Here is a 70,278-nt window from a genome sequence, read left to right on the forward strand (position 1 = left end):
ACAAAGGGACTATCTGAAGCTTGGCTGCGGGAGATCATTGGGGTGTGAATGAAGATGACAGTCCCTCGAGATGGGGTCAGAGAGCTCCACAGGGACTCTCCAGGGTTTAAACGTCCTCACCGTAGTCCCGGCAGGGGTGCCATGCTGATCCTACAGATAGGAGGACGGCTGAGTCTCTGCAACTGGCAGCAAAGAGAGACACGGAAAGGTGCCACTGTGAGACAGGCCATGGTTTGTCCAGAGGGCCCCCTGGCCTCCGGTCTTGTCCTCTCCCGTGTCCCCAGCATGCATTGTTGAGGGAAAGGCCTTTAGAGACTGTGGATATTTTACAGGTGGGAGAGGAAAGGCCCAGAGAGAAGACGGGACTCGAATGAGGTCACCTGGAGAGCTGGGCGCTGAACTGTGGCTTGGGCGCAGGGCTTGGGATGCCCAGGCCAGGGCTCTTTCTGGTCGTCTTCCCTGGCTTTCATCACAATCATGGAGAAGTCCCAGGGAAGCAGCTGGTGGGCTCTCCGATGAGTCGGGCCATCCCTGGCTCCCCAGGGAGACTATTTGCTGTCCCTCCTACTTGAGGGGGGTCTTGTCTCCTCCCCCTGCCTCTTGCCAGGGACCCAATCTTGGTGAGAAACCTAGGGGAGGCAGAGGTGGCCCGAGGCAAGCTATGATGATAGTTCTGAAGTCTGGCCAGGACAGCATAGAACATAGGGGATTTGGAAAATAGAGTGAAAACAGTGATGTGATTAAAAAAACAAAAAACAAAAAACTCCTCTAAGACTCAGAAATCTGTTGGCTTTATTGGAAAGCTTCTCACAATAGAGTTGTGGGATATCCCAGGAATCTCACCACAATGCTCTTCACCATAACATGGGATAGCCTGGAAACTTAACCATAATACTAAGAACAACCTCACTTTAACACCAAGAGAATGGGCTAGCCCGGAAACCCAGTGGCAATACCTTCACTATGGAATGAGATATCCCAATAACTGACTGCAATAGTGAACTATTTTAGGAACACCATTGTAGTAGTCTTCCCTTTTGGGTAGGATATCCCAGGATTCCCACAACACTGATCACCGTGGAGTAGAAAATTTCAGCAAAGTTATCGAAGGGTTAATTATTACAGAGTGAGTGACTCTCTTGACAAAACTATTCACTGTGAGTGGGTTAGTTCAGGAGCTCCACCTTAATGCCGGTGACTATGGAGTGGGCTATCCCAAGAACTCGGCTCTAACACTGATCACTATGGAATGGGCTACTTTGGAAAAATCTACAATAAGAATCGCAATGGAATAGGAGACCCTAGAACTCCAGGGTAACACTAATCACTGTGGAGTGGGCTATCTCAGGAACCCCACTGTAATGCTGGTCACTGTGGCACTGCTATCTAAAAACCCAGCTTTAGTGCTCATTCTGGGTGAAATATGGATTCTGTGTCAGGTGGGCTCTCCATGGCCCCAGGACTTTTACACCGGTTTTCAGAACCCTTGAGAAAGGACTGCTCAACGCTGAAGAAGGCAGTGAGGTTGGAGGGCAATGGGGATGCATATAAGAAGAAAAACTTACTTTCAATCAGCCAGTTAATGAAAGAGGCCGGGAAGTGTTTGTCCTGGGGAAAACCAGAAAGCCTCTATTAATTGAGCACCGTCTGCATGCCGGGCCCTGAGCCTCTCATTTGGTCCTCACAACAAACTTGCAATATAGGGATTATAGACAGGATTATAAAAAGGAGACTCAGAGATGTGAACAGCTTTGCCCATGTCTTACAGAGAGCTGGTGGAGAGCTATTCCTAGAATCCGGACCCCCACCTCTGACCCTGGACAGCTGGGTGCCGGAAGGCATGGGGGCTCTTGGTTCCAAGGACCGTGAAGATCCTACTTTGTGGAACAAAACACACTCCTCATAATCAGAACTTCCCATGAATTGAGGTGCTGGTAGGATGATGTTCATGCTTAGGAGAAGCTCAGACGGGAAGGGTGCAGGAGAGGCCAGCATGGACCCCTCCTCCAGCGCGGACCCCTCCTCCAGCACGGACCCCTCCACCAGAGTGGACCCCTCCTCCAGCGTGGACCCCTCCTCTAGCATAGACCCCACATATTGTGATGTCAAGTAACTAACTTGATTTTTTTTTTTTAATATTTAAGTCAAGGGGAAAGGGAAATAAATCACTAAGTTTTGAGTTCCTACTCTGTGCTGGACAAATAACCAGACATCTTCTCATCTAATCATTATGCTATATTTCATGCATGTCAAGATACCATTGATTATGACATACGCTATTTAATGTGCCACCGAGAGTTTATTTAAATCGCCAACTAGATAATGACATACCACTGAATATAAGACATATCCCCAATTTCAGAAATGTTAGCCTCCAATACACATGCCTCTCCTAACAGGGCAGCTGTGACACATTTGCCTGGCCGAGGGGACCCCAGGGAGTGATGGGGTGAGGCCACCCTTGAGCTAGTCTCAGATGTGAAGATACGGCTAATCTCAGAAGATTCCTCAGGGGAGAAGCCGCTGCTCGTACCTGAAAGTCCAGGCAGTAATGAGGCTCAGATGATGGGGGCGCTTGGGTGAGAGCAGAGTAAAGGTTCCTAAATAACCCGAGGGAGTGGACATCTGAAGGAGAGAGAGGGACAGAGGTGACAGAGGACAAAAGGAGACCCAAGAGATGAAGTTGACTGAAATACAGACGATAAAACTCCTTCCTTTGTCCCTGTCTTACACAGACTTATCCACGAGGGGGAGATAATTCCCAAATTCCAGGAAAAAATATCGTAGCCCCAGGGCCCTACAGTCTTCCCACCAAGAGAACATTCTTAACTTGGCATGTAGTAATCTGTCCATCCATCTATCTGTCCATCCGTCCATCCATCCATCCTCCTGCATCTTTCCTGCTTCTCTTATATCCACCTCATTTTTCTATCTTCCCTCTATTCTTCCAGCTAATCATCACTACGCCTAAATCCCTTTCCTCCATTCTCCCTTCCTTCCATTCTTTTTTCATCATATTCTGTCCAAACCTCCTTGTATTTACCGGTCCTCTCATTCATTCTTGCATCCACCCACCCCTCCATGCGTGTTTTCATTTTTCTATTTTACCATTCATTCATACTTCTGTCCTTTGTTCCATTCACCCACATTTCCCCCTTCCATCTCCAGTTCATACTCCAGCAAAGTGTATATGGAGTGCCTACTCTGTGCTCGACTAGGCGACAAACACAAGAAAGACTACAACAGAGTCCCTCCCCTCCAGGAGCTTCTGTTCTGGTGGAAGAAACCAACAATTCCTACACAATATGATAAGCATGGTGGATGGGTGTGCAAATGCCGTGGCAGCCCTCAGGAGGGAGTCATTCTTCCTGGAGAGATCTGGAAAGGCTTTGGGGAAGACAAACCATTGGAGTCACACCCTGAAGGGGACTGGGATTGTTCCGGGCAGAAGGAGGGCATAAGAAGTCATTCAGAGCAAAGCTATGATGTGTCAAAAGGGCCTGGAGTAATATGGGATGTCTGAGATCAGCTGGCTGGAGCAGCAGGAGGGGGACAGAGGAGAATAAGGCTGGAGCCATTGCAGGAAAGACCTTGCCTGCCAGCTCTGGGGCTTTGAATTCGATCCTCCCAGTAACGGGAAGCTACAGAAGATTCTGATCAGAGGTGTGATTCAGAAAAATCTGTCTGGAAGCCATGAAGGGGAGAAAACAGGAGTGGGTGCGGTGGCCCCTGCAATGTCTCATCAGGCCTGCCCCACATCTTACTTTTCAGAATGCTCAGCTGTTGATTGATGATGTAGAACCAGAAACGGACCACTGGGCACAGCTGACATGCAGACGGAAACTGTGACAGGAGACTTGGGCCGCCCTGCTGGCCAGGCCTGGCCCAGTCCAGCCCGGTCCGGCCCAGTCTAGTCCAGCCCGGTCCAGTCCAGTCCAGCCCGGTCCAGCCCGGTCCAGTCCGGCCCAGTCCAGCCCAGTCCGGTCCAGCCCAGCCCAGTCCAGCCCAGTCCGGTCCAGCCCAGTCCAGCCCAGTCTAGTCCAGCCCGGTCCAGTCCAGTCCAGCCCAGTCCAGCCCAGTCCAGTCCAGTCCGGCCCAGTCCAGCCCAGTCCAGTCCAGCCCAGTCCAGCCCAGTCCAGCCTGGTCCAACCCGGTCCAGCCCGGTCCAGTCCAGCCCAGTCCAGCCCAGTCTAGTCCAGCCCGGTCCAGTCCAGTCCAGCCCAGTCCAGCCCAGTCCAGTCCAGTCCGGCCCAGTCCAGTCCAGCCCAGTCCAGCCCGGTCCAGCCTGGTCCAGCCTGGCCCAGCCCAGTCCAGTCTAGTCCGGTCCAGCCTGGCCCAGCCTCTGACCGGCCACATACAGAGCAGTGATTTTATCAGAGTCTTTTGTAAACACAACACAAATCTCCCTCTACCACAGGTGAAAACTACTTGGCACACATCAGTCCCTCAGTAAGTGTCCCTTTCTCTCCCCTTTCCCCCAGCATCAGGGACCCGGACAAAGGACAGGGCAGCAAAGTTCCAGGGGCTGGAGGGTCTGGGGTTACAAGCGCCTGCCTGGGCTGCCTGTCCCCGCCGTGGCTGTTCATCTGTCCCTCCAGCTGCCCTGCAGGTCTCCAGGCCCACCTTGTCAAACTTACCATGGTGGGTAAGGAATTCCGCAGGGCCTGTGTCAGCATGACTTTTGTCGCTGAAGAGAGCAGGCTGGGAAGGGGAACAGGGACAATTAAAATAACAACAGTTACAGCTAATAGTTACAAACTGTGTTTTCCACTCCAGAGACGAGTCGAAGCGCTTTGGCATCTGCTGACTCAAATGACCATAATCGTTCAAAACACAGACTGTTTGCCTCCCAGAGCACTACCTCCTGGCTGTGTGACCTTGTCCAACGTACATAACATCTCTGTGCCTCTCGTGTGTAATATGTAAAACAGAGCTGTGGTGAGGATTCGATAAGTGAAAGAAAGAGATGGGCTGGAGGACAACCCATCATCAGGAGGGCCTCTAGTGTCTCCTAAACGGGTGGAAGCTTTTACCTCCCCTGTGACTTGGTTTAAGGTGCGTAGAAGGCAATTGCTCTTAGAAACCATGTTCTCGAATAATGGTTGCCAAGAGGTAGGTGGCAGGCCAAAAGAGGCCCGCAGGTGTGCTTTCTTTTGCAAGGACAGTCTTTTAAAATTTTACAGTGAGTTTTCAGAATTTAAAAATAAAGTAACTTTACATAAAAATCCAAATGTCCAGTTTCTGTTTAAGGTACAGAAATCAGACAAGACTGGGCCCACCTTCCCAAACGACCAGTCAGCCGGAGCCAAAGAGGGACTGCTCTCTTTAGATAAGGTATATAATGGTTGGTTTGCCACAGCCCTCCATTCTCGACTGCATCCGTAAAATTGAAATTGAGCTTGTATGTTGTATTTCTCTTAACTGGAGCCCAATTGCTAATTTCTGCTAATTTCCTACCCTTAATGGGCATTTAAGTTTATGATCTTTGTTCTAAGGCATTGAATTCAGAGTCTGGGAGCTAGAAAGGATCACAGACAGCAGGCAGTTGGGTTCTCAGGCTAGTCTGCCTGTCTTTTTAAACCCTGAGTTATAGTGCCCATCGATGGTTTACAATGTCCTTCTCAACTATGAAATGATCCTAGAGATCATCCATTAGGTGGTGATTGGGTTTCCAGCCCAGCCTCTGGATGCCTTTTTGGGGACTGGTTTGTCTGAAATAGAGTGCTACAGAATCTGATGAACCTTAGCTTATTGCTCGTAAACTGAGTAAGCATGCATTTTTAGACCTCATCTAGTGAACAAAGCTTAGGTTTTTAGGGGAGACCACAAAAGTGCTTTTGAGAGATCAGTTTGTTTTTTTACCCTTCAATCCATCCCTCCATCTATACACCCATCCATCCTGTATCCATCCTGTATCCATCCATCCATCCATCCATCCATCCATCCTCCCAGCCACCTATCCTCCCAGCCATCCATCCTCACACTCATCCATTCATCTGCCCATCCAACCATCTATTCATTCTTCTCTTTCTCTCCAGTGTATCTCCGGGAACAGCACTGTAGTGACTGGCTCAACATCTGTTGAGTGAATAAATGAACAAATGAATGATAAATATAAGGCGGCTTCTGCTCCCGCAGAGCTCATGTAGGCATGCACTCAGGCACAACATAATGTGAGAAGTGTTAGGACAGAGATTCTGCCCAGGATCCATCTGCCCAGGATCCTGCCCAGATAAGGGACCACGCAACACTCAGGGCCACTTTCAGGGAAGACATGGGCTTCTAGCAAGAAGCTAACCTCTCCTGTTTAGAAATCTAGTTCCCTGGTGGAGAAACCTGGGCAGAGGTTGAAGTGAGAAGAGAGATGCTCTGGTGGTGTGGCTTGCTGTACCTTGGCTGTGGTCCCCCGTGAGCCTGGTCGTTGCCACTATCATAGCATTGTCCCCCACCGCACCCTGCCCAGCGCTGGGCCCTCCCTGCACAGCACCTACCATGTTCGCATGTGGATCCCGGTGAAGACGGGCTGGCAGTTCTGCAGAGCAAGTGAGACTTGGCCGGATCTGGTCTGGGGCAGTGCTAAGGGAGCCTGGATGGTCACATCCAGTGTGGAGCCACTGAGGAAGCTGAGCAGCCTGGACACCCGGCAGGAGGACAGTGTGAGCTGAGTTGCTGGGGAAAGTCCACATGGGGGCCGAAGCAAGGGTGGCCTGGGAAGCCATAGCCAAGACACTCCCTGGGCCCCAGGCCAGTCCCAGGGGCAAGTCACTGGGCTTATTTTCTCTACCTCTGCAGGGCAGGAAACCTTCCCTTTCCAGAGAAAATGTTTGGGGCTGTTCTAAAGACTTCCCTCAAACTTGGAAATCACTGGCATTTGTGGGCTTGAAAGGTGACCTACACATATTTATGTTTTTAAATGATGCCTGTTCTCGGGCACCTGGGTGGCTCAGTCTGTTAGGTGTCTGTGTTTGGCTCAGGTCATGATCTTGGGGTCCTGGGATTGAGTCCCACGTTGGGCTCCCTGATCAGCTGGGAGTTTGCTTCTCCCTCTCCCTCTGCCCCTCCCCCCTGATAGTGCTCTCTCTCTCTCAAGTAAATTTTTAAAAATTAAAAATAAATAAATAAATGATGCCTGTAAAAAGTGTATACTTTTAACTTAATTTGTTTTTGAATATATATTAGAAAGTAAGTTAAAGTAACTGGTTTTGTTTAATTTATTTTTTAATAGGCAATACATTTTCATGGTTCAAGATTCAAAAGATAGAGAGAATGCACAGTGAAAAGCCCACCTCCTACCAATGATCCCCAGCCACCCAGCAACCCGTTGGGATCACACAAATCATCAATGCTTTCTGTGTCTCCTTCCAGAGATATGATAAGCACATCCCCATCCACTCACATGTATAATTTATGTCTCCGAGCTTTTGTTTCCTGTTCTGTAAAATGGGCACAATGGGGGTATCTTCCTTCTAAGGTTATGGCAAATAACATATTATATATATATTTCATAAAATAATTCATATATATAATTCATATATTATATAAATATAATTCATAAAAGCCTCAGCATGGTGCCTGGAATATATTAAGCACTCAATAATATTAGTTACGTTTTATCACCACAGTCATCTCTTTGAGGACAATTTGGCAACACTTAACCAAAAACTATAAATCACACTTCTGAGAATTTCTAAGTAAATAATCAGAGATCTGAACAAAAATTTATTTATTTATTTATTTATTTATTTATTTATTTATTTATTTATTTTTAAAGATTTTATTTATTTACTTATTTGAGAGGCAGAGAGTGAGCAAGCAAGAGAGAGAGCATGAGTAGGGGGAGGGGAAGAGGGAGAGGGAGAAGCAGACTCCTTGCTAAGCAGGGAGCCCAATGTGGGGCTTGATCCCAGGACCCCAGGATCATGACCTAAGCCGAAGGCAGACGCTTAACCGAGTGAGCCACCCAGGTGCTCCATGAACAAAGATTTATAAGGCAAGACAGTAATCACAGTAATCATAAGACAAGACAGAAATCACAAGTAATCACAGAATAATTTATCAGAATGAAAATTGGGGGGGGAGTGCCTGGGTGGCTCAGTCAGTTAAGCATCTGACTTGATTTCGGCTCAGGTCGTGATCTTGGGGTCATGAGATGGAGCCCCATGTCAGGCTCTGTGCTCAGCTGGGAGTCTGCTTGAGATTCTATCTCTCCCTCTCCCCCTCCCCATACTCTCTCTTTCTCTCTCTCTCTCAAATAAATAAATCTTTTTTAAAAAAGAATGAAAATTGGGAACACCTTAAGTGTCTAACGATAGAGGAATGGTGAAAACGTATCATGGCACACCAATGTGACGGAATATTTACTGCCATTCAAAAAGGTGCTGAAAAAAGTGTGGAAAGGAGGAAACTGAAATGTTAATGGCCATTGTCTTTGGGCTGTGAATTTAGGTTTATACTTCAATATTTTGTCCAAGTTTATTACAACAAAGCATGCAAAAATGGCAGAAAAAGAATAGATTTACTCTCACACCTATCTTCCTCTTAACAACCATCGCTAAGAAGCTTATATGTTTAGAAAGATGTCAAGAGCTCCTGGTGGGTAATGAAAGTAGCCAAAGGGCATTTTGCCAGTTGTTTAAAAAATTGCCCCTGTCTCCAGGTATTCCCTTCTATGCCCCCTTCTCTAGCCACGAATGGTTACTTAACCTTGGGAAAGTGATAGTCAGTCTGGTCTGAAACTGCAGTTGGAGGTCGGAGAAAGGATGGACTTTCCATGACACCTGGACGATGTCAAAGTCAGTGATTTTGAGCCTGCAGAATGGGAAGCATGAGGGAAATTGAACCAGCAGAAATTCCCAGTCTTCTCAACTCAACACCCAAACTGCAACGTGGCCTTTCTTCCATCCTCGGCCCACCCTTTCTTAAGCTGGGTTTCCATTCTGAATCCCATCCCTACTAGACAAGGAAAGCCTTAGTCAATAACTGAGATGTTTTTCAGTTCATTATTATGCTAAAGGAAAATTAAGACATCAGATTCAAAGCACCCCAGTTCAAAGGAACTGTGGTGTTAACTTATTGCAAAGATGCTCTTTTAATCACTGGGGTATTAAATAATAGCTCAGATATCAGCTGGGAAGGGCTTCCTCTGTACCCTTTTCCAGTCCTATTTGTAATTCAGTAGGGGCTTGGACAAGCCTACATAAATCCAAGAGATGAAGCCATATGGGGGAGTGTTGGGTGGTGGGTTGGCAGTTTGGACGAGGAAGCAGTGTCTGATGCTGTCTTCTCAATGTCACCTTTCCAAGTAGGTGAGTGAAACTCTGATGCTTAGAGTGCAGGGTGGTATCTTTCAAATACCTGCAACCTTCACTAATCAGTGCTTTGGAAAACTATTTTATTGCTAAAGGACTCAAACTCACCAGCTATTGAGTTTCGCAAAAGGATTGTACTCTTCAGAACATCGTTGATGCCAACAAGACTCCCGTGCCCACAGAAGCCCCCAAGAGAACCCTTGCAGAGCAGGCCTTCCAGAGCCAAGGACCCAGCTTCCTCCAGGAGGTGATCTTTGCCAGTAGGTAAGGTCCTGCTGCCCAGGAGGATCCTAAGTAGCATTTCCCTCTCCTGGACCAGATTCTGGCTGTTGAGAATGATGGCTCCCTGCAGCCCTTCCTGAGCCAGGAGATCTTTGTTGAGGACATTTGTTTGGCTGAGAGCATCTCCAGATTCCATTTCAATATCTTTTCCTTGACTGTGATGAACCAGGGGAGGCAGCACACTGCCATTGGCTGGACTCCTGTGTTGGGGAGCCCTGCCATTCACTGGAGTTCCCATGTGGCCAAGATTTCTAGATTGCGTTTCTATAGTAGGACCAGAGGGGCCAGGGGTGCCATATACAAACTGGTTGCGACCTAAAGATGACCCAGCCTCAGACTTGCCATAACCATTATGGGTCCTAGCTCCAAAATAGTCATAGCCAAAAGATACTCCAGCCCCAAATTGATTATAACCTCCAGATGGTCCAGCTCTAGACTGACCATGACCATTAGGTGACTTAACTCCAAACTGACCATAGCCAAAGGATACTCCAGCCCCAAGTTGACCAAAATCTAGAGATGATGCAGCCCCAGGATGAGTATAATGATTAGATATCCTTTCTCAAAGCTGAACATTTCCTCCTGATGACCTAGGCCCTGATTGAATATAACTATCAGATGCAAGCTGACCATTCACTGACCAAGCCCCAGACTGACCGACACCAGATGACCCGACTCTAAGTTGATCCAGTCCATTCATTGATCTAGTCTCAGACTGACTAAAATGACTAAACGACCCATACCCAGGTTGACCATATCCTCCATGTGATCTTGCCCCAAACTGACTGTCACCAACAGATGTTTCATGCCCAATATGACCATTTATTGACCTTGCCCCAGATTGACTATTCCCTTTAGATGACCCTACCCCAATTTGACTGTCCCTGTTAAATGACCTATCCCCAGTCTGACCACTCATTAACCCCACCCCAGACTGACCAAAAACACCAGTTTTCCCTGACCCAGGCTGATCATCCATTAACTCTGTTATAGATTGATGATAACCACCAGATAACCCAGGCCCAGATTGACCATTTAGTGATCCTGCCACAGACAGACCATAACCACTAGATGACCTAACCCCAGTTGGACTGCTCATTGACCCTGCTCCAGACTGACCCAAACCACCAGATGACCCAGGTCCAGACTGACCATACTGTCCAAATGACCCTGTCCCAAACTGACCATGGCTACCAGATGACCCAACCTCAGTTTGACTATATCCTCCAGATGATCCAGTCCTTAGCTGACCATAGCCATCAGATGATCTATCCCCAATTTGACCACTAGCTGACTGATCCCCAGTTTGACTACTCATTAACCCCATGCCAGACTGACCAAAATCACCAGTTTTCCCTGACCAAGGCTGACCATTCACTGGCCTTTCCCTGGATTGATCAAAACCACCAGATGACTCAGGCCCAGACTGACCATTTAGTGCCCCTGCCCCAGATAGACCATAACCACTAGATGACCTATCCCCAGTTGGACTACTCATTGACCCAGCTCCAGATTGACCCAAACCACCAGATGATCCAGGTCCAGACTGACCATGTAGTGCCCCTGCCCCAGATAGACCATAACCATTAGACGACCTATCCCCAGTCAGACCACTCATTGACCCTGTTCCAGATCGATCCCAAACCCCAGATGACCCAGACTCAGGCTGACCATATATTGACTCTGCTCCAGACTGATGAAACCTTCCACATGACCCACTCCCTAGCTGACTAGAGCCATCAGAGAGCCTATCCTCAGTTTGACTATAATCACTAGGTGATCTACCACCAGACTAACCACTCATTAACCCCATCCCAGACTGACCCAAACCACCGGTTTTCCCTGACCCAAGCTGACCATTTATTGGCTCTTCCCTAGATTGGCCAAAACCACCAGATGACCCAGGCCCAGACTGACCATAACTACCAGATGCAGCTGCCCTAGACATGACAGCACTTCCTAGAAAGTCATCTGCAGGAAGACCACTACCCGAGACAGTACTTCTCACACCTGTAATGTCAGGTTGGGCTGATGAGGTATGGTCAGAGTAGCCAGGGCTCTTCATACCCTCTTGACCAAACTGTCTGGGAGGAGTCACTCCTTTGTGGTCTAAAGATCCTTGGCCAATCACATCGCTTTTGTCAGCAAAGCCTTGACCTTTCATCTCGCTTTGACCAGGGTAACTCACAGTGATCTGATTGGCCACATGGGTTCTCATGGGTGGAGTAAGACTCGGCCCAGCTATTCTTACTGGGGGTGTGATTATCAGGTTGGTTTTCAGGGGCAGGGCTGGGAGCACACTGGGTTTCTCAGGCTGGACACTGTATTCAGTGGCATCTTCAGTGTCAGGGTCCTTCAGAGAAATGTACTGGTCATTCTTAGGGGAGTTCTGTTCATAGAAGTGGGCATTTCCTCTGCTACTTGAAGAACTGCTGGTGGTCTGAGCCTGCTGGTTGCTGCCACTGAGAAGGCCTGTGCCAAGCACACCACCATTGCCAAGAACCTGGCCAGTCTTAAGAAGGCCTGTGCCCAACAGACCGCCGCTGCCCAGGAGACCTCCACTTCTACTGCCTGCAGGGACGAAGACACATAGGTGAGTCCGAGGCCACCCCTCCCACTAGAGCCACAGGAATGAGGAGCTCAGCTCCGTGACCATGCCCAGGAACCAGGATAAGGATTACCCTCAGAGATTTGGAGCTGAGACTCAATCTCTTCATTTTCTTGAGCATTTGATCCAGGAGGCAATGACAAGTCAGACAGAAGGTAATCACATTGGGGCCATTTATGGCGGAGAGAGAAAATGATGATATAGTTATGCTCTGAGAAATAAGCACTGTAGCTTCATGGGGGGTGGGGGGGGTAACCACTTAGTTGTTGACAGCTTCCCAGATCTTCGTGTTAGTGCTCCGGGAGGCCCAGAGAATTCTGAACTTTGAAATCACTTGCATAACACCTCTCCCCTTTTTATAAATCAATTTTTTTTAACTTAACTACTTTGTAGGGAAAGTTTCTGTCCCTTGCAACCAAACAACCTCTAAGACAGAAATTGGTATCAGGAGTGGGGTTCCAGATTAGAAACCCTCAGAGAAAAATATGGACCAAACTTTGGACTTGAGGCATATGAGTGGTTTCTAAAATCTTTTATCAAAAGATTGGAAGCTGTAAGTCTGTGATATGTGGTTCCAAAGCAGCTGGCTAAGTACTTACCTGCAATCTCATGGGACTTAGGTCATCAGAGACTAAGGCTGGAAAGATTTGCCTGGAAACTAAGTGTAAGAGGGGAAGACTACAGTCAAAGGGCAGAGAGGTGACATGTGGTTTGTATTAAGCCTATGATCTAGACATCAAGCGGGATCTGAAAAGTATTAGGAACCTCTGGGAAAGGCAAAGTGTCTCCTATATCACTTGCATATCTAAGCACTTCTAATGAGTCAGCCTTGGTGACAGGTGTCAGCTTGTCCAGAAGAAAGGAGTTTGTTTCTGGAATCTTCTTGGAAGGAGCTTCCAGGAAGGATGTGACAACTCACCTGTTTGGGAGCTGGAACCTCCAAACTGAGCATGGCTTATGCTAAGCAGGTGCCAGGGGAGGAGGAGAGCCCACAAAAATGTCCCCATGTTCACTCCAAGTGCCTGTGGAGACAAGAGTCAGTCAACAGGGAAACATTGATCTGGGATCCAGGAGCCCTGGTGTCTTATCCGATCTTCACCATCACTTTCTATGTGGCTTAATCAAGCCCCTCCATTTCTCTGAGGCTCAGTTTCTTAATCTGTAAAACTGGCCTATTTTTACTTGCCCCATCTCTTGAGAGGAAAACACGACGATGGACATAGAAGCGTTTACGTGCAGCAAGAGCCTCTGCACATGTAGTCTAGTAACGGCTAGCACTTACTAAGCGTGTTATGTGCCCGACATTGTGCCAAGCACTTTATCTGCACTACCCCATTCCATCGTCACAAGAACCTTATGAAACAAGGGCTTCTGTCATGCCTGCTTTATGGGCAGAGAAATGAGGAAGCTGGGGAGTGGCAGTTAGAACTCAGAGCCAGGCATCTGCCCTGGAGTGCACACTATGCTATGATGCTTCCATTGGTAGACATGGTTGAAGCAGGAGTAAGCTCAGAAGCCTGCTCTGTGCCAGTCCCCATGCCAGGGGCTTTCCACTTGTCATTTCACTTCGTCCAACCTTCTTAACAACACTGAGAGGCACGCACTATTAACGCCAAGTTACAGACGAAGAAATGGAAGTGAGATGATTTTGCCCAAGGTCACTCAGTGGTAATGACATAGCTAGAATTATGAGAGATGGTTATTGTTTGAATTCACTCTAATATTTGGGCTAGTGGATGAGGATGCTATGGTAGATTGCATTTTCCAAAGATGACCACAACTATGTATTTATCCTGTCCCACATGTTCTTCATACAGTGTTATCGATATTTCCCTCATGGCCAGGGGGTAGAGTCTGTATTCCTTCTCCTCGAGTTGGGGGGAAGCTGGTGACTGCTCCAAAGTATGCAGCATGACCGAAGTGATGCTATGTGACTTCTGAGGCTAGGTCATTAAAAGAACACAGCTTCAAGACTGGACTTTGGTCTCTATGTTGGGAGGCAGCCCAGGCCACACACTGTCCACAGGTAGGCACTCCAGCTGACAGCCCCAGATAAGGACCCAGCTAAGAGCCAGCATCGTCCACCAGATATGTGAATGAACAAGTCTTCAGGTGACTACAAGCCCAGCCAATAACCAATTCCAACCGTGTGAGACTCCAGGCTGGAACTGTCCAGCTGAACCGCTCCTGAATTCCTGATCGAGGCCACCAAGCATTGGGGGCAGTTTGCTATGCAGCAATATATAACCAAATCAGATGCAAAGGAAATGGTAATAAGAGCGAAGCCCAATGACATCCCTTATCACAGCCATTACAGCAACGTGCTGCGCCTTGGGTGTCACCTCCTGAAGGAAGGCTTTGATCTGATATCCCCAGGTCTCAGCACAGGGCCTACGTGTATGTGGTAGTCATTAATAGTGGGAATATTCTTCTCTACCAGTTTCCTTCAGCTCCTTCACAGGGGAGGCAATGAGATTCTGGCAGGGTGGGTGGCGAGCTGGGCCAACCTCCTCAGTTTCACAGAAAAGCAGCAAGGACTCCCCTTTGGCAAGGATGGAAGTGGATCAGAGTGGGGGCTTGTAGGTGGTTATGGGGTCAGGAAGATCTGCCTCCCGATTCCAGCTCCACCATCCAATTGTTGGGTGACTTTGGCTGAGTGACTTTGCCTCTTTGAGCTTCAGTCTCCCCAGCTGTTAAATGGGGTGAAGAGCAGACCTTTCATTGCAAGGGAGGTTGGAAGACGGAATGAGATAATGTGTACAAAGCCCCTGGCACGGCACTGGGCCCATGAGAAACCCTTAGCGGATGGCAATGACCATGAAAAGGTAATTTCTTAATAATCCGGTGGAGCTAGTGGCCTCTTGAGAATCACCTGGAGTTTATTTTTCATGCTGTAGAGACTGGGAAGGAATGTCCCCTCCCCCTAACCCTAGGCCTGGGCTTTTTCTGTGCACGCTGGAGGTGGGGAAGAGACAGTGTGAGCAGAGTGGGGAGGAAAGAAGGCAGAGAAGGGTCCTTAACAGCCTTTTTTGTAGATCAGGATTGACAGTAGTTGCCTTCCAGAAGTCTAGACCAGGAGGTAAAGAATTCAAATACCTTCAGGAGCCAGGTGAGCAGCTCAAATGTGGGGAGGGGGCTGCCGCACTGGAGGGCAACTGCCTTTTAAAATGGGCAGCTCTTACAAGACACCAGCCAACTGATGCCTCATGGGAAATGTGGACCCCTTCCAGCTACAACCTAGAATTTTCAAGAAAAACAGGGATTTTTTTTTTTTAATTCTTGTGTAAGTGCCTGTAAAAGGTAAGGTCCTTTTTGTCAAGGTCCTTGCTTTGTTCACTGCTGTATTCCCTGCTGCCACTGTAGGACCTGGCTCATCATAGACACACCGAACAATTTGTCAAGAGGGTGAAGCTCTCGATGTTAAGATACTGGCAGCTAAGTCAGATTGTAAAAATTATTCAAATATACTTTCTGGAAAGAACACACACACACACACACACCCTGTGGATCCGTCCCTGAGACTGCCAGTTTGAGAACTCAAGCCCAAAAGCACAGCTAACGGAGCTGGACGGAGGGAAAACAGACGCAAGGAGGTTGCGTTTGGAGGTCACCGGGGTAGGGCAGACCTCACCTGCCCCGGGTACGAGGCGGCAGATACGGAATGTTGGGTCGGGGCTGTCACCTGATGGATGCTCACGAAGGCCTCAACATGAGTGAGAAATGCTGGAAAGAATGGCCTGCGGCGGTCCTCCGGGCCTCAGGATGACCAGGAGGCTGAGACGTGCAGTCACCAGCAGGACCTCCCAGGGCCACTCTGCAGCCTGGGTGAGGGGCAGCGGGCTCAGCCAACACACGGACAGGGAGGACTGGTTTGGGGCCTGAGTGCACCCCGGGAGGGGAGGGCAGGAGAAAGGAGGAGCCAGGCTTCCTGAACTAGATCTCGTTTGATTGAGAAGAACGGGAATGGGAGAGAGAGCTGACAGATACAGCAAGACGGGTGAGTGGATCTCACAGGCATTACGCTGAACAGAAGAAGCCAGTGTGATTCTGCTTACATGGAGCTCAAAAATAGCCGAGACAAGACTCACACGTGGTGATAGCGATCAGATGAGGAGTCCCCTCTGGGTGGGGGGGGCAGGTCTCACCACGATGGGGCATAAGGGAGCCTTTTGGGTGACAGAAATGCTGTGTCTCTGGATGGGGGTGGTGATTACACGGGTCTACAAGTCAAGTCATCAAGCTGAATGCTTTACTGCACATGACTGAAACCTCAACTTAAAACATGTGGAAGAAAGAAAGACAGAAGGACAGCGGGCAGGCTGGAGGGGAACTCCTCCCCCTCCAGGGCTGAGAAGCTTGTCCTGGCTATTACGCCGCCGTTGTGGGTTTCTAACGCTCTCTGCGTGTGTGCAGGACCCTGTGTGCCCATCTGCAAAGTTCTGCAAAGCCCCCACATTTCAGGGGCTCCGAGGCAGATTTTTTCTCCCATGACTGTCTCCAAAATCGGGACGCATTTTACAGTCAATGTGCTTACTTCACAGCGTGTCTGCTTTCTTAGTTGTACATGCAAAGGAGTGGTGTCCCACAGTCAGTGGGGCCCTGGGAGTCCCCTCAGCGCTCTGCAGATGACAGAGGCGGGAGTCATGTCCCATCAATTGGACAGAGAAATGGACCAACTACAGTTATGATTGTTGTTCGCAGACACCCAGCTAACAGTCCTCAGCCCGCCACTGCCTCGGAGCCCCTGCAGGAGCTCAGTCCCGGGACAGCGGCCCCACCCCCTTCTCACCTGGGGCCCGTGGGGGGACAGCCAGAACAGTCCCCGACGCGGAGCACCTGTTCTCTTTGGGGCTAACAGTGGGCTCCCAGAACAATGACCATGATAGCAACTGCAATGGGCCAGTGGCTTCAGATGCCAGGCCCTGAGCTCAGCACTCATCTCACATCTTTTCTGTGTCCCCGACCTCCTGGCTGGGGAGTGTTCTGAATCCTTAATATTTACCACAAATGAGCAAAGTCAACATGGCACGTCCCTAAGCCGACACGTTTTTGGTCTTTGGACGAGTGGGCTTTGGATCTCCCGTAGGCTGTTTGACAGACATCACATACCAAAGGTGCAGGGTCCCCATTTTGCCGATCTGGAAACTGAGGCCTCAGGGTCACCTGGCAGCTCAGGGTCAGAGCTAGGGCCAGAACCCAGGGCTCCAGCTCCTTCTCACCACCACCCGACTGCTCTCCAGGCCTCTGAGAGCAGGGAAATTGGGGACCCTTACCTGGGTTATGGCTCCCGTCACCTAGGACCTTCGGGTCTCGGCTGCCTGCCCCTGGAGTGAGAGCCAGGGGTGGAGAGGAGCTTAAGCAGCAGGTGGGTGGAGGGAGCAGGCCGATGCCCTGGGGGACCTGAGCAGGGCTCCTGGAAGACTGGCCACTTCTGGCTGATACCAGAACGGGGTGGGGGGGCAGCGGGTAGAGAGCAGGGCAAAGGCTCTCAGCCCAGGAGGCCTGAGGACGAGGAGGCCGTGAGGCCATCTGGTCCGACAACTTGGGGCGGGGGGTGGGGGGAGCTGTCACTTCCTGAAACCACCAGGAATCCTGGCGTGGGTCTCTGAGTGTGTCTGTGTCTGTGTGTGTTGCGTCGTGCGTGTGGCTGCGTGTGTGGGTGTGTGTCTGGAGGGGCTCCCTGCGTGCGTGCAGGACCCTGTGTGCCCATCTGCAAAGTTCTGGGAGGCGGCCAGAGCTTTCACCTGACTCCCTGAGGCATCCTAAGAGCTCCAGAAGTTACCTCTTCTTTTAAGGCAACTCCCTGTGCCGTCTCTTAGTCTTCTTGGAGAATCACTGACGTGGGGAAGACTGTCAGCCCTCCTGTGGGTGTCAATCTCAAAACTCACAAGGAAACGCTCGCATTTCCGAGAGGAGCCTTGAATTCTTGAGGAATGCTTACTTTTCCTTATGAAATCTATTTCTGAGGTACTTTGATTCTAAAATAATTCTTTTTTAAAAAAGATTTTATTTATTTATTGCAGAGAGAGAGCACACGTGGGGAGAAGCAGAGGGAGGGGGACGAGTAGACTACGGGCTCAGCACGGACCCTGAGATCATGACCTGCGCCGAAACCAAGAGTCAGGCCCTTAACCGACTAAGTCAACCAGACGCCTCTATTTATTCTAGAAGAATTCTAATGACAGCAAAGTGTTTCCTCAGAAATACGAGCGTCCTATCTGAGTGGAATGTCTTTGAGGGAGCTGCACGAATCCTGTGGGAATTCCAAGGAATTGTCAACATTCCCAAGGAATCTCGGTATTTCTGAGAGAATTCCCTGGTTCTGATCGAAGGAAGTATAACAATTTCTCTGGAAATGCCCGTACTCATGCCAGAATACCCCCTCCTCTGAAGGGTCACCAAAGGAGCATGGGAGCTCCCAGGCTGGACCTGGAGTCCTGGTGTCCCAGCTCTGCCGTTGGCCCGTTGTGGAAGCTTGAATATGTCACTTCCCATTACTGGGTCTCAGAGTCCCCCTGAGCATGGGCCTTAGCGCTTCCCTGCCGGTCAGGAAGGGGGACTTGCACACTGTAAAAGATGGTGCCTGTTTGGGCCATGAGGATGGGTGGGTCTTGCTGTCGCCATTCCCTCGCCCTCGTCCTGGCATGTTTCTCCTGGGCCCCTCCTGGGGTGAAAGGAATGTCAGAGAGAGGAGGCCTTGGCCCAGAGAGGCAAAGGGGCTCAGCAAGGTCACACAGCAAGTCAGTGCTGCACAAGAAGAGACCGAGGTCCCCTGATCCCCACAGGCCTCTCTTAATCCCACTTCCTCATCCTCCCAGGCACCCAGGCTGTACCCAGGGCCCTTGGGGGGTCACTGGTGTGGGAATCTGGAGTCAGTCACCAGGTAGCCAGGCCAAAGGACGCCTGGGCTAGGCGGGCTGCCTGGCAAGAGCTGGCTGGCCTCCCACCCTGCCTGCAGCCCCTTTGCCCATTTCACACCTCACTCAGCAGGAGGAAGATAATGGCGGGACGATGCCAGGCCTGAGGGACAGGACAGCGTGGCCAGGCTCAGTCAGGGCTGAGGGCTCTCAGAGCCAAAGAGCCAGGGTGGCCCTTGGGTAAGTCCCTTCTCTTGAGGCCTCAGTTTGTACCATCTGTAAAATAGGCATATAAGGGTCCGGAGACCCCATCTGGGAGGGTTGGCGGAGGCTTATCTGCTGAGGATGGGGCAAACCAGACTGGCCAGCTTCACCCCCAGCGTGCGGCCAGCTCTTCCCCAGAGTCTGGAAGTGGAACCTGGTGGGCTGTCCCTTTCTCTGTCTGTTCACAACCTCGGGGATTTATGTGGGGTGTCACCCTAGAACCTTGCAAGACACACTATGATTTTTAGTCGGTCCTTGTGTTTGTACTAATAGAATTTTTTAAAAAAAACCATGTGCCTCTCACATCTTCTTTATTGAAGCAGAACACACATACATTAATCACACAAATCGTAAGCATAGAGCTGGAGGAATGAGTATAAAGAGAAGCTTCCCGTGTGTTGTGGGCTGACTTGTGTCCACCTCCCAAATTGATAGGTTGAAATCCCAATTCCCAGTACCTCAGAATGTGACTGCATTTGGAGAGAGAGCTTTTAAAGAGATAATTAAGTTAAAATGGGGTCTTGAGGGTCAGCCCTAATCCAATCTGACTGGTGTCCTTATAAGGAGATAGGTGCTAAGGGGGAAAAAGTCAAGGCAAGGGAGTGTGAAGGGTTGAGAGGAAGACGGACACATTTTTGATACAGAGATCAGAAAAAGCCTCACTGAGAAAAGTGACTTAGAGCAAAGACTGCAAGAGGTGAGAAAGGAGGCTGTAATTGTACCTAGGGGATGAGTGATCTGGGTAGAGGGGACAGCATGTGCAAAGGCCCTGGGTGGGAAAGTGCTAGTGTGTTTGAGGAATAGTTAGGAGGTCAGCAAAGCTGTTGCAAAGCTAACAAGTGGGAAAAGAACAGGGGTTGGGGTTTCAGACACAGAGGGAATTACACTTCTTTGCATCAAAAATATGTATCTTGATTAAAAGTTTTTCAAGTTTTTTTTTACCGTAGGCACTAAGTATTTAAAATAATCTTTTACATTGCTATCATTCCAACTATTCAGGTACAGTCTATTTAGCTAATAATAATTATACACAAAGTAATATTGATTTGGAAATGGATGTTTTAAGGCAATGAACAGAGCTTTTTCTCAATTTGTTCTTTTATCTGTGAATTAATTTAGTTACTGCTAAGAAGGAGGCAGGTTTCAACAACCCAGCAGAGACCTCATTTTCAATTTTGGAGATCCAAGCGCTACAAAAAATATTGCTGTTTATTTGTTTGACAAATGGGTGGACACGGGCAGTTTTTATTAAGGCAGCGTTGCTCAATTCTTGGAACTGCTTCCAACATTTATGCCAAAAATCACGATATGGTGTGTGATCAAAGATTGTTTCTCAATAACTCTAAGTAGATTAAGACTGGTAGCAGTAATAACACTCTTTTGTTGAGAGCAAACTGAAAACCACCTGGCCGGCTTCCCAGACATCGGGGGATCATCACAGCCCCTTTGTCCAGAGCCCTGGCCGCGAAGCTCCTAGTCGATGCCCTTGAGTAGGGACTGGGGACAAAGAGGCAGATATCTTTCATAAAGAAGGAGAAGGAATGTTTGTAAAGGGAAGGTGGGAAGCTTTGTGAGAGAAGCCACTCTTGAGACAGAAGGTTCTTGAGACAGAAAACACAAACACTGGGAATCAGGAAATGAGGAAACGGAGTCCCCGTAAAGAGTCCTACAGATGAACCCATGGAAAGTTCTCTTGTGTCCCTGCTCCATCCCACCGGACTTGGTGTTGAAGTGCATCAGTGGGCACTGGGCTTAACTCCTGAACATTCCATTCATTACCAGTGTGTTCTCATACTAGTTAACTAACTCAACTAAGCCTCACTTTACTCATACTGTAAATGGAGGCAAGAATAAGGAAATAATGGTTTGGCCATATGGCAGCCCACACATGGCAAGTGCTCAGAGAACCTTCACTGCTTTTGCGAAAATAGTACCATTTATCACTATTGTTACCGCTATCTTAGGGTGAGAGGTGCTGGAGGGGCAGGGCTTCCGAAGCCCACCCTCCCGCAGGCCAAGCGTCCCCCCCACCCCAAAGCTGGTTTTCTACCAGGCTGCCTGGGAGCTCTCATTTGGTCAAAGAGCTCAGTTTGAACACTCTGGTCGGATGTGGGCTGCTGATTCCCAGCCTCACACCCCCCCTCCTCTGGGCACTTTGCATGACCCCATGTTTGGCTGGGTTTAAAGGTCACCCCATAATCCCTGTGGCTTAGGTTAGAAGCACATACTCTGAAATCAGGAAAAACTGTGGTTGAATCTTCGCTCTGCTCTTCACGCACGGGTAACCTCAAGCTACGTCTCTGAGTCTCCGTGTCCTCATCTGTCAGGTGGGGTCACGGCTTGTCCCCACTGTGAAGGGCTATTGTGATGGCTGCGTGAATCGCCTGCCAAGGGCTCATCGTGACGCCAGGCTCCAAGTAAGCCTGAGCCACAGCTGCTGTCAGGATGAGGGCGAGGAGCCTTGCAGGTGATGCAAAGAGACCTGGGCTGTCACTGAGCCCTGCCTTTTCCTCAGCAGGTGGCCTTGGTAAGCCACACCGCTCCCATGCCTTAGTCCCCCATCTATGAAATGGGAATCCCGATCCCCGCTTTGCCTCACAGCCCCCGGATGAGGGGCAAATGAAATCACAATGACAGCATGCTTTGTAACTGTAGTTGGGGAGGGTCTGCCCAAGTCTGGGAAGGGGCCCTGGGGCCGAAACCTGGCTCTCTGGCAGTGCCGTGGGGAGAGGATAGGACCCCAGCATTTAGAGGCTGTGTAGGGGCCGAGGTCCCAGCACTCGCAGCCCTGGCCAAGATTTCCAAGCTCGAACCTGGTCCCCCCAAACAGTACAGAAATTCAAAGGACAGTAGGGAGGGGAGGCTGTCTTACTCATCCTGCATTCCGGAACATAGTAGTTGCTCAGTGAATGATTGTTAGATGAAGAATCAAATGTGTGGCCCACGCTAGGGTAGATCTGAGCAAGGACAGGAGCAGGGACACTTTTCTGGTGCAGAAACCAGGAAACGAGGTCCTGAACCAGGACAGGAACAATGAGCAGTTTGAATGATCTGGGCAATTTGGAAAGGGGGACTGTGGCAAGTCTGGGAGGAGGGACGAGGGCAGGTAGAGGGAGGACAGAGAGAGCTCTGAGGGTGCAGCCTGCCAGACTGGGTGGGGGAGATGCAGAATTCCCCAGGGGGTCAGGTGAATGGTGCCGGCCCACAGGGGAGATGGGGCACGGGCTGAGAACAAAGGCTCCTTAGAGCTGAGCCCTACAGCCCCTAGGGCAACTGCCTGACTTGTTTTTATCAAGCTCAGGTCATGCCAGTTTCTGCATTTGCCCTTTTCCGAGTCACCTCTTGCCTGGAAAGTAACTGGGGCAAGGAGGTGACAGCGGAGCGGACACTCTGTCACAGTCACCTCTATGCAGGGGAGAGGGGCAGACTCATGGGGTTTAGGGGATCGCTCGAAATGCCCTCAAGTAAGTCAGGCGCAGCTGGGTTCAGGGCTGGGCATCAAATACCTGGGTCCTGAAATCCACTCTGTCACCCACTTGCTATGTGCCCCTTGCTCTCTCCCAGCCTCAGTTTCCCCGATTGCACAATTAAGAGAGTTGACTCAAACAGTATTTCTCCAGGTCTTTCCCCCAGTCTGCCCATGGAGCTTATCAAACTCTGATTCTAGTTCCCCAACTTGAAGTTACTGAGTCAGCAGCCCCAAGGAGTGGGGGCCCTGGTGACCGCATTTTTACATGCTGCCCTAGGGATTCCGTGTTTGTCAGGGTTTGAGACAGTGATTTTCACAGTGATGGAGTGGAAGGAACTTGATGTGAACTCGGTAGACTTGGTCCTGACCCTGTTATACTCTGGCATGTGGCTCTGGGCTAGTTTCTTTGCCTCCCTGGGCCTCAGTTTCCCCATCTCCAAAATAAAAAAGGCTATCCTTAATGATCTGCAAGAGGGTGGGGGTTTGCATTTCTTGAGCACCTGCCAGGTGCCCAGAACCCCCACACTGGGGCTTTTAGGGATGGATCATTGAATTGCAGACACCGACTCTACTCCAGAATTGTGTGCAAAGTGAAAAGTGGAATCATTGAGAATCAGTGAGAACCGAGTTAAATCCCCTCCTACCCATCTGTAGGGTCCTCAGTAGTGTCTGATGTATTTCGTTCATGAACTGAACCATCCTTGGTTAGCTCGTAGGTGAGGGAGGCAAGTGCCAGGTGCCCCCGGCGCAGCCATGGAGGGAAGAAACACCCAGACCCTGAGGAAGGGTCCTTTGTGGAGACTTGCTCCAACTGCAGGGAAATTGGAATCTTTTATTAAAGTGTAAAGTGTGCAGCATGGAGTCTGGCATGGAGTCTAAGAGGCCTCAGTCCTCCGGGTGACCTCCTTCCCAATGCGGGGATGGACCGTAGGACGGACTGTGGATGGGATTCTTTGCCAAAAGAGTCTCTGGCTGGTTCCTTTCTCGGGGGAGGGGGGCAGGTGGGAAGAGGGTTGGGAAGCTGGGCGGGAACCTGTCGTAGGGGGCAGGCCCCCTTCAGGGACTCAGGGCTAAAGACTGTGTTAGCAGAGCCTTTCCAGAAGGGCGAGCTCTGGCTTCTCCCGGGGCTGCAGCAGCGTCTCTGCCTGTGTCCTTCAGGCACTCAGCACCAGAAGGTCCTTGGAGGTCAGAACAGAGAACACAGTTAGTGGAGGAGCTGGCTTCTGCTTACAGCCTCAGCAGTCACCTGCCTGGGGACTGGGCAAGGCACATTTCTGGGAAGGAGCAAGGTTTATTGGGATTAAAGGAACCCGTCGAGCACCCTGGCCATGTCATTAGCTTGCCCTGTACAGGTGACCTTTGGAAAGACACTTCCCTCCCTGACCCTCATCTCCTTCTTCCCCCAAACAAGAGAAGCAAGCTTGAGCCTCTGTCCACATTCTTCCAAAATCCAATTTTCCTAACTCAAAATATCTACAAAAAAGTAAATAATAGATTTAACCCATAGAACAAAGTAAGTACCCATAAATCTGTACTGATAAAAATAATGGGGTAAATAAATTAATGGGGGAGAAGGGATAGCTCTTCCTTGTAGCAAAATTTCAACAAATAAATGGAAGGAACGATCGAAAAGGAGAGTCTCCATGAGGCAAACGCCACAGTAATAACTCTTGCAGACAAGAACCAATAAAGAATGCCAAAATGAGGGGGAGAAAGTGTGATGAGAAAGAGGATATTTCCGTGGTCGTCTCCAAGTATCTCCTCGTGAGATATTTATTAGTTACAACGGGAAAAATGGTAACTTAACCAATAGTGGGGTAACTGGCCGGGACCACCTTAACCATGTGATCAGAGTCAATATCCCCAGGAAGAAGACACTGACATCGCGTGTCCCCGATACGGTGCCCTGAGAAGGGCACAGCACCACGCCAGGGGCGTTCTCGCCGAAAATACGTAACGCCAATCTCATCGTGAGAAAACATTGGTCAAATCCAAATTGTAGGACATCCCACACAACGGGCCAGTCTCATCAGAAACATCAAGGTCATAAAACGCAAGGAGAATTTAGGAACTGTCACATGTTGGAGGACACTGTCACAGATTTGGACTGACAACCAAGTGCAAAGTGGGATCCTGGATCCTGAACCAGACAAAGCGCGGCAGTGGGGAAACCGTTGAGGAAGGTCTGTAGATGAGTTAATAGTTTTCTGTCAATGTGAACTTCCTGGTTTTGATCATTATACTCTGGTTATACAAGATGCCAACATTAGGGGAAACTGAGGGAAGAGTATTCTCGTACTCTCTGTACTATTTTTGTAGCTCTTCTGGAAGTCTAAAATTGTTTTAAAATGAAAAGTTAAAATAAATGGCTAGAACCGTATAATAAGAAGAAGGAGGAGAAGAGGAGGAGGAGGAGGGGCGGGAGAGGAGAAGAAGAAAAAGAAGGAGAAGGCCCCTGGGTGGCTTGGTTGGTTGAGCTCCTGATGCTTGGTTTCAGCTCGGGTCATGATCTCAGGGTCACGAGATGAGCCCTGCGTCAGGCTCCGTGCTCAGCGGGGAGTCTGCTTGAGATTCTCTCCCTCTGCCCCTCCCCCACATCCACGTGCTCTCTCTAAAATGAATCTTTAAAAAGAAGGAGGAGGAGGATAAGAAAGTAGCTACCATTTACAGAGGTTGTGCAAGACCAAGACTGGGCTGGGTCTTTATTGTTTTTTAAGCTTATATATTTAAGTAATCTCTGCAGCCAGTGCGGGGCTCAGACTCACGACCCCAAGATCAGAAGTCACATGCTCTACCCACTGAGCCGGCCAGGCGCCCCAAAGCTGGGCCTCTCTTTAAATTAGTGGTTCTGCACCTTTCAGACCCAACACCCCAATTTACATTTTATCACTGGTATTTGTGCTCTTTCCTTTATTATTTTGAAATGAAATTCAGATCTATATAATCTACTGATATCCCTTGCTCGAATACAAAGAAGAACTAAAAAGTAAGTTATTTATAATGCAATAATATGTATTTTGATGCGAAATACTCAAGCATGATTATTCAGGAAAGAAAAAAATCATCCCCACTAACTTAAAAAAGGCCCTTAGGTTGGGGAGGAGGCTTGCAATACAGCCCCGGTCGAGAACCACTGGTAGGAACTGCGTCCATTATTCCAGTACAAAACCTACTTCTCACTAGCTGGGTGACCTTGGGCAAGTGGCCTACCCTTTCTGATCCTCAGGTCCTTCATCTGTGATGTGCGGGCAAGCAGCACCAGGGTCGTGCTGAGGCCCAAATGCACATAAAACAGTACATGGTCGGGGGAGGGGATGATGGTGGTGGTGGTAAATTTGTGCCGATCCCATCCCTAGCTCCTGACCCCCTTGAATAACGGTATTAGTGTGAATGGCAGCATCAAGGGAATAACAGCATTAAAATACTGTATCTCATTTAATTTCTCATCACAAAGTCCACGAGTGGGTATTATTGGTCCCCATTTTCAGACGAGGAGACTGAGGCTCAGAGCAGTGCTGAGGTCCTACAGGAGCTCGAGAGATGGGACCAGGGCACGCACCCCAGAGGACTATCCCAGAGCCTGCATCTGACCCCTGCCCACTCTGCCCCTCCAAGGTCACTGCCCACCTCCCCTCACTGCTCCCCTGAGGTGGTGGGGGGCCACCCCGGGCTGAGACTCAAGCCTGGCAGCTGTGTGAGGAGCTGGGCTCTCTGCATTTTGCTGGAGGCGGTGCGGATGGGGCCGCCTTTAGGAAAGGCAATTGTCATTCTGGGGCAAAGGCCCGTTCTTTCTATTTCCGGGAGTGTGTTCTAGGGAACATACTGAATCCTGAATCCAGAAAGTTTTATGAGCCAGGATGTTCGCTGCAGCACTCTTTATTAAAATGAAGACACTGGTAATGATGGACGCTTCTAGAATGCTTACTATGTGCCTGGGGCTGTATAAGGCTCTTGACACATAGAGTACCACTTTATTCCAAAAGCAGCCCTATGAGAAGGTGCTATGATTTGCCCCTTTTACAGAGACAAAAACTGAGCCTCAGAGACATGAAGTGGTTTGCCCAAGGTCACCCAGCTGGATATTGGCAGAATCGGGATTGGAACCCAGGCCTCCTTCTTCAACGCTAGTGCCCTACTGAGCAAAGTCATGTTGAAAAATAAAACTCCAGAAAGATTGGAACAAAAACCAGCAAAACATTTTAAGTGGTCATTTCTAGGTTGCAAGTGTATCTAAGAGGATAAATGTGTTTGTTTAATCTTTTCTGTATTTTCCAAATTTCAGGTAACAAGCATATGTGGCTTTTATCGTGGCAAAAAGACCACCTGCATTTGAATTTCAAGGCACCTGCCATGATTATAATTAGCAATTATTTCAGGGATGTCTATCCAAAGGGCCATCTTCCCCCTGGCTGGGAGAGCTTTGCGGGGGCCAGGATTGTCCGTTTTGTTCACTGCTGTATTCCCACCCCCGTGCACAGCATCTGGCACTCAACAGGTGCTCAATAAAAGTTTTTCCAGTGAACTACATCGCACCGCTCTGAGCCTCAGTATTCCCATCTGCAAGATGGGGGCAATGACCTCTGCCCTGGGGGCGAAATGAGTTGGTGGGTGGGGAGAGCTTCCTTGAAGGGTTCTTCAGCTTTGTTTCCTGTTCCCTCAGCCCCATCCTTTGAAGGAAAAGACCTCCATTGCCCCACCCTTCCCCTCCCTTCTCTTCCTCCTCCCAACTCCTGGGCATGGAGTAGAGGGCAGAATAGAGTTCTTCTCCCCTTACCTCCAACACGTCGATGTCTGCATTGCTGAAGTCGATGTTGAGGATTTTGGGGAGAGGGACGCCAGAACCCAGCACGGCTGTGAGAAGAAACAACACCAAATGGTCAGACCGAGTCAGCGCGGCTAAGAGGTGTCAGCCTTACAGGAAGCCGCCAGGATTTTCAAGGAGAACAGCCATTTCTTTTCCATCTCTAGGCCTTTGTCCTAGCAGGTGCTCCTGCCCGGGACACACGCCCTCACCCTCACCTGCCTGCCGGGCTCTGAGCCTCCCCCGAGACTTTGGATGTCACCTCTTCTGTGAAGCTTCCCCCAGCCCAGGCCAAGCAACCTTGGGCTCCTGCTGCTCCCTTGAACCGCCCCCACCATGACAGAAATCACAGAATGTGAATTCTCTGTTTCCCCATCTGTCGCCTCTACCCAGACTACGAGTTTTTTTTTTTTTTTAGATTTTTTATTTACTCATTTGACAGAGAGAGAGAGAGAGACAGCGAGCAAGAGAGGGAACACAGCAGGGGGAGTGGGAGAGGAAGAAGCAGGCTCCCAGCGGAGGAGCCTGATGTGGGGCTCCATCCCATAACACCAGGATCACGCCCTGAGCCGAAGGCAGACGCCCAACGACTGAGCCACCCAGGGGCCCCCAGGCTATGAGTTTTTTGCAGGCAAGGACTGTGTCCTTTGAAGGGAGGGAGGAAGGAATGGATGGGTGAAAGGGTAGGTGGTGGAACTGGATTAAGAGACATTAAACAGATTTTCCTCCTCCAGCAGGACTTTTCAGAGAGCTAAGCACATGACGAATCTACCCCCGGGCAGGACATTCCGAATTTCCCAAACTCGCTTGGCCATGGAACCCTCTTCTTAAGACTATCCTGTAAGACTAATTTTTCATGGAACCCACTTTGAGAATCATGGTCCTAATCCAGTCTCTCACTTTTGACAACGGTAAATTGCATGACAGTGAGCTGGAGGGACTTGCTGTCACCTCTTGGTGGCCAAGACCGGGCGAGAGTCTCCACCTCTCGCCTCAAAGGTCAGCCCAGCCCAGCCCAGCCTCGCTCCTGAAGTGGTCGCCTCCCGCCAGGGAGCGCGCATGGCCTTGGGGACCAGGGCCTTCCTGTGATTTCCACTCGGCCTCCTCTGGTGACAGGTTCCAGGATAAAGGTCTGTTGGACATGGAGCACTCCCCCGAATGAACCCTGCTGGTAGAGCTGATAGCAGCCCCTCTCCATCCTCTCCTCCACGAAGGGGAAGCGGCGGAGGCCTTGGGACGAGGTTTCCAGTTACAAGGGGTTCAGCTCTCCCAGCCTCCAGTGGCCCCACAGTTCAAATAACTTCCTGATAACATCCCCAAGGCAGCGCAGAGAGGAGGAATCGCGCTCCGTCCCTTCTCCCTTCGTTCTATGAAGCGGGAAAATCCTCTCACTGGTAACGAGGCTGCCTAGGGGCGGATTCTGGTTGGGAGGCCGGGAGATCCTAAGAGCACCTTCAGCTTTATGGGTACTGACAGAGCTTTTGCAACAAGGTATTCACATAATCCCTATGTAAGTAAAATTAAATACATGATTAAAAATCAATCAGGACTGTAACAACACGAATAAACCTAACAATACTAAATTTGCACCTAAAAATGATTTCCTATGATGTGTATTTTACCACAGCTGAAAGTAAACACACAAAACAATCAGAAAATATCTTGGACTTTTTTTTTTTTTTTTTTGAATGGAGAAAAAAGAGTTTAGAAGGAACTAGAACCAGGTGTTGAGATTAATGGCCTCTGGGAGGTGAGAAGTTACTTTTTAAACTGTTCTGGACTTTTTAAAACTTACACATATGTAATTTTCACCTATAATCAGAATTTTACGTAGATAATCAGAAAAACAAAACAATCAGCCAAAGAAGGAAGAAGGAAGAAGGAGGAGGAGGAGAGGAAGAAGGAGGAGAAGAACACAGCAGAACAGCAAATAAGGAAGTTGACCTTTGGGGCAACATTTGCATTCAGAGGGTTAGATAAATAAGCTTAGAATGAAGTTCTCAGAAATCCTGTTGCGGCAGAATGGCTGAGTGTCAAGTATGATGCCCGCCAAACCGGCAGCTACCAGGCCCCACGCCACGCAGCCCTGCGGAGGCCGGGCGTAGCTCTCACCGTTCATGGCGGGCAGGAACGCCAGGTCGAAGATCTTCCCAACCAGCACCTCCAGGAGGCCAACCTGCAGGGAAGAAAGGGAGCTCAACCCCCGCAGGGGTTCACTTGGATCCCCAAGGGCTCCTCGAGGCCCCGCCCTTGGGAAGTTGCAGAGCTGATCTGGGAGAATCTGGGAGCTTCCACGACTCCAGAACCACCAAGCTGGACAGCCGCAGGGCACATCTGTCCGCCTGCTGTCTGTGCAGTTAGGGAGACTGAGGCCCAGAGCTAGGCCAGCGCTGGTCCAAGGCTCACGGTAAGGCAGGGACTGGGGGAGACCTAGGGCCCGTAGTCTATGGTGGCTTGCTCTGAAACCACCGTGATGTCACGCAAGGCCCTGGGGCTGTGTCACCAACATGCCAGGTTCCCATCCCAGCTCAGTCTCTGTGGGCCTCTGGGAAATCTCCCTCACCTCTTGGACGCTCAGCTTCCTCAGCTGTAAAATGGGTCAGCAAGCCCCACTTGCGAAGAGGCAGTGAAGGTTACAGGCCGATCAGGTGAAATGCCCGGCCTTGGAACTTCTCACGTGTGCGTGTGCCCTAAACTTCTCTAAGCCTTGGTTTCCACTCTGAAAATAGGCGTGAATAACCTTTCCCTCGTACAGTGGTTGTAAAAGGCAAATGTAAGCCCCTCTCTGTAAAGTACATGGTTTGGTGCAGAACCACGTGGTAGGACCGTGGCAAGGGCGTGGGACTTTTATCGCAGCGCCGTGACCTTGGACACGTCGCCCAACTTCTCTGCATTTGGCATTTCCTTATGTGGAAAATGGGCTAATACGTGTATCCAGATCATAAGTTTGTTGTGAGGATTGAGAGAAAATTGTTTAAAAAAAAAAAAAAGCTTAATTTGGTGCCTAGTGCCTGGTCTCTGTTGTCCCTGACTATTCGCTAATTTCACACTGTGCGAGATGCTGCTTCTGCTTGGAGTCCGAAGATTCCAGCTCCCGTCCCAGCCATGCCCCAACCAGCTGTGAGGCATGTCACAGCCTAGCCCCAGGCCCCGGTTTCTCCATCTACGAAATAAAGCTGGTAACACCAACTCCATGGCTTGTAGGGGCTGCGGTTGCAAAAACTCAGGAAGAGGCAACACGGTGGGTATTTGAGTGTCTGTGCACATGCGGACATCTCACCCCATCTCGTCCTGAAAGTCGGGCCTCTGCTCAGTCGTCAATTTGTAAAAGAAAAGGGAGGCATTTCTGGAGACTTTGGTGGTGTGGGGGACCCAAGAATAAACAAAGAAATGAGGAAACAGGACCAAACCCTAGAATCTGAGCATCTCAGATTAGAAAGGCAGAGTTCCAGAGCGTTTTGGTAAAATGGTGCCTGGAAATCAATCCAAACCTGTTTGCTGAGGCTCAGAGTGGGTTGGTGTTGCCCACACGGAGTCAGCGGCACAGCCACTGGCCTGATCCAGACAGGCAGGGGTCCCGCAGGACATGGCTGTCCTACCGCCTCCCCACCGTGGGGCGGGCGGATCTGGGCCACGTTGCCCCCACGGGAGTGGTCGGTTCAAACGGGACGGCCTCACCGGCAGGGCTGGAGTGGGGGGTCTGTGCCCCGGCCCTCCCTGGCTCTCTGGGCCTCCGTTTGCCCACCTGTAAGCGAGGCCTGACAGAGGTGATGCCAACGCTTCGGCATTCCCCAGCTGCCTGGGCCCCAGCCTGCCACACGGGGCGCCACTCCCAGGAGACCCTGCCCGAGGGCCTGAGCTCAGTACTTACGTCAAAGTTGCCTACGTTTGAGGTTCTGAGGTTGAGGTGAGTCCTGCCGAGAAAGAGAACCACCTGTTAGACGTAGTGATTGCCGGAGGGTCATAAGGGGCTGTATTTCCATAAACTCTCAGAAGCCCCCCCACCGACATCCTCACAAGACCTCACTTGACCTGGGGGCAGTTAGTAAGAACAGCATTGAGCTCCACGTAGTGAACCCCAACTTTGTACTAGACCTGGTCCTCGGGCTTTTATACCATACCGGCCCCCCTTATCCGAGGTTTCGTTGTCCACGGGCTCAGTGACCTGCGCTCAGCTGCGGTCTGGAAGAGACGATCCCCCTTCTGACCTATTACGGGAAGGTCAGGAGTAGCCTGCCATTTCGTCACTGTACCCGCGTCATTCTCCTGACCTCATCCCATCGTGTGGGCATTTCGTCACCTCACATCACCACAGGAAGAAGGGTGAGTATAGAGGTGTCTGGGTGGCTCCGTCAGTTAAGCATCTGACTCTTGACTTTGGCTCAGGTCATGATCTCAGGGTGGTGAGATCAAGCCCCACGTCGGGCTCTGCGCTGAGCGTGGAACCTGCTTGTCCTTCCTCCTGCTCCTCCCCCAGCTTGTGCTCGCTCAAATAAATAAACAAATAAAATCTTTAAAAAAAAGGGTGAGTATAGTACAATATTTTGAAAGGGACGAGAGTCACATAACTTTTGTTACAGTATATTGTTGTACTTGTTGTATTTTGTTATGAGTTATTGTCGTTCATCCCTTACCGTGCCGGACTTCTACATTAAATGTTACCCCAGGTATGTGTGTGGATAAGCACAGTGTAGCCGGGGTGTCGTGCTAGCTGCACTCCCAGGCAGCACTGGGGGTCTCGGAACTCGCCTCCCACAGATAAGGAGGGACTGCTATACATAAGGCTTAAATCATCGCTGTGACACCTACCGGCTGTGTGTCCTTGGCCAAGTACTTAGCCTCTCTCTGCCTCAGTTTCCTCCTCTGCACAGTGAGCGGCTGCAAGGACTAAATGAGCAGTCCAAGTAGAGCCCGTGCCTGGTACACGGTGCGTGCCACGCCCACAGGAGCAACCGTCCCCACCTCGCGTGGTCCTTTCAGCAAACCCCTGGGGGAGGAACCTGGCGAGAGGGGACCTCGCCAGGGCCACAGAGCTCAGGAGGCAGAGCCCGGGACTCGGGCCCTGAGATGAGCTCTTGGCCGCTGCGCTATTCTGAGGAGGGGGCCCGAGGCCGGGGTTCAAGGTCTCTCTCTGCACCGTGAGGGTCTCGGTCTCCCTGGGCCTGAATCTCGCCTGCAAACTGACAGCCCGACCCGAGAGAGGCCGGACCAGACTCGCCCTGGGCCAGAGCCATTAGAGCCCTCGCGCGTCTGGTAGGACAGAAACCGATGAGACTTCTTGGGGGAGGAGACTGTTTCAGTGGTGTTTTATTGCCGACTTCCACTCTCTCCCCCCCTTCCCCCTCAGCCTCTCCATCCCCGACACCAAGCTCTTTCCTGCCCTTCAGAGTTTGCCTGCCCTGCTCGCACTGCCCGAACCCCACCCCCCACACCCCCGGTCATCCAGGCTCAGGTTAAGCATCACCTCTTTAGACTCCTGGATGGCTCTGATTCGTGTCATATTCCAAGTAATTCCCATTGTTGGGCTTGATAAATATTTGTTGTAAGAAGAACAACTTATAATGAACTAGGCACGTGCTGACAATTTCACGTATGAGCTCATTTATCTTGAAGTAGGAGTAATAATGGTACTTACTGCCACAGGCTGATGTCAGGGATGACATGAATTGAGACACACTTAGGGCTTAGCTCAATGCCTGGCAGTAGAAAGCCTCCAACAAATAACAGCCGTTATCATGAGTCCTATGAGGTAGGGACTATTATCCCCATTTTCAGGTGAGAAAACTGAGTTTCAGAGAGGCAGAGTCACTTGGCCTACGTCACACAGCCAGTCAGTGGTCACGTTAGGATTTGAACTCGTACTGCTTGGCTCCGAAGCCTGCACTTGTAACCGAGCACCACAGCTCTAGGCCTGACAGGCCTGGGCTGGCCCAGAGCCCCTCTCTGTACCCGCTGTGAGGCCCTGGGTCAGTACGCCCTCCTCGCTAAGCCCGAGTTGTCTCCACTTGAAGCTGGGAGAATAACAGCCCCGACCTCGCAAGGCCATTGTCACGCATTCAAATACCTAGTTCAAAGCCGGGCACATCAGCATCACGCCCGTCCTTGGTATTATTATTGACATTGTTGTTGTCGTTGGCAGTAGGTCCTTTCTATGAAGCTCCCGCATCACCCACCCTGCCCAGCTCGCACCAGTGGCTTTGACAGTCACAGCCCGGTTTCACCCCTGCAGCCTCTGGGATCTACCCAGCCCTGGCAGCCGTGCGAGGGGACCTCCGGTGTCCGCCCTGGTGTCCCTGCAGCAGCTGGCACCAGGCACGGCTGCCCCAAAGAGGCCTTTCTGAGCGGCGGGAGCCCGAGTCCGCAAACGGCCTTACTTGTCCAGCTTGGCGTCGATCATGAGCTTATCTCCCTCCACGGAAAACATGGCCAAGAGCTCTGTGTCCTGGAGGAAAGGGGGTGAGAATGAGGCTCTGCTGCGGGGCGGGCTGTGTGTGCCAGGCCCCGGTGAGGGGCGCATTCACACAGGTTGTCTGTCCTGCGAGGTCTTGGTCAAACCTCCTTTTACGAGCCAAGAGCCCAGTAACGCTCCCTGTATGATGGATTTCCCCGCTCTGGAAGGAAGGGGTTGGGAATAAGAAACCGCCTATGTTTGCGGACAAGTGTGTTGCTTTCAGGTCAGTCGGCAGGGCTGAATGAACTTCCCTCCGAGAGACGTTGTCGCGGGGAGCAGCGATGGCTTGGCTGGTGGGGGTGTCTGAACTGTCTCAGAGCGGGTGGGTGGCCCGTAGCCTACAAACTCTGCTCCACTGCAGAGGGGACTGGGCATCACCAGTGTCCCCACAACTGCCCCAGCCCCACCCGCAGCAGAGGGCATGAAAGGTCCAGAGCAACCCCTCCCCAGCAGAAGCCTTGTTATGGGAAAGTTCCTCTTTGCCACCCTGCTTCCCCCATCAAATACATAATAAAATAAAATAAAATAAAATAAAATAAAATAAAATAAAATAAAATAAAATAAAATAAATTGGTCTTATGAAGAAAGGAATCTCCAACATATTCAGGCGATGTCACAATAGTAGTAACAATAATAATAATAATTGGGATGACGGAGGACTGGATGCTCTGGGTGTGTATGGCAGGGACCCGTGTGGCCACGCAAAATCATCCCATCCATTCACAAGGAGATGAAGGGTATGTAGGATTTGGCCAGATGAGAAAGAGGGTGTGAGAGTGATCCAGGCACTGGGAAGGGTATGTGCAGAGGCCCAGGGGCAGGAAAGAGGTTGGCATTAAAGGGAAAAGAAAAGGCCAGAGAGCAAGGAGGTAAAAGGACCGCAGGAGACTGGAGTGAGAAGGGGCCAGACCGGGCATGGCTAGCAGGCTGGAGAGAAGTCATGGCTGCCTCCTGGGGCACTGGGGAATCATGGCAGGGCTCCGAGCAGGATCCTAAGGCATTTGGGCTGTTGACGGAAAAATGTCCACACAGTAGGGACTAACCAACAAGGAGCAGCCATCACCACTCCCTGGGTGAGAACCAGCCCTTTTAATCTGGCATCTGAGGACGCCCAGGACGGACTCCTGACACACCATGGCTTGGCGTGCTCTAGCCAAGAATACCCACTTCCCGGATTAGAGGCAGCTCATCTGGTCTTGAGCCCTGGGAGGAGAGCCTGAGAAGACACAGCAAATGGGACAGAACCCCAAGTGTCTGAATCTAAAGCCTTAACCACCAAGGGGGAGTGGCATTTAACAGCACATTGCTTCAACAAATATTTACTGAGCACCTACTATGTGCAGGACCCTGTGCTAGGTTCTGAGGATCCTGTAGTGAAGAAGCCAATGCACATCTCTGCCCAGCAGTAAACTAATAGATGCATTGTATAGCGTCAGGTTAAGGCTATGAACCAAGGAGAGCAAGAGAGGGAGGGAGGAGGGAGGGAGAGATATGCCAGGGGTGAGGATATTTTAGACAGCTGGTCTTGGGAAGACCTCTGTGGGGAGGTGACATTTGAGCAGAGACCTAAAGGAAATGAGGAAGTGAGTCATGCAAGAGCGTTCCAAGCAGCAGCAGAGACAGCATATGCAAAGGCCCTGGGGTGGAACTCCACCTGGCACATTGGTGAAAGAGCAAAAGAGTGAGGAGCTGAAAGGTGACCAGGGGTTGATCTAGAACTTTGTGGGTCATTGTTAGCGGATTGATTCTTGTTTCAGGATTGAAAGGAAAAATTTTGAGAAAAGGAGCCACATGTTTTAAGAGGATTCCTCTCTATGAAATAACTGGAAATTGTATTCATATCTGTCTCCCGCTGGGGCCCAGGGGCATGAGAACCAGTACCATCTGCCTTGTTTCCCTTTTCTCCAGCATCCAGGGGAAAGCGTAACCCAGGGTAGCTGCTCGGTACAGGTTGCTGAATGCGTGACCTACCACACTGAGCTAGACAACCTGTGAAGGAGCCCTTCCGGTATGCCAGCTACTGCTCTGAGCGCCGAGCCAATGCCCCGCGGCCGCCCCCGTAGAGCAGAGGGGAAAATCAAGCCCAGAGGGAGGGAGGGATCCCCCCAAGATCACACAGCTAGAAATGCTACAGACTGGATTTGAATCAGATCATCTGGCCCCGTGTCGGGCTTGTAGTCACTATGGTTGGTCCCGCAGGGATTTGAAGGGGTCTGGGGACTCCAGAAGGCCACATGGCGCCCCCCCTCCCGCCGATACTCACCACGTCGATGAGACAGATAGTGGTCTCCACGTCGTTGGGCTGGGAGACCATGACCTCAGACGTGGCGAATACCTTCACCAGTGCCTCGTCCTTCTGCAGCGTCACTGAAGGTGGGTTGGGCACCTGGATCCTGATGGTGAGTGGGCGGGACTCAGGGTACTGCTGAAACACCTGGGGGGGGGACACCAGGCCAGCGTGAGTGGGGCCCTGGAGAGTGGGGGTGCCCAGGGGGTCATCAGCCAACCTCTAAACACATGGCCCAGGGTTTCAGACTGGGCACCTTCGGGTCCAACAGCATCGCTTGAGCCCTACAGACCACATGCGGGGGCTCTGACCTGCTGCTGGGGAGGGGGCTGCCCCCTCCGAGGCTCTCATGTAGGGTTACTAGGAGATTCAAAAGTGGGGGTGACAGCAGAGCTTCGAGCTCAATGCCTGATGCCCCAAAATGCTCAGAACCTTGCTTCTAGCAAGATGGGTTCGTCCGGACGTTCACGATTGCATCGAATCACTGTAACAACTCCATAGCGTATTTTCTCTCCACGTCACAGATTAAAAATACTGAGGCTCAAGCAAATTGTCCAAGGCCAGCGGAAGAGCTGAAGTTCCAGCCCGGGTCTATGTCACTCAGAAGCCCAGGCCTCCCTCCCCTCCTGCTGCCCCCGGACGCCCCACCTGGAATGAGAAAGTTCACAGTTGAGGGCGCTTCTCAGTGAGGTCCCAGAGCGAGGCACAGCCTACCTGGATTCGCTGGGGTCTCTGGAGACCCACGCTGGGAGCAATCGGAGCCTGTTTGCTGCAAATGGACTCCCCAAAAGCTAATTAGCTAAAGGGACAAGTCATCAAGCAATCAGTTCCCATATTTGCTAAATAACTGTTTTACCAAAGAAGTTATTTTAAGGAACACTCTTCTTTCTGTTTTTTTTTTTTTTAAGACTTTATTTTTAAGTAATCTCTACACCCAACGTGGGGCTTAAATTCACGACCCCAAGATCAAGAGTCACACACTCTTCTGACTGAGCTGGCCAGGCTCCCCTAAGGAACACTTTTCTTAAATATATTACATGAACATAAATATATGGGGAAAACTACCAAATTGCTTTAAAAAGAATTCCATGTAAACAGAAACTTCCACGAGCAATGCAGCTGTGTGGATCCCGGTCCTAAGAAGACTATTTATTTTCTTGAACACATTCAAGGTGAAGTTCTTGTTTTTCTTTTTTTAAGATTTTATGTAATTATTTGCGAGAGAGAGAAAGAGAGAGACAGAAAGCCTGAGTGGGGGTAGGAGCAGAGGGAGAAGCAGACTCCCCGTGGAGCAGGGAGCCTGATGTGGGACTCGATGCCAGGACCCCGGGATCATGACCTGAGCTGAAGGCAGTCGCTCAACCCACTGACCCACCCAGCGCCCCAAGGTGAAATTCTTTTGAACAAACTGGGTCTGTTGGCAAATCTAGTAAATTCAGCCAAATGACCACTTAGTGAATTCACCCTTTGGCAAACTGGCTTTCGACAAATCAATGACTTGGGGAATTGGCTTTTCCCAAAGGGATTTTCAGGACAGCTGGAGGGACTTACCCCAACATTCACCTTCTCCAGCAATTAGCAACACCTTCCTTCACAGGAACGTGGAGAGGTTGCCTCAAACTCTCCCCACAGCAGCAGGAGACCCGGGGTACCCCTCCCAGCTCTGATCAATCCTTCTTGGTGACTACACCCCAGCCTGGGTCTCCAGGACGTTCCTCTGTGTCCAGCCCAAATCCTCCCCTGCGCCCAGGGGTGTCCCTGCTCTAGCACAGCTCTGCCACTGCCACGCTGTGTGACTTCTCTGAGCCTCTGTTTCCCCGTCTGTAAAATGGATTGCTCCTCTCTTCTGGCCCCATTAATGTGGGGGAGGGGGTAATTAAAACCAAATAAAAGAGTGCATTCTTAAATTTTTTTTCGTAAGCTTTAAAGTGCAGTGCACATAAGAAGTGGCCCAATAAATAAAAGACCCAGTTGACTGAGGACTCTCCCTGTCTCCCAAAGCTGCCACTATGACATTAGACAATGGTGCTCTGCCATTCAGCTTCCAACCACACGAGGGCGATAGTGACCGTTTGTTGAGTTGGGTCTCCCTTCCTGCCTCTGAATTACAACCAGAAGCAAACAGAACAGAGAAATGTCTGGAACGGCTGTAGATTACAGCAACCCTTCGTAGCCGCATGACACTTACTACGTAAGAAGCTCTCTGCTGCCAGGTGCAGGGTAACAGACTTGGGACCAGCGCTGGGACAAGAACTGGGGTCAGAAGGGCCTTCGTTCCACCTGCACATAGCTACTAACCTGACAAGAGCCCACTTGCTCCCACCCCTTTTAAAAAGATTTTGTTACTATTAACAAGAACAATAACAGAGAACATTTATCAGAGGCCTGCTCTGTGCCTACGTTCAGATCCCAGGTTCACAGCCACACAGTGAAGTGGGTGTTGTTATTCCTATCTTCCAGATGAGAAAACTGAGGCCCAGCGGGAAGTCATCTGCCTATGGCAACGTGGTTGAGACATGCTGAGCTAGACTTCAAAATCATGTTCGTCTGCTCCAAAAGCCTGGCTCTTCCCGTCTAAGCCACCCTCCACCTGCCTGTGCTCTGGGTCAGCACCCTTACATGAATTATCACCTTCATCCCCTTACTCTCCCAGGTGAAGCTGTGGAGTGGAAGTTAGCAGCCTTTTTTGACAGATGAGGAAGCTAAGGCTCAGAGATGTTAAGACTCTTGCCTGAAGACACACAGCAATGAAGTAGCCAGGCCAGGATTAGACCTGTGCAGGCCCGTCTGCTGCTAGAGCTCAGGTCTTTCCACCTCAACCCTCCATGCCCCCCTCTCATAGGGATTTGGATAGCACACCTTTGTCACGGCACTCCTAGGGAGGGTGTCGGATCACCCAGTTCCTGGGACAGCTAGAAGGAGGGCAGGGCTGAAGACAAGGGGACACATCTACCTTACATACCTTGGGAATCAGAGCTCCCAGCGTGGACGTGGTGAGAGGAGGAAGCTCTTCAAACTGTAGGACAAGAAGGGTCATGTGAGTCCCTGAGGCCAGGGGGACAGACAGGAGATGCTAACACAGGGATTAAACTCCTACACACCCCCCCACAACCGGTGGGGCGTCTTCTTCCCCTTAAAGACCCCTTGGGGGTCCTGCCTGTCCAACAGCAACCACCATACTGACCACTGTAGCTGTTTTGTGGTTAAGCGGACAGGGCCAGCCACTTAAGCTCACCACAGGCCTGACTCTCTCTCCTCTAAATGTAATTCTTGACCGAAACAAGGGGAACACCAGTGAGTCCACGTGCGTACCCCAGTGTCCACTAAATGCGTAATTCTGCCACATCCCTGAACAACCTGTACTATGACTTACTTAATGTTTTCTTTCAATTGACTTGCTTTTGAAAACCTCAAATACTAAAAAATGGAAAGCCAGTACCATTTGACAGAAAGAAATGGCAACTGGAAATTGAATGCAATAAAAACAAAATAATGCCATTACATTCTGCTTGGGTATCATTGTCTGTGGAGGGCTGTGGGTGTGAGTTCTGTTCTCTCTGAGTTAAAAAGAGGACACTTAAAAGTGCAAGAGAGGGTTAACTATATACTAGCACTAAACGGAGACTTTCTCCTTGATGGAACCAAGATAGACACAATTCATACGGTGGGTTTTTTTTTGAGAATATCTTATTGTTAGCAGATAGACACAGATTTCTGGAGTGGAGTGAAATGTCATGTTTCCAAAAACATAAATTGTTCAACAATAGCTAGCTAGCTAACTAGGTAGTTTAGATAGGTAGATGAATGGAAGGATGGATGGATGAGAAGAAAGGACGGATGGATGAGGAGATGGACAGATAGAAGGATGGATGGATAGATGGAAAGATGGTTGGATGGACAGAAGGATGGATGGATGGATGGATGGATGGATGGATGGATAGATGGAAAGATGGAAAGATGGTTGGATGGACAGAAGGATGGATGGATGGATGGATGGATGGATGGACAGAAGGATGGATGGAGGGATGAGTAGGTGGGTAGATGGGTGAGTATACAGATGGATGGACGGATTGGTAGACATGAAGCAAATATGTCGAAATATTAACTGGTGAATCTGGGTGAAGGATATTTGGGCATTAATCGTGTTATTTTGTAACTTTTCCGAAGGCTTGAAATTTTCACAAGGAAAGGTTTGGAAAGAAAATTACTCTGGATCATACCTTATTTCTATGTATCATTTAGTTTTTTAGTAACAATGTACAAAGTAAAAGGATTCTAAGCATTTACATTGGGATACATATATAGGAATATATATAAGCTTTTTAAGAAGTATTGGCATAAAATTAAATAGAACTGAATAGGGAGCAACTTTCTCATCGTATGATTTGATGCTATTTCATGCCATGGCTATGAATCACCTAAAATCACCCTAGGCACCATGCTTTGGTAAACACTGCCATAATCAATACACGTCCGTGAGTGGGAAACGAGTGAGGGATGGACTGTCTACTACTGTTCTTGCTTTAAAGCAATTTCCCCAAGGCTGCAGGGACTAGACAGGATCAGCGGGGAGCCGTTTGCTGCCCAGCCCAGCCCACCTCTCGATGGGGCCACGACTCACCATGCCGTTGGTGATGTCAATATCCAGGGCCCCCTGCTTCTGCAGGAGGGCCAACACCGAGCCCAGGAAGTTGGCAGAAATGGCCAGTTGCGAGTTGGTGTTGTCACCCATGGGGGGCAAGTCTGGCATCTTTTGTCTGGGAGACATGGCTGGGCGCCCCAGTGGGTAGTCAATGAGCTCTCCTCCAGCCTCCCCAACAAGAGTCTGGGGAAACAGAGAGGAAAGGGGTCACAGGGGTACAGGGAGATGAGTGGAGGAGGCTGGGACCAGGGTGAGGTCCTGAGTCTGCCTCCAGGCAGCCTTCCTCAATGAAACCCTCTGGGTCTGAGTTGCCCTTTCTTATATGCCCCCTGGCTCTTCTTCATTTGTGATGGAATGGAACCTCTTACAGTTCTCAATTTATGACCACTTACAGCCATCCTTTGCTTTGAATACATGTGTGACGTGGATTCTTCCCCTCTCGGTCCTGCCAAAAAGCGCTAGCGTGTTTATGGATCTGCAAAAGGCCGTGGCATAGCTACTCTCCAAAGACCAGACACATTTCCACGGTCTACAGGTGCTGTGTGGTCTGTCCCCGGGGACTTCTCCACCTCATGGAGAGTCACTCTGTCCCTACTGCCCTGTCAGGCCCCGCCACCATCTCATCACCCCCACTGTGGCACCTTCCCACACACTGTTCCCTCCCCCACACTCTTCTCTTGTTATGGCCCACTTATCTGGCAGGTCTCAGCTTAAGTGTCACTTCCTCCATGAAGCCCTCCACGACCTCCTGGTTACATCCTATCTCCTTGCTTTAGGCTCTATATTCTGGGACCCTCTTTCACAGCACTCATGATCTTTGATTGTGTATTTGTCTGAGTGACTCTTGCATGGCCTCTCCCCTCCAGTAGACTGCAAGCTCCATTCGGGCAGATCTCACCTTGTTCGCCAGTGCACCTCCAGCCCCAGCCCGGAGTCTGGCAAACAGCAGGTAGCCAACAAGTATCTCCTGAACGGCTCTTGCTTATGAAGAGACTAGGTGTGCCTGTGTACGTGTGTACAAGCACGCTGTGTCTGGGGCGGCAGGAGAGTATCCGCCGCTCTGTATCTGATACGGCAAGGAGTGGGGAGGCACCCACGTTGGTACAGCCCAGGGGAAGCACGCATGCGTGTGAGGGGCCAGCTTCAGTGGTGTTCTGGAAGCAGCTGACGCCAGCTCATAAACACTCTTGTGACATTATTATCTACGCTTGTCTTTCCAGCTCTTCATTCAGTGATATCAAGTTGGTAGCTTGAAATGGGCCACGGTGGCCGTATTTAGACAGTGGGAATTAGCAAACGCTACAAATCAGGACTTTTTTTTTTTTTAATCCCAGAGAGCGGGTTGCTAGTGCTTGTCAGCACTCTACTGGCCAGATTCCTTCCCCCAGGTAAACCAACTCCCCAGTAGCAGAAGGTCGATGGCCTGGGCTGGGTCCCCTTTATTCGTGGTGTGACCTTGGGCAAGTGGGTTAACTTCTGCGCCTCCGTTTCCTCCATAAAGAGTTCGCCTCATTATGTCACATGGTGGCTGTGAGCATAGACTGGGTTAATTAACATAAAACACTCAGAATGTGCCTGGAAGGCAGGGAGCCCTTGGTAAGTGTTGGCTGTGATTGCGTTTTCTAATGTGGCTCCTAGAAGGTCCTCGAGTCACCAAAAGAAGGTCTTGTTCAAATGTTGCTTCGCAGACACTGAGCAGAAGCCCATGGGTCTGGCGCTCACACCCCTGCCCGCCTCCCTTTGCCCCGAGGCCCCGGCACTCACATTGAGGTCCAGCTCCAGGAATTCCCCAGTCACAAGCGGGAGGCTGGAGAAGGTATACTGGACACTTCCCAATATCCCCAGAGGAACCAGCGCTGCAGGTAAAGGTGGGGGTCACAGGGAATCCCCTCGACCCTCCAAGATGCCACCCCTCCTTGTGCCCCAAAGTAGGCGGAACAGCAAGGCTCCAGATCCAGACAGCATGAAAAGAGCAAGAGTTCTGGGTTCAAATTCCAGCTCTGTCTCTTCCTTGCTGTGTGACCTCAAGCAAGACACTGTACCTCTCTGAACTCTGGTTTCCTCCTCTGTAAAATAGACTTAATATTTAACACCTTAGACTATACTGTGGGGTCCACGAGATTCTGGATATTGATAAGCTTTGTAAACTGTGAGTCCTGTGACCAGGGAAGAAGTTCGAAGGTTGCACAATGTGGTGCTTAGTCGAAGCTGGGATTTCCCTGAAGGCTTGCATTGTCTGGGCTCTTCCTCCCTTGTTCCTGGCCACAGAGGGACAGTATTTTACCTGTCTGGGAAAGCCAGCCTCAAACTGCCAGGGGTCCCGAGAGATGGAAGTGCCGCCCCAGATGGCCGCACTGTAGGGCTATAGAAACCGTAGCCCCTCGTAAGTCAGGCATCTCCCTTATGTTTTGGTCTATGTGAAAGGAGATCCCTGGAACCGTGCTGCGCGTGAACTCCACAACTATATGGGGCAGGTTTGCCCTCAGGAATGTTCACTCAGAAATCTTGGATCATGGGGTGGTATTGGAGCCTAGTTCTGAGGACCCGGACAGTCTCCCCAGTGTCTCTGCTATTCACTCTCCAATCCCTCTGTGGGCTGAAGCCAACCCCCCCATTGTAAAGATGAGGAAGCTGGAAAGTCTTTCCAGGTCCACACCTTGTCAAGGCAGAGCCAGGACTCAAACCCAGCTTCCCAGTCCCAGTCCAGAGCCTGAGCCTCCGGGCCAGGTGGGGGATGTCTGGCCAGGTAGCCTCTCTCTTGTGCCATCAGCCGTGCCACACTCCGAGGGCCTGAGCAGGTGTGCCCTCACCACGCTGGGCCCCCCTCCCAGACATGCTACGTCCCCAGTGCCTTCCATGGCTGGGCCCCGATCGGGGCTGGCAGATGCTGGCTGAACGAAGCAAAGCGGGAAGGACTTACAGTCCACGAGCCCCAGCTGGTCGTTGACAAGACCCAGGACCACGTCCACGATGGGGCAGAGCTGTAGGGGGAGACGGCATGAGGTTCCGGTGATGGGGCTGGGGTTGGGGAGGGGGCGCACGGATACTGACAGCAGCTAACATTTCCTGCAGGCTTGCCCTGTGCCTGGCACGGTCCTCCCCGCAGCCCTATGGGGAAGGCTCTCTCATAATACTCATTTTATAGCTGGGAAAACCAAGCCTCAGAGAAGGGGTATGATTGTCAGGCAGCTTGGAAGTGCTCGAGCTGGGGTTCAAACCAGAACCATGTGACTCCTAAGCTCCATTTCTTTATCCCCTCACTAATCTGTCCCTCCGTGGTCCTCTGGGTCCTCCCCGGGCCCCCAAGAACATGGCCCAGCCCTCTGGCTCCCTCCATTCCTCTGGGTCACCTGCATGCCCACAGGGATGGAGGCCGGACTATGGTCCCTCAGTCTGGGGAGAGTCTATGCTTCTAGCTTCCCGTCCCAGGATGGGTTCTCACCAAGTCAGGGAGGACATTGGCCAGGACTCGGTTCACTAAGTTGTCCACGAGGTTGGGGAGAAGCCTGAGGAGAGAGGAGTGGAGGGGAGGCGGGAGCTCACCAAGCTCGTCCACACTCGGGGTCCCTAGCCAGGCCCTGGGCAGCGAGTACTGGAAAATTGTTCTGAAAGCTGGAAGGACAGTGGCTGGGCCTGAACGGACAGGTGACCCTGGCAAATCGCTTGGCTTTTCATTCAATTCATTCATGCATGCATGCATGCATGCATCCATCCATTTGTCCGTCCATCCGTCCATCCGTCTGTCTGTCCGTCCATCCATCCAACAAACAAATGCTCCTTGAACTCTGCAGTGGGCCAGGCCTGATTTATGTGCAAGTCGTTCCCTCCTGCGCACGTGCCCGTCTAGCGGGCTGCCTGCCGCAGCTTTGTGCGGTCACCCCGAAGGGAAATGGACGTATTGCTTGATCCAAGCACCTAGCACAGCATCTGGTGCATAGTAGGTGCTCAATTGATGTTCGTGGAAGGGAGGGGAGGAGAAACACTGGCCAGCAAAACGTGCTCGTGCGGTCCGCAAGAGGAAATGAGCTGTTGATGTTGAAAAGCTTGGGAGATGTGATCGGTTCTACAGACAAGGAAACAGGTCGGGAGAAGTGGTCCAGAGCGAGTTCTAAGTCCGTCACCAGCTGCCAGGTAGTTAAGGAGGGAAGGAGATCACAGTGTTGATGCATAGACAGGACACATAGGTGGACAGACAGACAGACTTGTAAGGCAAGCGTGTGTTTTGTGAGGCCCTGCAGTGATGAGAAGGTGAGTGAAACATGGCTCTCCTAACACAAAGTGTCACCAACAGCTTGGCCCCTTAAAACCCCATCCGTTTTCCCCCCCCCCCCCGAACACTCCCTACCTGTGCCTGCCCACGTTGTAGCTGACCGTCCAGCCTGCCAGCTTGACAGAGCAGAGAATTTCGTGGGATCGTGTCCTAATTAGAATGTTTCACTATGTATTTTGGTCTCCTTTTCAAGAGGATTCGCACCTCAAGGGGCCTTATCTCGGTTCCAATTCTCCTTGGAGGATAAGGCCCTTGAGAACAAACGTGCACGCGGGTGCGTGTGTGCCTAGGTGTGGGGGGGGATCACCTGAATTTAATCCGTGCACATTCAGGGCTAAGACTGTTTTCTCTTTCTGGGAAATTATCCGGCAGATACATCGGCCCACGTTTAAAATGTATATAAGCGGTTATTCATTGTAACCTGTGTGTCAGAGCAGAAGACTAGACGAACTGCCATGTCCCCACACCAGGGGACGAGACCGATACTTGGTGGTTCGGCCAGACAATGGAATATTACACGGCCGTAAAAACAACAAGAAACTCTCAATGTTCAAATACAGAAAAATCTCCAAAGAGAGTAGATGGAGACAAAGTGCAAAATGGTGTTTATAGGGTGTGCCCGTGTGTGCTAAAGGAGGGCTGGGAGTGAGAATCTACGTTCACGTTTGCTTCATTTGTAGAACGGAATTGGAGGGAGAATCGGAAAGAAGCACAGTGAGCTTGCTGGGGAGGGGCAGATGGGAGGCAGGGTGGGAAGGAGGCTCTCAGTCTGTGCCCTTTTATTTTTTTATACATATTTTTAAAGATTTATTTATTTTAGAGAGAGAGAGAGAGAGCAGGGGAGGGGCAGAGGGAGAGAGAAAATCTCAAGCAGACTCCCTGTTGAGTACAGAGCCCAATGTGGGGCTCAATCTCATGACCCTGAGATCAATACCTGAGCTGAAATCAAGAGTCAGACGCTCAACCAACTGAGCCACCCATGCGCCCCTATTTTTTTTTAATATTTTGAACCATGTACTACCAAATACATTTCCCAGTGAAAATATGAATGTAAAGATCTGGGAGGTTTCTGGGTGCTTCTCTCCATCTGCTCTCCTCACCAAAATATCAGGGGCCAATTTTCTCTGTCCTTACCTACCCTAGAGCAGAAACAAAGACTCAGAGAAGCTCACATGAATCAGAAATTCTTGAGTTCAAGTGGCACAAGGAGTTTTTCTACTCCCAAAGTCTAGGTGGGATGAGTACTGGAGTGATAGGGAGAAAAGATTGATAACACAGGAGGGGAAGGAGTAAGGGGCCAGAGGCCTCGAAGAGAGAAGCCAAGGAAGCATCTCCCATGATGAGGGCCAAGGAGTGGAGAAAGGACTCAGCTCTGAGCTGCCCTGATGTGCCCTCATCCAAAACCAACACCTGGGGACAGCGTACCCCTCAATACACAGACACTTTTAACTTCCCCGGACAGAGTATGGGGATTTGGCCACTTTGTGGGGAGGGCATAACAGAAAAAACTCAACCCCTAACCAAGGTTGCATTGGACAGAACCAATTGGGAAATTTCCCCCTGAGTTGGGGGTCCAAGGGACACAAAACTCCTGCTAGACATGTATTCAGAAAACTCTTAAAATGTACCAGATTCTGCACTGTGTTCTGCATTCATTATCTCAATTCCAAAGGGAAAAAGAATTACCTGCATTCCACAGACAAAGAAGCTGGACCACAGAGAGGGCAACAGAGTTGCTCAAAGTCACACAGCAATGAATAGTGGAGCTGAGGTTTGAACGGCAGGCTGCTTCTGGAGCCTTTACTCATAACCATATGGTTTGTCAAAGACAGCCCACCCCACCATCCCCCAAGGCACTCAACTGCCCGCTGGTACTCACCCTCGAAGCAGCTTGACTTTGATACCCCCCAGGAGGGTGTCACATCGCTCAATAACTAGCCTAGGGTAGCCTGTGCGGTCCATGGTCAGCCGGACCTTGGCAGTGATGTTCACTTCCACAGCGATGTCCAGGAAGCCGATGAGACTGGAGGAGATCACGGGGCCGGGGAGACAGTGAGTCAGCCTCAACTGCTAGGCAGCTCAGCTTCACTCAGTCCTGGCCAGCACCTTGCAGCTTGGCCTCTTTCCCCTGTCCCTGCCTCCTGGTTTCGTGCACCTAGTGTGCCCCTCGCTCATCTCTAGGGGTCCCAAACCCCCTGGTCCCTCTACATTTGCAAACAAATCTATCTCCCCCTTAGTCTATGAGGGCTTCAAAGGCTAGGAACAGGGTTCAATAAATGAGCTCTCTATATAAATTCTGGTTTCCAAGGCGACTACCCATTGACCTAGCTTTATAGATATGACCTCATCCCATGGGGAGAACTCAGTGCGGAAGTCCACTGTCCGAGGGCCTCGGATAAGCACTTGCTCTGCGGCAGGCACTCTCCAGGGAGGCATTTGCTTGCCCTCCCTTGCCTGTGGCCACAGCCACCCGGAAAAGGAGGTGTCATGCCCATTGCCGGCAAAGACACTAAGGCTCAGCGACATGAAGGGGCTGACCCGAGGTCACGCAGCTTAAAAGAGAGTCAGGATTCAAACCCAGGCTGTCACCTGTCTCCAGCCTCCCAGACCTTAACAACCATGCAGGCCACCTGCACTGAGGACAGGGACCGTAAGATGACCCGAGCCCCAGTGTGAGCTGTGTGCTGGTAACACGTTAGGTCTTACCCCACATTATGGACAAAGAGGCTACGGAGCAGAGAGGGGAAATGCCTGCCCAAGATCTCCCGGCCGGGACATAGGTTGGCGGGGCCCCTCCAGGGCTGGGGGTACACACCTCTTCCCGTTGATGGCCACGCGGGTGTACAAGCTCAGGTAGACGCCCACTCCAGGCAGGAGCCGCACGGACACCCGGGGGAGGGTCAACTCCGCGATGCGCAGCCTGCGTGGGCCCGGGGGTGGTGAGATGGAGGTCATCCCGCCTGCCTGCCGCCCCTCGCTAGGAGTGCCCGCCTCACACCACCCCCTTCTCCGTGTCGCATTCGTTCCTCCTGACTCTAAAGACACCTGACGTTTGTGGATAGAACTTGGAAAACCCAGAGAGGTGAAAGGGAAAGAACGCCATGGTCCATACTCCTTTTGCCTGGAGACGCACTGTTTACATTTCCATGTATTTCCTTTGGGGTTTTTTTCTTGTAAAGATGACATTCCCTCTGCTTGTCCCTGCCCCTCTTTTCCTGGTTCCTTCCTACATATTCTCAGATTTCAGTTTAAGACCCTCTTCCTCCAGGAAGCCTTCCCTGATCTCTCCCATTATACACATCCTCATTTCCCCACGAACTGCTTACCAGTGTTATAATTGTACGATTATTTTCAGGCGTCTTTATGAAAGCCCATATACCCCATCAGCCTGCAAGCTCTGGGGGAGCAAGAGCTGTGCCTTTTGGCTGACCACGTGGCCATGTGCTCAGGGCCAGCACAGCGGCCTGCACAGAGGAGGAGTGCTGAGTATTCATGGAATTAGATAGTGAATGGGAGGAGACTGGGCATAGATGAAATTACTACATATGTGTAATTTTAAATCCTTGGGTGTTTTCCACTCTAACTCTGACAATGTACATTCTACAGCCGAGGAAATCAAGACTCAGAGCCATGAAAAGTGCGGCCCACAGTCACACACGTACATAAAAAGGTGAGCTGAGACTCAAATTCAGGGCTGCTTAAGGACAAGACCCCAAGCCATACAACTTGGGGCTCTCAAGACCTCCAGTCCTGAGGCCAAGCCTTGAAGTGCACAGGGCTCTCTAGACTGTCACTCCTCCAACTCCGGCCCCTGGGGGTGATCCCCCGGTTTGTACATTCATCGTCTGGGCTTGATAGGGGGAGCCTGGCCCCTCCTTACCCCGTGATGCCCTGCACGGTGCTGATGAGGCCTCCCTCGCCAAGCACGCCCAGGACTCCGCCTCCTCCGAGAAGTCCTCCATCACCAAGGAGACCACCTCCGCCGAGCAGGCCGCCTTGGCCCGACAGGATGCCATCGGCCGCCAGCATGCCCCCAGTGCCAAGCAAACCACCTGGGCCCAGCGCCCCAGTGGCTACACCGGGTGGGATCTCTCCAGGCCGCAGCTCTCTCCGGTGAAGCCTGCCCGCGACTGCTGCACCTTCGGCTGACCTGTACCGCCCATGGCCCCTGTGGCCGCCATATGCGTTCTCGGCATTGCGGTAGTCGCCCTTTCGGAGGTCCCTGATGCTTCCATCTGACTCAAGGATCTCACCGTATCTGTATTTGCCCCCCAGCTGAGCGGTGTTGTCATTGGTCTCGATGTGACCATACTTGTAATTACCGCCAAGCTGATTGCCATTGGTATATTTTGGGGGGTGCTCTCGGACATGGAAATCGTTGTAGGGAACGCCACCGACACCTCGGGAGAATTCAACGCGTCTGTAGTCATTGTAATGGTGTCGGCCTCCGCCCAAAAGACCACCACCACCACCGCCCAAGAGACCACCACCACTGCCACCCAGCAGACCGCCACCACGGCTGCCACCACCACCCGACAAACCTCCCCCAACTCCACCCAGCAAGTCATCTTCACCCCCTCCACCCCTACCACCAAGCAGGCCCCCCAGGAGACCACCGCCCCTACCACCACCACCACCACCACCTAGTAGCCCCCCACCACTGCCACCCAGTAGCCCCCCACCCCTGCCGCCTCCGCCCCCCAACAGCCCCTCATCCCTGCTGCCTCCGCCACCCAACAGCCCCCCACCCCTGCTGCCTCCGCCCCCCAACAGCCCCTCATCCCTGCTGCCTCCGCCACCCAACAACCCCCCACCCCTGCTGCCTCCGCCCCCCAACAGCCCCCCACCACTACCACCCAGGAGCCCGCCACCACTGCTGCCTCCACCCCCCAGGAGCCCCCCACCACTACCACCCAGGAGGCCCCCACCACTGCTGCCTCCACCCCCCAGGAGCCCCCCACCACTACCACCCAGGAGCCCCCCACCACTGCTGCCTCCACCGCCCAATAAGCCTCCCCCAACTCCACCCAACAGATCACCACCACTCCCTCCACCCCCGCCACCAAGCAGGCCCCCCAGAAGACCGCCCCCACCACCTCCACCTCCATTTCCACCAAGCAGACCCCCCAGGAGCGGTCCGCCACCATCACCACCAGCTTTACCCATGGGCACCTCTCTCAGGGCTGAGCGGAGAGCGTCACTCTGCTGTAAGGTGCCCGAAATGGCTGCGGAGAAGCAGAAGTGCCGGTCAGGGCTTTCTCCCACAGCCCCCGGGGGCCACCTCTGGAGCACTACCCGGGCTCTCGGCACCCCATTTTCCTGGTGGTAAAATGTCAGGGTCGAATGGGAAGACGCCTCTAGACCAATCCAGCCCTGACATCCCGGCAAGCTCACCAGCTGCAGACCTTGCCCTGCTCTCACTGTAACTAGATCTCACACCATTCACCAAACCTGGAAAGATTTTCTCCTTCATCCTCCCTTTCGAGGGCTCCATACTTTAGAGCTTATAAACCTGCCTAGACGGGAATCAGGGCAGGGAGAGTCTTCATTTGCCAGAGGACAAAAATGAGGTCCCGAGAATTAAAGGCAGGAATAATTACAGCTCCTGCATTTGAGGGCCTCCCAGGTATCAGGAACTGTGATAAGTTTGCAAAAGGCTTTCTCGTTCATCCTCATATCTGTCCCCGTGATGGGGCCAAAATCACATCGATTTTGCAGATCGGGAAACTGAGGTCAGAGAACTCAAGTCGTGGACTTGAGGCCACACAGTATTTGAGCCCCAGGAAGCCTGAGTCCAGGGCCCCAAGCTCATAGTCACTGCCGCCTGCTGCCTCAGCTCTAAGGTCCTCAACTCGCTGTCCTGCACGCAAGTGCTCAGGAAATGGTAGCCGAAAGCAAAAGGGGGAATAATTCACCCGTCCACCCGATGCAGAATCTGCTGGTGGCGAAGAGGGTCCTGGGCAACTTCAGAGCTGGCGGGACAGCCCTGCCCACCCCATGTCACCCCAACCCCCCGCAGGCCTGGACTCACCGTTGCTCAGCACGTCTTTGGTAACCCTGAGGACAGTGTTTGTCTCTTGGCGGGTGCCGCAGACGGCTGCCACACACAGAGCGGCCACGCACCAGGCCGTCCACATGCCGGCGCGCCTTCTCTGCGGAGGAGACGGGGCATCGATGTCTGTGGCCGGGAGGCACCACCCTGGCCAGCAGATGGAGCCAGGCACCCCCTGCCAAGAGTCATACTAGCACCCTGAGGCCCAGCGACAGAGGGAGAGGGGATGTACAGAGGTCACACGTGAGGCAAGTCCAGAATTCCCCATACCATCTTCTAAGTTTTTCTAAATGAAATGAATGTGGAGACATAAAGCAGATTCATTAACCGGACTGTCCTGGAGCCATGGATGACTGATTACCCCCCAAGATGAAATTTCCAAATGGAGCATCAGGGAGAGGGGTCGTGAGGATTCCAACCGGAGTAGCAAACCAGTAGCAGCCAGGCTCTAGAGCAATCTCTCCAGCATCTACCCTCGGTTCACACCAATCCGTCCATCCTCCCACCCACCACTCATCCTTCCCTCCACCCATCTTTCCATCTGTCCATCCATTTATCCACCCATCCATCCATCCCCCTAACCCCCCATCCCTCCATCCACCCACCCTCCATTCTTCCGTCCATCCATCCATCCATCCATGCATGCATCCATGCATCCATCCATCCATCCATGCATCCATCCATCCATTCATGCATCCATGCATCCATCCATCCATCCATCCATCCATCCATCCATCCATCCATGCATCCACCCACCCAAGCATCCATGCATCCTTCTATTAGTTCAACCACCTAGCAACACACTCATCTAGCCACCCTTTCAATGCATCCAGGCAGCCAGAAAACACTCCTGCCTCTGTGGAGGAGGCAGTCCTACACCATGTAGTTAAGATTAAGGCATCTGGATCAGAGCTATCTGGGTTCTAATCCTTAGGCAAGAGACTTAACTTTTTTGAACCTTGGCCTCCTAATCACTGACACATTGTTTCTGGTACGCGGTAGACACTCAATGAACAGCAGCTGTTGTTATCGTCTTGGTACTATTATTTCAGAGCCCTAAGGAATGGGTGTGGAGTGCTATGAGATTGGGGAGGAGGAAAGCGTGCATTTTGGGGTGAGCTGCTCAGCCTCTAAGAAACTTTATGAGGGCCTCCATGCCCTCACCCACTGTCTCATTCCATTAATTCAATCTACCCGGTCGTCAGCTTCAGAGGATCATTGACTCCCCTCTGGGCGAAATTGTGAAACCACTAGCTTCAGCCCCCTCCACTTACGTACCCTCTCCTCTTCTCCCGGCCTCCACTTCTCTTGAAGTTCACGAAGCCCCCACATTTTTCCCCCACTCCCATCTACTTCTGGAATTTTGGAAGCACTCATTTATACTAGAATATGAAGGACTAATATGTGCAAAACTTTTTTTCTGGCTTCTTTACCTCATCCTAACCTACTACCTAGAAAGTTCTGTGTACAAAGAGAGATCACCAACTTCAGTTAAAAAGATGGGCACCAATGGAGGGATTTCTGGCAAGCAGATGAGGAGTCTCGGAGAAGTAACGAAGGTGCCAGCCCTGGGAAATACAAGCGCAGCTCTGTTAACTCACGTAACTGGTGTGGATCAGGCCCTTTTGTTGATCCCTGAGAGGCTCTCCTGACTGTGTCCCTGTTCTAGGCGAGACAACGGAGGCTCAGACAGGGGTCACCTTGGCAGGTCTCCAGTCTGAGACTCTCCTCCTTGCCTCCCAAGGCCTCCGCCTCCCCCTGCCCAGACACTGAATGGGGAAGGGGCCCCTCCTTACCCCTGCAACGTCCCTGAAGCTCAGGCTTGAGAGGTGCTGTTCACTGGGCCCTCTGCTTTTGGCTGAGTCTGGTTACAGGCCAGCCTTATATAGCAGCTGGGTCGGAGCCCAGACCTAGAGAGGGAAACACCATGTAATTACGAGAGATTGGAATCCAGATGTGCTCTGCAAATCGGGCATTGAGCCCCAAAACCACAAAGGCTTGTGGTTTGTGGCTAATTCTGAAAGCTATATTCAGCCCCGGATGGTGTCACATGAGCTGGGGTTTATCAGCCTCTGGTCTGGGCACATTACGGGAGACTCCAGCGAGGCAGGCCCCCGGATGAGAGAACTAGAAACACCTACAGATACATCTGGGTTCCAGCTCTAGGTCAGGCACTGCCCATTCCAGATGGCCTGGCTGCCGGGAAGTGCCCCGGGACTGGACTCAGCATCAGGCTGACTCGGGTTCAAACTCAGGCTCAACCCCCTACTCACTGCATGACCTTGGGCATTTCCCTTCTCTGTGCCTCTCCTCATTTCCATCCATTAAATGGGTATAATGCCTGCCTCCCGGAACTGATTGGAAGATTTAGGGAGATGCTTATAGGTCTGACTCTTCTAACTTGGTGCTGGTGTGACGAGAACAAGTAGATGGGCTTCTTTTGACCCGTGGAAGGTTTTCTCCCAATCTTTCATTATGAAATGTTCACACATACAGCAAAGTTGAAAGAGTTGAACTCTGAAGATCCATACACTTGTCGCCTTCCTCCCACCACTATCCCCACCATTAGCACGCTGTTCCTCTTGCTTCATCACGTGTCTACCCATGCATCCAATAACCCATCTTTTTAAAAAATGTATTTCAAAGTAAACTGCAGGGAACAGTACATTTCAATATGCATGCCATTGTGACTCTTTTCTGTGGGTGTAAAGTGTACTTAGAGTGAAATGCACCAATCTCAAGGGTTTATTGGTTGAATTTTGGCAATTTTGTACAACCATGTAGCCCACACCCCTATCTCAGTATAGAACATTTCCATCACCCCAGAATGTTGCCTCCTGCCCCTTCCCAGGCAATGCCTCGGAGGCAGCTTCCAAGAGCTGCCGGGACACAGCCCAGGCCCGTTCCTTGACATCCAACATGGATCTACTTCCCATGCTCACTCCTGCTCCTCTCCGTACCCCGCGCTGCTCATTCCGCCCCCCACCCCATTCCCTGTCTCTGGGCCTTTGCACGTGCAGTATTTGCCACAGCATACCCTTCTCCAGACGCCACTGGTTATAACTGTACAGAAATGTCAGCTGCTCTGGAAAGCTTTCTGTGACAACCCCAACCTTGACCCTTCCTCTAGACCACCCAGGGCTCTCTGCGGCCCATGAGAGGTGGTGTTGCTCTGGACAAACCAGGCCTGTGCCCCACTCCCAGCCAGCACGGGTGCAGAAGCCAGTATAAGGAATGAATGAATGTGTGCTCTCACTCTCCACTGGGCGAGGTCTCCGAGTCCGCGCTTCCCACCCCCCAGCCCCCATCAGGGTCCTGCCGCCTGTTTCATTGATGCCACTTCCTCCCTGCCCACACGAGGTCCTCCTGAGAACTCCTCGGGGGGTGAGGGGGCATTTCTATCTCCCCATCAAGGCCTGCTCTCAAATCGGGCTGAGAGTAAATGTGTTTCCCTGAATTCTGCAAGGAGATCGCTTCCTCCTCCCTCCCTGGAGGCAGTGGGGGCATCGAGTCCTGCCCAGCTCACTGTTGTCCCTGGCCGCTGAGCCTGCCCCACTCTGGGACTCAGTTTCCTCATCTGCAGTGGGCACATCAATGAACAGGCTTTGGAGCTGGACGCTGGATTTGAATTCTGCTGCCACTTCTCTCCAAGCCTCTGTTTCTTCAGTTTTGAGACGGCGACCAGAGGGGGTCCACCTCAAAAGGGTGTTGTGAGGATTGAGGAACTTAATCACTGACAGCCCCGAGAACAGCCCCGACACCCAGGTGGTGCTTAGCAGGTGGCTAAGGGTCCCTGCCGGTTCCACACGGCAGCAAATCTGAGCAAGCCCTGAATGGGGTGAGGGGGGGCTTAGCCCCAGCCCTGGGCTACCTGATCATTTGTGGGGGCTGGAAGGGCTCTAGGGCAGGGACCCCGAGAACCACGTGTACCTGCATTCCCCCCATGTCCTATCTCCTCTCTCTCCACCCCAGACAAGCCCCTCTCGGGCGCTCAGTCTGGCCATCAGAGAAGCAGGCCTAACTCTACCATCCTGGCTGGGTTTGGAGGATTACACAGATGTCTGGAATGTGCCTAGAGCCTCGTGGGGGCTCAGTAAACAGTAACCCCCTTTTTGGCTCCCCATTGTCTGGCGTTTAGTGTGATATAAATGCTTGTTGAACAAATATATTACCTTTTAAAATTGAACTACAACGCTAGAGAGCAGTGGGGCTCTGTCCCCACCTGCCCGGTTCCCCGCGGGGACCAGAGCGCACTGGAAACTACAGAGGGCAGGGCACACGGGAAGGTGGTTGCCTATCATCCGTCACCTGAGGCTCCGTGCCCTTCTCGGTCCTGAGACCAGCCAGACCCTGGTGGCCATGAGGCTGGCCTGTCCCCTGGAGCCCCAAGAGGATTAGGACAACTTTGGCGCCAAGGAGATCACCTGGGATTAGTGTCCAAAAGGCACCTTTGTCTGGGGCTGAAGTAACCAAGCCCTGGGAGGTGACTGACTCACCCAAAGGTGACTGAGTCGTGCAGGGGGCCATGTGGGGGGCTCATGCAGGGGGCTGAGGGACCAGGAAACAGAACCAGTCCCCTTACTGCCCCTGCTTCAGCCCGGTCTGTCTCACGAGCTGTCAGCTGCCAGGGCTGCAAGGCGGCGGCCCGTGGGAGGCTCTCTGCCCGTCTTATTGCATCCCCTGCCCTAAGTGCACAGGTTCAGAGCCTGGGCTCGGGTATCAGGGAGCCCGGGTTCAAATCCTGGCCTTGTCGCTTCCTACCTGTGTGGCTAGGGGCTAGTCACTTAACCTCTCAGGGTCCTCAACTGTGGATTGAGGGTAAAAACAGTTCCTAGACAGCAGGGTTGATTCAAGTAGTCGAAAACATAACATACCTAACGCACTTGAACAGGAAACATAATAAATGCAGCAAGAATTTTATAGCATCGCAGGGAAAAGCCCAGGCTTTGGAACTAGGGTCAGAAGGATCTGGTTCAAATCCTGGCTCTGCCACTTAGGGGCTTGCCAGTTCCATTTCTCTGAGCCTCAGTTTCCTCCTCTGTAAAATAGAGCGATCCCATCCACTGACTACTGTCGCTGTGAAAATTCACTAAGGTAAGGGGAGGGGTGTTAAGCATGTAATGCCAAGACTGGTATACAGTAGGCGCTCAGTGGAGATAAGTTGCTCTCCCAGCTACTCCGTGAAGTCACGGGACTCACGGTGATGAAGCAGATACTGTCCCTGACTTGGCAGCGCTCTTGGCGGGGTGGGAAAATGGCACCGAGGAGGGACAATCCGTGTGGCGGCCACGATAATGGACCTTGCCTACAGCACGGGGAGGCTGAAGGCTGCAGGTGCCCGGCGGATGGAGGGCTGGCAAGCGTGTGCCAGGCACACCTGGGCGAGGGGTGATGTTCCAGAAGAGGGAGGCGCCATGTGAGGGCCTGGCTACGCAGCACACACACCTGCCGCGTGCCAGGTGCTCTTCTCCGTACTCAAGAAAGACTTGCGCATTTAATCCTCAAACGACCTATGAGTGAGTCCTAGAGCGTTCCCATTTCACAGATGAGGAGCCTGAGGCACAGAGACCACTCTGCTCCTTCTCCATGCTCCCAGAGGAATTGGCTGATGCCAGGTCATGGGCAGCCTTGAATGCCAAGCGGGGATTTTGGATGATTTCCTGCTGGCCGTGAGAATCCAGACAATGGAGGGCTGTCAGCAGTGGTGAGATGGTCGGATGAGGTCAAGGAAGGGCTGGAGGAGGATGGGATGAGAGAGCAGAGGGAGGGAGCAGATGAACGCAGCACTAACATGAGCTCACCATTGTAGGTGCTGGATAACCCGCAAAACCTTATTCCTATCACCCGCAAGTTACCCATGAAGAGATGGAGAGTCGGAGTCAGTGACTTGCCCAAAGGCACCGGCTAACCGGCAGCTGGGAGGGGATTTGAACACAGGCAGCTAACTTGGGCCACCTGTTCTGGGTGGGAGCTGGGAGACAGGGGAAGTGACAAAGAGTCAAAGAAAAATCCCAACCTGTCACTTAGTACCGGGCTTGGCATACACGCCAAGAGGGGCTGCGATAACTGCAGGGTGAGTGGATGGGCTGGGGAGGGAGGGCGGGAGGGAGGAAGGAGAGGCAGGAGGCTGGGAGGCTGGGAGGCCGGATGGATGGGTGGGGGTCACAGGGTCATTCCTATTAATGCATAAACCTTCAGATGGGCTCCAACTCTCTTCTGTCTCCTGAGCCACTCCCCAGAACTTCATTGGCCCCTCTTCCCTCAAGTCCGTGCGTAAGTGCCAACGTGGGGTTATTCCCCAGAACCCAGGAGGCCCATCCTGAGCAGTGAGGAGGAGGCCAGGACTGAGGCAGCAGCCCCGTTTCCCAACCCAACTCTGCCGAGGTGCGGTCTTGGGCCAGCCAGCCCGCTCTCTGGCGTCAGTTTCCCCACGCACACTATGAGCAGCTGGCGTAGTTTGTTCTGAGGCCTATCCTGCGGTAAGCCCACCACTATGTGGAGCCAGTAGGGATCCCTCCAGGGCAGGACCGGGTCGTCCTTGCTTCCAGGAATGCTGGCTCCTTTCTCCCTGAAAAATTCCTATTCACCCTTCTGCTCACAAATCACTTCTGAGAAGTGTCCCAAAGTCAGAGAGACAGAGACAAGACAGACACAGAATCAGACAGACTCAGAGAGACAGAGCGAAAGATACTGGTACTTAGAAAAATAGAGATTGGAGGGGAATAGGGGCCAGGGGAGGGGGGCACGAGGAGCCCAAGGCAGAAGTAAAGGAGGGCAGGACAAGACACAGAGGCCTCCCAGGGAGGCAGAGCGACAACGACTAGGCCCCGAGTCCCTCACCCTCCAGGAGCCCCGGTCTGGAGCTGGTAGGGTCCCAGAAACAGAGGCCAAGGCAGCCCCCTGTACCTGGGGAACAAACAAGCCGGGAGGTGCCGAGAAAGAGAGGAGTGGTTTATTGAAAGCTCAGAACTCTCCACTGAGGCCAGAGCGCTTTTTGAAGCAGAGTCCTGTGGCCAGCCCTGAAGTCCCCACCCCAGACTGGGGGCAGAGCTGCAGGGCCAGAGCACCTGGGTGGTCCTGGGTGGATAAGGGACACTAACACTGTCACCGACACAGGCTAGAGACTGGGAGGGAAACTGAGGCCGAGTGGGCAGGTGCACAGACTCTGGAAGTCAACGGGGAGGGCAGGTGGCCATTCTCAGCTTCAGGATGCCACGGTCAGCACAACGGCATTCTGCAAGGAGCAACGGTTCTCGATGAGCCCATCTGCCAGCCCTCCACCCCTGCTGCTGTCTCCATGTTGTCCCCCAATCCTCCCCCCACTGCCCGGCCCCATGCCCTGGGGTTAGCACTGAACCCGGAACCCAGCGGGCACTCGTTAACTGAATGAATGAACAATGGAGTGAACGATGAATGAATGACATCCACTGTGGGAGAGGTCACTGACTTCCAAACTTAAGAGACCCAAGTTCAAGTGCCATTTCCCCTGTTAATTTACTGTCTGGCCCTGGGCCAGAAATGTGGCCTCCTTCATCCCTGATCCTCATCTGAGAAATGGATCCGTAACTCCCTGCTCTGCCCACCTCCCAGAGCCATTCCAAGACTCAAGTTGGTGCTGGATTGAAAAGGATCATGCGGTCGGGGTGCCTGTGCGGCTCAGTCAGCGAAGCATCTGCCTTCGGCTCAGGTCATGATCCCGGGGTTTTGGGACCGAGCCCCGTTTTGGGCTCCCTGCTCAGAAGAGTCTGCTTCTCCCTCTGCCCCTCCCCCTGCTCGTGCGCTCTCACACACACTCTCTCTTTCTTTCTCAAATCAATACATAAAATCTTAAAAAAAAAAAAAAAGGGATCATGAAGCCATGCTGATATTCAGCAAGAGAAAGTGTCAGGATCTATTAGCCATGCCTGCCGCGGGCACAGACAAAGGAGAGACGGGACATGGATTTGCTAGCCCTGGGCCAGGGGAGCTGTGACTCTGTGAGTGAATCTGAGATTCCATCCTAGAGGTCAGACGCATGTCTGCATTCAACAGGAGAGGACTCTGTGATCGACTGACCATGTCTGCCGTGGGCAAGTGAGTAAGGAGTTGTAGCACACGTCGCATGTGTGCCACTCCCAGGTGAAGTAACCTGTTAATACCCTGAGCAACTTAGAAAACGGTGCAGGGACAGACCAGATGGTGAGGCGGGGCATTCCCCTCAGGACAAGCTTAAGGCCCGTCGAAGCCACACGTGCATGGGAAGCTTACCTCAATGATCTCCAGGGCTGCGTTGGCAAAGTTGACATTGAGAACCTTAGGCAGGGGAATTCCAACATCCAGGTCCACTGTGAGAAGGAAATGGTTGACAGCAAAGGTATGTGGGAGGCTGGGACCAGTGTCTTTGAGCTAGCCATTTCTGTTCTTGGGGACTCAGTTTTCCTGATTGGCAAACTCCTATTCATCCCACTAAACCCAAACAAAAATGCTCCTTTTCTGTATTGTCGTCAGTGGCTCCCCTCAGTCTGTCAGTGCGAGGTTCTGTCCGTCCCTTGCACACTCTGTGTCATCTATACTTTAATCATTTGTTTATGACTATTTCCCTCTGGATTGTGAGCTTGAGGACAGGACGCTGCTCAGATAGCCAGGGTGTGGCATAATGGAGGTGCTAATTAATGTGGTTTGAATGGAAACATCAGTGCCTCAGTTTCTACATCTTAGAAATGGGATCAACCCCTCCATCTTCAGTGTCTCTATCAGAACAATGGACAATCTGATTCCCGACATTCCATGTTTCCAAGAAGAAAATGAAGTCCGCCCATACCATTCAGCTTCGGCACATAGGCCACCCGGACCACGTGACTGAGCCATTCTTCTAAACGGGCTGCCTGCAACAGAGCACAGGGAAGGCTGGGAGGGGTGGCTTCGCCAGGAGCAGCACATCCCTTCCCCGGTAGGAAATCCGAGGTCCGGCTGCTGAGCCTCCCCCGAGCCTGAGGACACATTGCTGGTGGGCACAGGGCCCACTGGGGTGGCTGTCCATCGATGACCCCAAAGGGGTCTCTGCGACTGAGAACAGCTTTATGCGGGCCCCATGACCTTGGAAGAGCTGCCTTCCTAGAGGAAGGGTCTGTGGGGCCCGGAAGGGGCAATGCCTGAGAAAGAGCAGAAAACACGCCCAGCTCCAGTAGAATTCTGAGTGGTCTGCTCTTAGATTCCTATCCACTTAGGGACCCTTAGAATGTTCTTTTTTTTTTTTTTTTAAGATTTTATTTATTTATTCTACAGAGATAGAGACAGTCAGCGAGAGAGGGAACACAAGCAGGGGGAGTGGGAGAGGAAGAAGCAGGCTCATAGTGGAGGAGCCTGATGTGGGGCTCGATCCCATAACGCCGGGATCACGCCCTGAGCCGAAGGCAGACGCTTAACCGCTGTGCCACCCAGGCGCCCCAGGGACCCTTAGAATGTTCTAGAACCTGAGACCACTGTGGGACTCCAGAACCTCAGAACTCTGAAGCAGGACACCAAGGGCTCTGTGGGGCTCTGAAATGTTAGAACTTTCCAAGTTCAGGAACATTATTACTCGTGTGAAGTTCCAGAATTTTGAGCCCTTGTGAGATTCTGGATGTTTACAACTTTGTGAGGTTCCAAGACTTTGGAAGATCATGAGATTCACTTTCCTCAGATGATGACTATTTTACACATGCACACACATACACACTTGCTCTGATGTTTGCCCACTCAGGCTTGCTGGGACAGAGCCCAGACTGGGGTCAGCTCAGGTATATGACCCATGACTCATCCTGCCCCCTTCTTCCCCCTGCTTGAAGACTGTCACCACTGGCAAGCTGCTCACCCTCCCCGGAACTTACATCAAAGGCGTGGGCAAAGGAGGAGGCCAGCTTGACACTGAGCCTGGTGGAGAGAAGAGTGACACTGAGCGGCCACAGCACCCACCACACCACCTGCTGAGCACTGCTCTGTTCACCCCCCTCCCAGCCTACCCCACCCCTAGCTCTCCAGGATCAGAAACAGGGTTACAGCCCCAACTCTGCCTCTATTCAGCCTCGACTCAGGGACTCAGTCTTTCCACCTGTAAAATGGACCTGAAGGGCTCTAACCTTCTTCTGAGATATCATGACTGCCACCTCTGACTCTATGGCCCTCGAGTCTTGGTCTCCCTCCCAGTTGCTTGGCCCTGGGCAAGTGGCTGAACCTCCCTAAGGAGTGGCCCTCCCACAGACTCAGCACTGGACACAGGGTTCCCTGCATCCAGCCGGTGCACACTAAAGACAGCAACCCACTGATGGATCCCAGCTGCCCAAAGACAGGTCCAGGGCCAGAGCCTGGACACACATCTCTATTTCCTGGAGGGTTGAGGTAGGAACTGCCACCAGGGAGGGGAAGCAAACCCAGGCAGGGGGCAAGGCTAGAAATGGGGTGACAACAGAGCCTTGCAGGGGGACCTGCGGGGGACACTTAAATAAGGGGTCAGGTGAGCACTGGGTGTCTATGGCTCAGGATCCCAGAGACCCCTGGGAAAGTCCCCCGCATCTAGGGGGAGGGACAGACAGGTCTCCAGGCCTCAGGCCATGGTGACAGCACTGGGCCTGGAGAGTGGAGGCCTAGACCGCAGCCCGGGTTCTGGGGACAGCCTGCTGTGTGAGCCTGGGCTTTGCCAGCTGTGAAGTGCCATGCATGTGTCAGGAGGGACTGTCACCAACATCACCATCTTGGTTTTTACGGTTATCATGGGGCCAGGGGAGGTGGAGAGATTAGAGAAGTAACTAGTCCACATGAAAAACAAAGCTTTTTACAGCTATCTCCGTGGCTAGTCTCGAGGGCTGGTAACTCAGACGTTTGGACTCCGGGTCCCGGCAGCACGTTGACCTCCCAGGGCCAGGTTGGGAGCAGGTGCAGTGGAAGAAGCCTGCTCTGGATCCCGCTTCCCTGAGCCCCTTGGCTCATCTGTAAAATGGGCTAATACTGACCCCTCCCTGGCAGGTCCTGGAGGCAAGGAAGAGGCTGGTAGAACACGGGTAGCTTAACTGATGCTCAGCGAATCGGTGCTGGTTCTAGTCGGCCCCTAATTCTTGTTCCTAAAGGCAAGGCCCGGGACCCCACGTACCGTTCCAGGGACAGCGACAGGTGCAGCTTCGTAGCCGAGGGAGCCAACTGGGCATTTAAAGTCAAAACCTGCAAGGAAAGAGCAGGCAGAGGTTAGCCATGAATGTGGCAGGAGCTTGACGACAGGTCCACTCTGGCCAACAGGTGAATTTCCACCATCCATTCCTTCCACTAATCCCCGCTGTGGCCCTACTGTGGGTCCATGCTGGGCTATGAGGAGGCAACTCGAAGGCTCTGGTGTTCAGGAAGCAGAGTATTGAGGGCACCTGACGTTGCAGGAGAGGAAGCTCTGGGGCTCCGGGAGCTTGGAGAGACCCTCAATCCAGCCGGAGGGGGGGCGGCGAGGAAAGGCGTCCCCAGTGAGGTGACACCTGAGCTGAATCTTGAGAGAGGAAGAGTTAGCCCGGGGCGGGGGGTGGGGTGGGGGGGGAGATGCCACTGCAGGGGGTGGGCAGCAACAAAGGCGGGAGGTGGGACCTGCCAGCCCTGAGTCACTGAGGCCAGGTAGGAGGAAGGGGAAGGCCGAGGATGAGGCAGGAGGGGGCTGACTGCCAGGGCGAAGGTGCTTGGTCCCGGGGGGCCAGGGAGAGGGTGAGCAGGTGAGGGACCTGCCTCTCCCAGCTGTGCGTTTGGGAAGACCAGCAGAGGTGCAGGGCCAGGAGGACGCTGGAGGGCCATCGGAGAGATATCTGAGCATAGCGAGGCTGGGGCGATGTGGAGACATTCCTGAGCTCTGAGGAGAGCAAAGCGGACAGGACCTGGGCCAGGATGGACGCGTGATGACGGAGCAGACACCTGGCCTCGGCTCAGATGACAGCAGCGGGGGAGGGGGACTTCCTGTGTCGTGCCACGCCAGGCCCCCCCAACCCTGAAATCAGGTCCTAGAGAGGGCAGGCCCGCTCACAGCCCCAGTGCCAGGCTCCTGTCCCTCGGCCACTCACCGCATTCAGCTCGAAGAGGGCTTCAGGGGTCCCTTTAGGATGGTAGGACAGCACGTGGACGTTAGCTGGGATGGAGATGGTGGCCTTCCCGTTCTGGAGCGTGACTGACGGTGCTTCTTTCACCCGCATCGAGAGCAGGAGCTGCTGGCCTGGGGGCAACTTTCCCAGGGCCTGGAGAGAGGCAGGAGCAAGGCCGGGGGCAAGAGGGGAGCTTCAATGCCCCAATAACAGAATCAGTCAGTCACCAAACACTCCCTGAGCACCTAACGGGCAGCGGGCACCATGCTGGGTGCTGAGGTTACAGCCTGAACCAGACAGTCCTGCTCATGCCCCCACCCCCAGATGTGACATTCAAGTGGGGAGACAGCAACCCATGGAATTGAATCAGGCTTCCGCCTCAAATTCAAAATCCCCCACAAGACCACAAGCCCCATGTGACCCCTCCTCGGCCCTCCTCTCCATCTTCTCTCCAATCACCGGCCCCTCATTGTCTCCAGACTCACTGGCCACTTGGCTGTTCCTGCCAGGGACACACTCCTACCTCAGGGCCTTGGCACCTGCTGTTTCTTCTGCTGGACATGTCTTCCCCAGAAACTTGCGTGCTGCCCTCCCTCCACTCCTCAGCCTACTATTCCAGTGTCACCTCCTCGGAGAGGCCGCTGCAGAGCTCTCTGCTTGAAAGCACTACCCCCCCCCTTCCTAACCTGCCTTCGCCACCCCATCCCCCTCCACCTTCTGACGCTGCGTGTAGTCTACCTATCCACGCGCTCCACGGCTGCCTCCCCCACCAGGATGGCAGCTCCTGGAGCAGCCGCTTCCGTCTGCTTTTCATCTCTGCTCCTCCCGCGTGGCCGGCACCTAGCACAGAGCCCGGGACGTGGCTACTCAGTGAGCAGGGCTGACTGACTGGCTGATCTCACAATCGGGAAGCCCCCGCTTTCACAGTCACAACGTCATGGAACTACAGAAGTGCTGGAACCACAGAGTCACCGAGGCTTCGGACCCCTTGAACGTGGGCACCTAGGGACCCACCCAGCCCCGGCTCCCAGAGTCGCAGGGTCACAAAGACAGGGAGTCACCAGATTCCATCCTTATGTGTCCACAGAGTGTGAAGCCACACAACCAGACTCAGAGCCGGGGCCACGGGGCTCTGACACCAAAAGAACAAAGGCTTCTGCCTCCAGAGGCAGGCCCAGCCTCCCCAGGCTGGTGGGACAAGGCCTGGCTCACCGCCGGCACGGGTCCCCGCTCCTGCCACCTCTGCCTCTCCCACGTCCCTCTCCATCTTACAGCTCCCGCTCTCGGGAAGTTCCTCCGCATGTCTAGCCCCATCTCCTCCTTTGCCTAAGACCCCTATGCCCTTGGGCCGAGGACTCCAAGAAGCAGAGGCCCCAACCATGCCCACCAAGGCCGATGTGAATCACCACCTTCCAAGGATTCAGTTTGTCCTCTGCGCCCCAAAACTCCGCTGCCCCCTCCGTCTTCCCCAGTAGAAACCCAGACCTTCTGGGCCTCATTCCAGCCTCTATCTGCTATTAGATAAGGAATCTGCTATTACATAAGGACTTCGTAGCAGTCATTTCAACTTCAGTATGAATTCAGATTCCCACAGCCAGGAAGTAGCTGGGGCCAGGCCCCGAAGTCACATACTGACGGATGCCCACTAGTCACACCCCCCTGAATCCTCACCTTTCCCTTCCCTCCTCAGGGCCAGCACCCGGAATCTTCTCCCTGGGGGAGAAGGAGGTGGAAGGAGGGGAAGACTCCCCTGTCCTCTGCCTTACGGAGGAGCGACAGCCACAGGACAAGTGCCCAGCTGACTTCTGGGCAGTTAAACACTGATCCTTTCCCCTTCAAGCACAATCTGCTGTCAGGAAAGTTTAAGTGGTAGTCATTTAAATTTTAGTGTGAATTTGGATTCGACGTTCGATTGCAGCTGTCTGGAGAGTGGTATTGAGAAAGGTTCTGGAGTTCACTCAGGCTCATCAGAAAAGAGCGACAATGATCAAAGCCCATGAGGGGGTCACTCACCTCAGGGACCAAAGCTGCCAGGTCTGTAGTTGTCAATGGCACATTGCTGGGGACCTGCACCCAAGACCAAATGGGGTGTGGGGTGAACAGAGACAGGACGGGAATTCCTCAGCAAACACACGGTAGTTCTGCCCGCCTCCCACCCGCCCCTGCCAGTTACACACACATCCCTGCAGACACTCAGGTTCCTTCTCTTGGCCAGGGATGAGTGTTTACCACTTGTCGGGCACATGCTAAGGGCTTTGTGTGCCTTTGCGCATTTCGGCATTACATTACATTAACTCAGAAAGGTGGGTGCTCGGATGACCCCCTTCTTACAGACGGGAAACCTGATGCTTACGCCCAAGGTCATAAGCCGCTGAGCTGTGCCGCAGGGGCTGACCTGGGAAGGCTGCCTCCAGAACTCTTAAACTGCTCTTCCAGAGCTTACGATCTGAAGGCCCAGGGATCGGATTCCAGACATTTCTGCCCTTTATCCAAACAGTATTTTCAAAACCTATGAATTTGTTTCCAATACTTACAAATCAAGAAATTTCGTATAAATTTGCCAGGCTCTGGCTAAAAATTTGGAAAACCTGATCACACTGGGCGTGCACTCCTCCCCCTTGGGGAAGCTGACTGGCAGCTGCTGGGGACATGGGTCACAGTCGCCCTAGCTCATTACAGTCCCATCAGGCCTGGTTTCATCGATAAGGGCCCAGCTGCCCTGGCCCTGATGTTTGAGGTCCCTGAACTACACATGTCCACCTTTCAGAACATACATGTTCACACAGGATAAACCTACAAACACATTCTCTCCTGGTCAGAGGATTTAAAGATACTCACCCAACACACAGCTATCACCCCATGGCCACTGAGGTCTCTTTCCTCTGCCACACACACACACACACACACACATACACCCACACTCCCACGCACCCACAGGCTGCTTGGACACACACATTCTCATACTCATAGTCTCTGCCTAGCCTTCCCTGTCTCCTCCCTCCAGCTAGAAGACACCTGCCTCCCAGCTCAGGGCCCTATTCCCACCTCCCATAGGCCTTCACGTGCTCTCTGGACCCCATCATCAGGAAGTGAGTGACCAACCCTTGCCACCTTGGGCCTGAGCTGCAGGCAGATGGCTCAGGGGGGTCAGATGCACTGCCTTTGGAAAAGGTGAGACTAAGAAATGTCTCTGGGTGAGGCTCTTGGGGGCTTCCAAACATCTGTGAGGGTACGAGAAGAGTCAGAATGGAAGCAGAGAGGTCTCAGAAGCTTTAGAACAAATGTCCAAATGACTTTAGGTATAGTCCAACCCTAGTTTTCTTCTCGCCAACACAGATCTGCTCTTGAGAAAGCAATGGAAATGTTAACCATTCACACTTTAGTATAAAATTGGGCTTTGACTCCAGAAAGACTCATATGGTATGGGGACGAAAAACCAGCTACATTCCATATGCCAGTTTTGACCAATTGAAAGGAACTTACTGGAGTGCCATATAGAGAAGGATTCTGAGGTCCCACTCAGATTTAGCCAAGTGGAGGGCCATTATCAATTAGCAGTGTCTGTCACAAGGACAAGAGTGCGCATATGCATGCTGTAAACTTGTCCAACCGTCTCTAGTTATGGAGAAGAGGGCTAGTCAAGGCTGACCGGTGGTGATATGACCAGCTCACCACTAGCACTGTCCAGCCACAGTGGGGCAGGGTGTCACACTTACCAGCTCCGGGGTGATGTCTATGTCAAGGGCACCGTTGGTCTGCAGGAGCCCAAATACGGTGTTGAAGAGGTACAGAGGCACAACCACCTGGGATGTGTGGTCCTCCTTGGGGGGCACCTTGATGGGTTTGGGGGGCTTAGGGAAGTCAATGACGTCACCAGCTACGCTTTTCACGATAGGCTGTAGGGGAGGAGACAGCATGGCTCATCCACCTTGCTTGGACCCAGCAGCCGCCCCCCAGCCTCTGCCAGCACCCCACCCCACCCCACCCTCAGCTGTGGGCAGGGCTTTGGTGGGCACTCACGTTGATGTCCAACTCTATGTACTGGTTAGAGATAAGAGGCAGTGTGGCCAGAGTAAATTCCACGGACCCAAGAGCCCCAAGGGGCACCAGGCCTGCATGGGGAGGGGAGGAGGTAGAAAGACCCCATGAGCCCAGCCCTCACAAATAACAAGCCCGCCGTCTATATATTGAGTGCCTAGCATTCCACTAAGTATTCAGTCGGGCACTACGTCATGCGCATTTTATAGATAAGGAAACTGAGGCTGAGACAGAGGAAGTCACCAGCCCAAGGTGACACAAGCCACAGAATGGCAAAGGCAGGATTTCTGTTTTCCAGAGCTAGTTTCGCCAACCACGACATAGCGCGGCCTCTCTCACACAACACCACATATAGAGACATACGCACCCCTAAGTATCCTGGTTATATCTTTTTCTATTTTTCAAAGGCACCCATGTCTCCATAAGGCTCAGAGAGACTGAAGGCCACTGTGGCTGTGGGGCTCTGGGTTCCCGACTTAAGCTCTGGGCCTCAGCCATCTTGTCTTTCTAGATAATAATAATATCTGCCTCGTGCTTCTGATAACACCAGACACACCACCAGGGCTGGACAAGGGGCCTTCAGCCCCTGGCAGGGGGAGACTGGCTGGCTCCGAGCCTCCAGGCCCCACGGAACCAGCTCCAGCCGAGAACCCCACCATTAGACCTCCTCCATGTGGTGGCCTCGTCAGTCTGAGGAGGAAGTGAAGGCCCCAGAATTCTGTCCCTTCCTCTTCCCTTGGCACCCGCCGCCCCACCACCATTGGGACAACGGGAGGGAGGGGAGGGAGAAGGGGCAAGGAGGAGGGGGTTGGGCCCCAGCTTACTCAGCGCGGTCCCCAGGAGCTCATTCACCACGCCCAGCACACTGTCCACCATGGGGCACAGCTGTGTCCAGAGGAAACAGGTGTTACAGGAAAATAGAAGTGGCCCCAGCCCAGAGCAGGGGACAGCTGCCTTTTGTCTAAATCATTTGCTCTGTGGTCCTGGGGTCCAAGGCAAGTCAGAATGTGCAGACGGACTGGGGGACACACAGGTGGGAGGCAAGGGGGGCTGGACCTTGGTGTCAGAGGGCAGAGCACATAGCGCAGAGGGCCAGTTACATCGGCCCCCTCAGAAAGCCTCGAAGGATGCCGGGGGAATAGGGGAGGCACATCTCAGAGGCCAGCTGGGGTGTGGGGGCCCAGCCCTCCCCTGAGGAGACAAAGGCAGCTGCCCCCTCCAAGGTCTCGGGCCCCCCTGCTATCCAGGTGAGCACCGGGCAACCTAGAATTCAGACTCTGAAGAGGGGCAACCCCCCTCCTCCACCCGGAGAGTCAGGCCTGGGCCCCGTCCGCTGTGCACACGTCCCTGCGTGTGTCCTGAAAACCCCTGGGCGAGGAGGACAGACAGCAGGTGGTTTGGCTTCCAGAACCCGGGGTCTGGGAGTCACAGAATCTGGGCCCACTGGAGCAGGAAGCCCAGAGGTGACCCAGTCCAGCCCCGTCATACTTCCCACCTCTCCATTCTACAGCTGCGGTGGAAGAAGGGCGACCTGCCCAAGGTCACAGCTGTTCTCAGACAAGAGAGGGCTGCCTTCTCATTTACACTCAGGGACCCCCAACTCCAGGGCTTTTGGGGTCAGGCATGTCACAGAAATGAGAGGAGACCAAAGGGGCTCTGCTGTGTGGGAGGAACGCCCTCCTCGGCACCCGCGTGTGTAACCTGCAGGACGGACTGCGGCTGGGGTGGCTGACTGCACTAGAGGACCCGGAAATTGGATTGTTAGGAGAAACCTCCAATCTCTAAATGCTAGTAACCGACCCTCATATTTAAAACGTCTTTGAGTTACACAAATCCTGCCCTGCACTCAGTTGTCCCGAGACCCCAGTGAGGGCCTGTGATTTAAATGCACCCACACTGTGTGGTTGAAATCCGCCTGAGACGGGCCTGGGTTGGGGTCCTTGCTGCTGGGAGCTTCCCTTCTGCCCCTGAGCTTCAGTTCCAATTGGCTTCTTCAAGCCCAGGGCAGTTTTGCCAGCCACGGACTCCCACAGATACATTCTTCACAAGGACTCACAAGAGAGGTCCTGCCAGGACTGGGGGTCAGGAGGCCTGGCCACCCTTTGCTGGCCGTGTGACCTCATCAAGACCGTTCCCTCACTGGTCTCAATGAAAGGGGCTTTGGACAGATCAGCTTTTCTCAGGTTTTCGAGTTTGACTTATGATGTATTAGTTTATATGTATGTGGTTTTCTGGACGTTTGCCAAGCCCAGGGCTCAGTTTTAATTCAGTTTAAAACTGAGTGACATAATTTTAACTCAAAGCTAGTTTAAAGAAAAGTTTAAAGTCAGTAATCATACAGAGGGCAAAGACAGAGCAGGGGCCAAGACAGGAGCCTGGATTTGGGACCCGGGGACTCAGGTTATCTGCAGCTGTCAACTCAGGATCCGGATGTCTGGGGACGGATGGTGCCAGGCCGCCTACAGACGGGCTGGCGGCACCCGGGAGGCTCCGGGGCAGGCCAGGATGGGATTACCCCGTGGGCGTGCAAGGGAAGGACAGCCTAATCCTGCCTGGCGCCCAGATTTACCCAAAGCTGGGGAAGGAGAGGCGAGTCAAGGGGAGGGGCGTGCCTGGCCTGGGGCCCACGCACTCACCAGTCCCGGCAGCACCTTGAAGAGTGTCTGCTCCACGACCCCGAAGAGCGGTGCGGGCAGCAGCCTGTGTGGGGAGAGAAGGGTGAGGGTGTGGCCACCACAAAGGGACAGCTCCAGCGGGGGCGACAGGGCAAAGTGGGCACTAGGGGCGCTGGCTCTCTCCGTGTCCTCTCCCAGTGAAGGAGGTGGGGTTGACTCAGGCTCTGGAGACCTGGGTTTAAATCTTGGCTCTGCCTTGCCATGGAACCCGG

The 70,278-nt window shown here is 52.3% G+C and overlaps 2 protein-coding genes across 2 annotated transcripts in view; both read right to left on the reverse strand.

Annotated features, from left to right (window-relative positions):
* Nucleotides 1–23,942: 23,942 nt before the first annotated feature.
* BPIFB4 (BPI fold containing family B member 4) lies at nucleotides 23,943–51,376 on the reverse strand. The gene is made up of 16 exons (XM_026503288.2): nucleotides 51,271–51,376; nucleotides 50,402–50,464; nucleotides 49,120–49,639; nucleotides 48,055–48,159; nucleotides 47,119–47,262; nucleotides 44,412–44,475; nucleotides 43,890–43,950; nucleotides 42,734–42,825; nucleotides 40,949–41,152; nucleotides 39,290–39,343; nucleotides 36,304–36,474; nucleotides 33,964–34,031; nucleotides 31,461–31,503; nucleotides 29,702–29,765; nucleotides 27,563–27,639; nucleotides 23,943–23,966 (listed from the first exon to the last, which is right to left on the reverse strand). Exons 1-16 carry the CDS (start codon nucleotides 51,374–51,376, stop codon nucleotides 23,943–23,945), a joined length of 1,860 nt encoding a protein of 619 aa, XP_026359073.1.
* Nucleotides 51,377–58,358: 6,982 nt separating this feature from the next.
* BPIFB3 (BPI fold containing family B member 3) overlaps nucleotides 58,359–70,278 on the reverse strand; it is a 16,783-nt gene continuing 4,863 nt past the window's right edge. Inside the window, exons 5-15 of the mRNA XM_026502859.4 lie at nucleotides 70,028–70,091; nucleotides 68,216–68,276; nucleotides 67,374–67,465; nucleotides 67,070–67,249; nucleotides 65,367–65,420; nucleotides 63,336–63,506; nucleotides 62,396–62,463; nucleotides 61,140–61,182; nucleotides 60,092–60,155; nucleotides 59,539–59,615; nucleotides 58,359–58,525 (exon numbers count right to left, since the gene is read on the reverse strand). Coding sequence (XP_026358644.1) covers nucleotides 58,496–58,525; nucleotides 59,539–59,615; nucleotides 60,092–60,155; nucleotides 61,140–61,182; nucleotides 62,396–62,463; nucleotides 63,336–63,506; nucleotides 65,367–65,420; nucleotides 67,070–67,249; nucleotides 67,374–67,465; nucleotides 68,216–68,276; nucleotides 70,028–70,091 — 904 coding nt within the window. The 3' untranslated portion in view covers nucleotides 58,359–58,495. The remainder of the gene's footprint in view (nucleotides 58,526–59,538; nucleotides 59,616–60,091; nucleotides 60,156–61,139; nucleotides 61,183–62,395; nucleotides 62,464–63,335; nucleotides 63,507–65,366; nucleotides 65,421–67,069; nucleotides 67,250–67,373; nucleotides 67,466–68,215; nucleotides 68,277–70,027; nucleotides 70,092–70,278) is intronic.

The sequence above is a fragment of the Ursus arctos genome, unplaced genomic scaffold (assembly GCF_023065955.2).
Source record: "Ursus arctos isolate Adak ecotype North America unplaced genomic scaffold, UrsArc2.0 scaffold_16, whole genome shotgun sequence".
Taxonomy (NCBI): domain Eukaryota; kingdom Metazoa; phylum Chordata; class Mammalia; order Carnivora; family Ursidae; genus Ursus; species Ursus arctos.

What these genes read in the sequence shown, in the direction of transcription:
- BPIFB4 (XM_026503288.2), bottom strand. Translation starts at nt 51,376, where the DNA reads ATGTGGACGGCCTGGTGCGTGGCCGCTCTGTGTGTGGCAGCCGTCTGC. An exon ending in TTGACATCACCAACGGCATG is followed by an intron (nt 39,344 to 40,948) that starts GTGAGTCGTGGC and finishes CTTGTCCTACAG; the next exon opens with TTTGAAGAGCTTCCTCCTCT. An exon ending in CAGACATCGACGTGTTGGAG is followed by an intron (nt 23,967 to 27,562) that starts GTAAGGGGAGAA and finishes CTGACCTCCAAG; the next exon opens with GACCTTCTGGTGCTGAGTGC.